The sequence below is a fragment of the Sitophilus oryzae genome, unplaced genomic scaffold (genome assembly GCF_002938485.1).
Source record: "Sitophilus oryzae breed Bouriz unplaced genomic scaffold, Soryzae_2.0 scaffold_1620_pilon_pilon, whole genome shotgun sequence".
Lineage (NCBI taxonomy): Eukaryota > Metazoa > Arthropoda > Insecta > Coleoptera > Curculionidae > Sitophilus > Sitophilus oryzae.
The window spans coordinates 506276-578364 of record NW_022146304.1 but is presented as its reverse complement, the minus strand read 5'-3'; the positions used below and the strand labels follow the sequence as shown (position 1 = coordinate 578364).

The 72089-nt window shown below is 32.9% G+C and overlaps 1 protein-coding gene across 1 annotated transcript; it reads right to left on the bottom strand.

Annotated features, from left to right (window-relative positions):
• Positions 1–40877: 40877 nt before the first annotated feature.
• Positions 40878–42722, bottom strand: LOC115880171 (general transcription factor II-I repeat domain-containing protein 2-like). The gene has a single exon (XM_030897307.1). The coding sequence runs from the start codon at positions 42720–42722 to the stop codon at positions 40878–40880; it is 1845 nt and encodes a 614-aa protein (XP_030753167.1).
• Positions 42723–72089: the final 29367 nt, after the last annotated feature.

Genomic DNA, 72089 nt, shown 5'->3' with positions numbered 1-72089 from the left:
AAAAAAGTCTATTTTTAAACCAAATTTTCGCATGATTGAAAGAGTTATTCATGTTTAAAGTTTTTTTTGGTAATAAGCGCTAATGGAAATGTTTTTTTGTAAATAATTATAAAAAATTACTCCCTACTAAGACTTTATTGTGTACTGGATCAAAAAATAAGTATTTGTTTTCTCTATACGGTGGTATTAATATATCGATTTTTGATGACAGTGCCCTTTTACCCGGTCTAATTTTGTACTACTTTCGGAATAAGGGTCCCCATATCATGCACTGTACTTCCATCCCTGAAAAATTCAGCTTGTGACACCGAAGTGAGACGGAAAGTCAAAATAAGCTTTAATCTACCTACATCATAGGTAGGTGTAGGTACTCTAGGTATATTCTACCTAGACAGTAGCTGCCAGCAGTAATTAATTTGTTATCCGATAAGTAGTTATCATTATATAAGTTTAATCATCTTATACCTCCTATAACGGTAGGTTTTGGATTTTTTCCTGATTGGGTTCTCTTGATTGGTTTGGATTAATTTATTATACACCCCTTAACCCAAACACTCCAAGGAGGATATTTCGTGATCCCTTATTTAAAGTGGACAAGCTTTATTAGTCAATGTTTTAATTACCCAGCGTCTTTAATAAAAATCTAATGTAATTTTTCATAGAAATGATCTGACATAAAAAGCAAATTTTATCTAAAAACTTTTTGATTATCTACAAGGAGTAAACCGCTGACAAATGTCTGTATACTAATGCCAAAGTAATGCCAAAAATACAAATTAAATACCAAAATTTCTCATATAATGCCCCACTAATGCCAAGCTGATTCCAATATAATACCACTAATACCACGAATAATATGTAACACATTTGTTTAACGAATTAACCTGTAACAATAGTGGTAGGTACGTGCACAGATTTTTTCCTAGGTAACTTAAAAGTCGTTAAAATTATATTTAAAGAAGAAATAATTCCAACTAATTGCATTATAAGGCCAATAATGCACAAGTAATACCATTAAAATTTTAGCGTTTTTAATTTGTGTAACATATTTCTTTAAAAAATTAACCTGTAGCAAGTTATTGAATAAAGTTTATACAAATCACTTTACCGTAACAAAAAAGTAAAAACATGTCATGGCGGAAGATATTCAGGTGGCATTTCACATATTTATCTATTAAAATCGAGATTAAAATAATAAACTTGCGTAACATGTTATACATGAGATAGAAAGTTTCAGAATCGATTAATACGCAATACGCTACGCAGTCAACTTGTTCCTATGCGCGGATGAGCGTCTTCAAGACTCTTCCATTGGCCAGGGTCACGACGCCGCGCGCCGCCGAAGAGGCATCGGCCTACGTTTGGCTAAACAGGCTGGACACGGTGGACTACGATATTGGCGAGTCTGAATATTTATAAAAATTTGCAAAGTAAAATATGTTGGAAAAATAATTAATCCATACATATATAAAAGCTCAAAGGGTTTTTTTGTTGCATCCATCCCGCCGAAACCGCTTCACCAATCTTGATAATTCTTTTTTAAATGAAAGGTATATATGTGTAGATTTGTTATGAAGTATTTTTATAGTGCTTAATGGCTATTTCTTTGTGTAAAACGACTAAATACTACCTGAAAAACACCTACACACAATACCTCCAGAAATAAATTATTTGTCATTGTCAGTGATGTGTCATTGTCAAGGGTGTGATTAGCACAAATGTTCGTTTAAACGACATTAGTGAATGAGCTACACAAAGCGATTTTAGGAAATTCATCCACTTAGAGAGTAAAATTATGTCGGCACAGTTTGTTGTATGAAAATTCCTTACTATTTGGTCTAGAAGAATGAAATCCTAGAAAAAGAATTAGAAGAAATTTTTGAAATTCATCAACCAAATGGGTAAAGTTAGTAAAAATTTATATAAAACTTGGTGACCTCTGGATTATACACATAAAAATTGGCACAAAGATAAAGCGAATTTATGAAATTTATACACTTAGGGAGTAGAATAGGGAATGAAAGTTTGCTGTACGAAAATGCAATACTATAACATTATAAACCAGACAGTATAAAATTTTATACATGGGTTTATTTAGTGACATCATAACGAAATATATCTTTCTCAATTATCCTTCAAAGAATAAAAAATAACCTATAAAGAGAGTATTAGTGCTCTTAATAAATAAAAAAAAAGATGAAAAATAAAAAACATCTTTGCTCACTAGCTCTCTATAAAGAAGTAAAAAATTATTTAAATCAATGCATGAACGATACGAGGTGTAACGCGACCGTAGTCGCGGGAAAAAGCTAGTAATTTATTAAATTATTTTATTTAACTCATTAATTTTCATTGAAAAGGAATTTTTGTACCTCGCCACTATATTAGTTAAAAACTAAGAAACTCATATCAAATTTAAGATTTGCGATTTTGACTTTTTTTTACAAAATCTGAACACATTTTAAAAGAAAAAAAGCTAGATAGTGTAGATTGACTACAAGTTGTATAACATAAATTGTCTACCTAGTGGTCTGCAACATCGCTTTGTGGTGCAAACGTGGGAATGTTAATCTGTGACGTGACGCACAACAGCCAAGAAAAACAGAAGCGTGGCTAAGAATTTAGTAATTTAAAAAAAATATCTTTTAGATACAGTAGTAGGTATTAAAAAGTTTTGTGTTTAAATGGGGTTTGCCTTTAACAGTTAAAAAATTATATCGTAAAGTGGAACTTTCCGTAACAATTCTTTATCTGTCATCGATCATGATCTGTCATCATGTTAACCTGATGTTTTGTATGTTATTTTGTTTTTTTGCTTGTTTGTTTTACGGATAGATGCGATCGCATAATTATTATTGATAATGTTTTATTTAATGTTAACATTACTACTTTTTCAGTGAATCTTTAAATCTGTTGTTTTTTGTTAAGTTCGTTATTTAAACATATGTATGTAATACACTCATATTAACACTAATCATAATTTTACGTTTTTATTCATCATTTTCAATGCCCCCTGGTTGCATCTTTGTAAAGGACTGTGAATTTTTATAATGATAAGTTATTGTAAAAATTGTCATAAATTCTATTAGAAATACACGTCTGAAAAACTACTGTTGTAAAAAAATGATAGACTTGGAAAAGGAAATAAAAGAAACTTAGACACACTTACAGCATAAATAAATACAATGACGATAGATAATGTGAGATGGGATATCAATCTGATGTTTTTTAAATTTTATGTTTAATTATTATTTAATAAAAATTCGGTGCAATAATTAAAGTTTATATCCATTAGATACGTATAAAGTGTATCAATTGCAATCAAAGTTTAGGCCTCCAGTTGATGACGTCACGAATAAGCTGTCCGGCCTTGTTATTACGGTGGTTACGATTTGACACGCATCAGAAGATGGTCATGCAAGGCGTTTTCTTTCATGAGCTCTGTGACGGAACATTTTGCCCAAATGTTTGGAATTTACCAAATAGTGATGTCAATGGTATGCGATTGTTGGTCCTTCTTACTTTCTTATTAAAAACTTGTTAAAATAACACAAACCATTTTCAACAAAACTTTTTTTTCAAAACATGAACCAACAATAAATAAACATAAAATAGTTAAATATGTTTATCGCTTCCACAAATATTTCTTTTACATTAATATTTCTTCAACTTCTTTTCTGTACTAACGAGCGGGAGTATAGCGAAAGACGCAGATTAACAATTTTTTAAAGCATTGTGGCGATACACAAACATTTTTTTAGATTTTTAGAGTTTGGTATGTAAAAAAGAGGACTTTTTCAATACGCGAGAGAAAAGAGGACAGTGAGATCAAAAAGAGGACGGTTCTCTGGAATAGAGGACGGTTGGCAACCCTTAAGACAACTTAAGGTATATTGACATTTACCTGGTTTTGCATTGTTACTTGTTCAGTTTTAATTTAAAAATAGATGCAGTTTTTCTTAATTTAATTAAAATCGGCTTGTATAAAATGGTTCAAATTTGGCATGTGTATTCATTATATAAATTCATCATCAAAATTAACTAGGGATCCATATATATCTTGACAGTTCAAATTCTGCATATTTTCTATGTTTCCAACGACGATGTACCGCCACCCGGTATATTATTACAGTGAAAGTCGGAAATTCAGTGATTGTTAACATTCACTAGGAAATGCTAACAATTACGCATTGGACCAGTGAATTGTGGTCCAATTGCGCATTGGACCACAACACGTGGCAACCACGTTAACTGAATCTTTCAAACTCACTGCCATCGTCCAGGGAATGTGAGCATTCACTAGTAAAAGTTGGTTTCAAAAATAACTGTTGATCTTTTACTAGAGTAGTCTTAGCAAATCAGTAAATATGAGCTTTGACTAGTAATATTGTTAACAATCACTGATTTCCAACTTTTACTGTAACATATACATTAACTTCTCAGGCTTTTTCCAAAAAAAAAAACAATATAGCACAAAATCTCATGTCAAAATTAAATTTTAGTTTTTAATTCGCTTGCTCCCATGTTCGAATATTTGTTGCCTCAATTTTATTCAGCGCTGTTATTAAATTACGATATTAATTATAAATTTATATCGAACTGAGGATATTACAAAATATAAAGCGGCTTTTATGTGTCATGTTGCATTAAGCCGAATTTTAAAATGCTTTGTGTTCCTTAACTTGATTTGGCATGAATGGAACATGAATGGGGGTTGAATATACCGTTGTTTCTTTTCATAATGCTGTAGACGCATTTAACTTCCTGGTGTATCGATGTCAGGTAATGAGGCTATTGGGAACCTTAATTGGAAATTTTCTTATTGTTCTGTTATTAGACGTATGGCATATTAGTTAACGACTTATTTTATTAACTTTAAGTAATTATACGCCTAAATTAATTATTTGGAAATGATATACAAGGTGGTTCGAATTGTATTCGGGACTTCGGGAAACTTCGGCCGTATATAGATAAAAATAAATAAAAAAGTTCGTAAAAATTCTTCGTTTTTGATATATTTACAAAGTGTACACTGAAAAAATAAATTTGTGAATTTAATAACAATATTGAGGGTTATTTGCCACAGATTATTGTAATAACAAATCGTTAGTAAATATTTCTAACGATGGAGTCCTCTACTTCGATCCTCTATTAAATTTGTCCTCCCAAACACAGTCTGAAAGTATAAATAATACTTAGAGATATGTCGATATAGATTTATTTATTTAATAAAATGATATAAGGATTCTTGCCACTTAACTGCTAATATAGAAATTTAATTCTTAGCAGTTAAGTGGCAAGAATCCTTATATAATTTTATTATATACCTCTACTGCAAGAAATTTGTTTTCTATTTTAGTTATTTATATATTATTTATACTCCCAATAAACACAATATTAATTATTGTAATTAGGCTATTACCAATGGGACTCTTTAAGCCCCCTATGGTTCTGTTTAGCTTTAAACCCCTTAAGTCATCTGCTAAATTCTAGCCCTTATGCGTACAAAAAAATAATTAAAGAAGAAGATATCTCACACCAGTTTTATGTGGACGACCTCAAACTATATGCTAAAGGAAGACAACAATTGCATAGTCTCTTACTTTTAGCAAGAAATAAAAATGGAATTCGGTTTGAGTAAGTATGCTGCCATTCACGTTGTGCGCGGAAAGGTAGAAAAACAAGAACATATTGAACTAACAGATGGAAGTGTTATCAACAATTTAGAAGGGGAATATGAGTACTTTGGATTTGCCGAGTCGTTTGCTATAAGCCAGAAAATAAATAAAGAACTCCGAGAAAATGACCCACAGATTGAAAACAATATTAAAAAAACAATTAACAGCCAAAAACAAAATCAACGCTATAAACACATGGGTTATGCCTACTATCACTTACACCTTCGGAGTTCTTTCCTGGACTCCTACAAACATACAAGCTCTAGATCGGAAAACAAGAACTCTTCTAACAAAGTATATCATACATCACCCAAAATCTGCAATAGAAAGACTATATTTACTGAGATGTGAGGGCGGTAGAGGACTAACCAATTTGGAGCTAGCTTTAAAACAAGAAAAAAACAGCTTATGCAAATATTTCAATAGACAAAACCATCCATTAATTAGAGCAATAATCCAAATAGATAAGCAGTTATCACCACTATCACTTTCAGATGTTAGAGAAGACCAAACCATACCGCAAACTTTTAAAGAAACATGGCCAAAGAAGTCTGTGCAAGGTAGGTTCTATAACAGTTTGCAAAATCCTGAAGTAGCAAAAGAAGAATCATTTCTTTATCTGACACAGGGATATTTGTTTACTGAAACTGAAGGGATATTGGGAGCAATACAGAACCAAGTAATTCCAACTAAAACTATAGGAAGTTCATATTAAAAGGAACTTACCTGATACATCATGCCGCATGGGGTGCAAACAAAAGGAAACAATCCAGCACATAGTGTCAAGTTGCACTCATTTGGCTCCTACAGAATACCTCAACCGACACAATGAAGTAGCCAAAATCATCCACCAAGGACTGGGGCTGAAACACAAAATAGTCCAAAATAAAGAGGCATATTATAAATACCAGCCTAAAGCAATAATCCAAAATGATTCTGCTAAGCTTTATTGGGATATGAGCATAATTACGGATCAACTAGTACCCAATAATAGGCCTGATATCATGCTGTTGGAAAAGGAAAATAAAGAACTTACCATTATAGAAGTGTCAATTCCTGTAGATGATAACATAGACAGGGGAAGAAAGGATGGATAAATATGAGGCTTTAAGCGTTGAGTTGAAGAGAGTTTGGAATCTAAAAACCGTAAAAATTTTATCAATAATCATTATTGCCAACGGTTTGATACATAAAAACTTACCTGATATTCCGAGGCGTTTAGGATTACGGAGATCAGTCCTGGTTCTAATTGCAAAAAGCTGCAATTCTGGGTACTACATCAATTGTGAGACGGTTTCTATCCAGGTGATGTGGAAATGTGATAGCCTTGGCTATCACATGTGGAATCAATGTGACAGCCTTGGCTATCATGATGTGGAAATGTGATAGCCTTGGCCTGGACCCCGTCTAGCGCATATGAAAAACCTGTGGAATGAAAAAACCTGTGGAGAAAAAAAATGTAATTACATATAGAGAGTGGAACACACTTAAACTTAAGATTTACAAAAGAAGGAAAATAAACAGACATAAACAGATTTAAAAGACAACTAGTTAATAAACAAAAATATAACATGAAGAGGAGATAGGAACGTTACTAAAAATTAAAATGCCCCCTCAACTAGGGTGGTAAAGGCCGATTTTATAATACCTAGATGTCTACAATCAAAGGGATTCACTAGATTATCACATTTACTTAGAAAACTATTGCACTGGTCCAACATAATTCCAAATGGTGAACAATCTCCACACTCAGTAAAAAAGGGTTTAACATGATTCACGCTCAGTCTCACCTAAGGAACACATATGCTTATATAATTAATTAAGAACAAATCATTATATTTAAAGTTGTTAGTTATATACAAAATAAATAAGATTGCCTGTTTTATTCTTCTATTTTCTAGTGACACAAATCCAAAAGATAATGGAACAATTAATTATGTTTACATAAAAAAATCGCTAAAATTAAAAATGTTGATTGTGTTTTCTACGAGAGCTGGCTTTATATTTACAGAAACTACTTATAAACATAATTAACATAATATACTTACCCTTAAATTATAAAAAACACTAATCACCCACGCACTGACCCTTCCACCTGTTCAAAAACCTGCTTAGATTAAAATGTTCTTCGTCTTTTCTCTAACTACGTTTTCAATCGATTACTTAATACGCATCAGCTTCACAAGAAGTCACGTGATGTGGCGTCATTTTTACTAAATATGTTATGCTAAATTCACACAAGTTTTGTGAACATGTCTAGAGACATGCAATTTTATTACAAGATAGTATTTTTGACTTAAATTTAATTTGCGAACAAAACTCATTGTGAAGATAATATCGTTTACTAATAATCATTAAATATTAATAAACTGTTTAGCAAAATTACATTTTTTTGTGAAACTATGCAAAAATATCTTATTTTTACAAGTTTCTTATTAAAAATACTATAATGTATCAATATTTTTTTGTAAAATTACTTTTATTTTTTTCAGTGCAGAAGTTTCATTTTTATTTCTATTTTTTCCAAATAATTTTTGAACTAACGCCGATATTTGTATGAAAATTGGTGTCTGGGTGTTTTTTGCCATGAGAAATTTTATTTCGATGTCAATTTAACTCTTACTAGTACCACAGATTAGGTATCCTATAAGTATACAGATGAAAATCTGGTCCCTAATTCGTGGTACGAAAATTGTTTTTTATGACGATGAGCAAACGAGTAAATTTTCTTGTGCGCAAAAATAAACTCCCGTTTAAACAGCATAATAACTGGGCCGGTCACAAAGCCGGTCAGGCGCTGTGCACAATTTTAGAGGCCATAAGTGGGCGTACTTGTGCGCAAACTAGGAACCTAACTAGTGCGCGACTCCAAAAATTGGAACCATGAAAAACGATGCTTTTGACGATAACTTTATAATCTGTATGATCTGTGCTAGTACGGAGCGCCACCTAGATATTTTTAGCTGTTTTGAAGAGTAATAACTTTTCTTTCGTACCTGTATTACACTACTGAGTGAAAAAAAAAACATTTCCGTCATTTCTATATTCTTTTTAATTATATGTTTTTTGTGAAATTAAAGAAACAGTATCTACGAAAATATTCAGTCTAATGATTTTCCCGTTAACCAATGATTAAAAAAAAGTTAAATATCAATTAATATGTTTCATTACTTCATAATAAAACTGAAGTTCTAGGTGTGTTTATCGTATCACTATAATATACTGTAATAAATAAAATAAAACGGTAATATGCAATGTTATGACCAAATTGTGTCACTTTACAAAAAACGTGAATGAAATCCATTTGAGATATAAAGTGGATGAGAAAAGGTTTAATGGAATTGTAATGTTATTCGTTTTTTTTTATTTTCAGGTAAGAATATAAAGAAGATATATCGATAAGAATCTTGACAAAGGAATCTTGACAAACACATTCTTACATAGTAGATATTTTATGGTAAGTTATTTTAAGTTGATAATTTTGATGGGGACGAGTTTAGTTTCTAAAAAATATTATAGAGAATAGTTAAAATGAAATAAAATAATTAAACTATGTTAAATTCTTCTTCAAAGTAGAAAAAAATTTGGGACATTAAGACTACAACCTTTGTGTTATTGGATTTTGGATTTGTATCACTAGCCGTGTTAGAATGTACAGGGTGGTGCCTCTCATACGACGTGCAGTGTGCAGTCTCCAAGGAGAACCACAGTTTGTATTGAAATGAAATTGTGAGCATATGTAGGTTAATTCAGGGCACTTTTTGCAAATATAGAGAGTTTTACAGGGTGTCAAACCAAAAAAAATTGTACATCAAACTTGTGTTTTTTGTAATGAAACACTCTATATATGTATTTATTTTCAAATTCAAAGAGAAAAATAAAGGTGAGTTTTATTAGAGAAGTATATGACTAAAATGTAAGGTTTTTGACGTATTTACCATTTTCTAAAAATGAGAAGAATAATTTTTGAATTTTAATAAAAGCTTCTGAAATTGGAATTTAACCGGTATAATAATATGTAGCTAAAATGACGATTGTACTTTAAATGGCATTAAAACTTGATGCAAAAAGTTATACAGGTTGAGACAAAATTAATATTGAACATTGGTCATTTTTAAAAGCAAGTTACTCTTTTATTTTAAATGGAATACCCATTATATTATTCCTATACTCAGTGGGGAATTCATGTCTCTTCAAAGTACTATTTAGGTTTGCTACCCCTCAAACGAAGATTTTCCTAGATATTTTAATTTTTATGATTTAATGTGAGTAGATCTTTTTATTTGATAAAATCTCGGGTGGCTTTGATATGTCTGACGTTACTTCAACATAGCTGTCTAATTAGTTCAACTTTAACAACTAGTTATCATTTTGTGTCAGTTAAAACACACAAAAAAAAATCTCAGAAATTTGCCGAAAATGGAAACTTTCCGGATGGAAAATGGAAATCCAAAATCAGAGAGCATGGATATGATTCTATTAGTTGGTGAATGCAGTGTACTAATTAATAAAATTAGTGATGTGTTGTTATTTAGCTATCTGTTATTTTATAACAATTATTTAGAAATAACATAACGCAACCGTTACTACTTTTAAAAAATAACAGATATAAAATGACGCAGAGATCGACTGTTCGTGAAACGAAGTCGGCGCTCTGCACCGCCACGAAATTCGATGCTGCTCGAAGCAATTCCAACAAACAACTAGTATGGATGGAAAACATGTTATTTCGACAACCATCGATACAGGCGGCGAGATACAACGGACAACGGAGTCGGATATGCGCTACGGCGCGGCGCGGCGTGTTGGGCTTACAACAGCTTAAAAATAATAGGATATAAAAGAAGCAGCTTTTTTGAAACAGTTGCGGGCATAACGCCTGGCGGTCGCGATAACAGGAGTGGGAAAAGAACGCTGCTGCATCGGTCGATTGTCGATGGAGGCTCGCAACGGGCTGGAGAATAACATCTGTTGTTTTAGCTACGTTGTTTTTTAACCTGTTACGAGCATAACAGAGCGGCGGTCGAGATAATAGGAGTGGGAAAGTAAGGCTGCTGCATCGGTCGATTGTCGATGGAGGTTCGAAACAGGTTGGAGAATAACGCATCAGTTGTTTTAGATACATTGTTTTTCAACCTGTTACGAGCATAACGGGCGGAGGTCGAGATATTATGGCGCTGTATGTTTCAGTACGTTATTAAGTTTCAATATTTAGGTATTTATTTATTCTGAAAAATTTTCAGAATATTATTTTAAGATTTTTTAAAAATGTATACAGGGTGTTTTGAAAAATCTGGTCATTGATTGATTAATCACGATCCTGCTTGACGTAAAAAGCTGATTTTTGGAAAACGGATTGACTTTAGGGTGTAGAGGTTCGATAATAACGGATTTTTCGAAACTCGAATACTAAGGAGGTGAAACCACCCTCAAAACCGGTGAGTTATTCGGAAAAAACTCTTAAACACGTATATTTTATTTTGTTGTTTTACATATTTTAAGATTTTTAAAAATATATACAGGGTGTTTCACAAAATATGACCATTAAGTAATTACGATTCTGCTTAAACTGCTTGACGTTTAAAGCTGATTTTTGGCAAACGGATTGAATGTGGGGTGTAGAGGTTCGATAAGGAGGCGTTTCTCGAATCTCAAATTCCAAGAGGGTAAAAACGCCCCTCAAATATTACATTAAATATATTTATTATTTAAAAAACGGTTAGTCTTTCGGGAAAACGCTTGGACACGCATAATTTATTTTGTTTTTTTTTACATATTTTGAAATTTTTTAAAAAATCATACAAGGTGTTCCAAAAAGTTGAGTAATTGATTAACCACGATTTTGCTTAAACTGCTCGACGTTTAAAGCTTATTTTTGGCAAATGTGAGAAAATTTTATCCAGTTTGTATGTTAATGGAAATTCTTGCTTTGCTTTATCTTTATCATCACCATTACAACTTATTAATTCGACGCGAACGAAGTTGCGGGTACACGCTAGTTTAAGTACAAAATTAATTCGAACTCTAGTGTGTAGTTGGTTTACTTATGAAGAATATACTACAAGCTGTTTTGACCAAGCTACATTTTTTGACCGCAAATGTTAAATCATAACTAAGAGCTTCTCGCCCGTCGAGTGCGATGCACCCTGTACACTGCTACGCGATTCAGGATCTACGCGGATCGAGGGACAGGGCGTTCTGCTGTTATGTTAGCTGTTTTTTTATAAATAACTATAACAGCTTCAACTGTTATCTAAAAATAACAGTTTTGCCCATCACTACTAAGGACCATTGAACATTGAGTAATATACTGGGCGTTCTATTTAAAATAAAGGAGTAACTTACTTTTAAAAGTGACCAATGTTCAGTATTATTTTTACCCTGTATAACTTTTCGGGTCAAGTTTTAATTTAGTTTAACATACAATATACAAATATACAGTTTAGGTAGCTGTTAGCCAAAATGTGAAGTATTTCAAAATCCTTACATTTTTATTGCTTCTTTAATGAAACTCATCTTTATTTTTTTCCTAGAATCCGAAAATCAATTGATATATAGTGTTCCATTACAAAAAACACAACTTTCATATGTAACTTTTTTTTGGGGACACTCTGTATAACTCTATATATTTTTATAGAATGCTTTTAATTAATCTTGATACGTTTCCACAATTTCACTTGGATGTAATACCCCTGCCTCCCGCGTACAAAATGGGATACGATTTCCTTAAGTTCCGATTCATGAATAACCGATTGTATCAACGAAGTTGAGTTGCCCAAGGGGCGTCCGCTGGCTAGGTAGCGGTGGAGAGGATTCCCAGGGGGTTCCAAAGTCCGTAAAAAAACCGAAATCCGGAACGATTTCATTACAAAATCTTTTTAAAAACAAGCATTTACGTATTTAAAAGCCCTAAAAAGAAGAAAAACATTTTTTTTAATTATTTTATTTCATAATATTGAGAAAAAAAAAATTGACATAAATTTTTATCAAAATTTTGGGACTTGAATACTAATATTAATATCCTTGGTAATTTTAAAGGATACGCTGAATGACCCAAATGATGTCATTAAGAGTTATTATTCAGGACTGTGTCAAGATAGGGCTTTTGTGTGGAAAATAAACGATTCAACTCTTTAAAAGTTATTTTACAGCCATTCATTTAATATTTAAAGGTCCGAGATTATATCGATCTCCGTCAAAATTATTATCACATTGTCCGAAGAATAATAAAAGGAACGAAGGTTTTGAAATGCCTCGATTAAAATTTTCTAGCAATCAAAATGGAATAAAATCGTTTTTGTTCTGGAATAAGTGGCTGGCAATTTCTTATTACGGCAAATAATAAAGAATGATAATTGCTTTAGAATAGGAGAGAGAACTAAATTAATGATAACGAAATTATTCGCTTTTGTTCGGTGTAATATTTCTAAAATTCTATTATAGATTTCGTTTATTCAGTTAATTATTTATGTTCAATTGTAGACTTCAATTTTTTTTTCATAAACCGGGTGGTTCTCAAAACTCACCTCTATGACACTTTTGACTTTTTCAGATAAAACAAACGAGATTTGGTACGTTAATATATGACATAAATTAGGATTCATTGACGTATTCAGCATTGTTTTCGGTCACTTCCTGTTTCATCGGAAATGACTACAACTTTTAATTTTTTAATCTACGACAATGTCATTATAACACATTTAACATTGTCATTTGGATGTCATTATGGCTTTGAATTATTACGATGAATTCATAATAACACGCAAATTTTAAAATAAGAAACAAGCAAAAAAGGTACCTAAATACGTTTATTCATTGTAAACATTAATTATAATATCAGTACAATTGGTTAAATTAATTCCAGACGATGACAGGTGAGTTGAATTTTAAAAATTAAATTTATTTCCTAAGTGCTTGAACATGTTGAAGACCCATCATTGCCAGAAATGTTACCCAAAATATTACATGACACTTTTCTTATTTTCTTTGGAATTTTCTATATAGCTCTCTGCCACTGTGTTAGAGCGCTAACCACATGTCTTTTAACAGTTAATAAATCCACTCCTGAATCTGCAAGCAACGACGCAGACGATCTACGGAAACAGTGTCCAGTGTATTGTTGTGGATTTGGAAGACTTAGGAACAATGCTATTTTATACGGCATTTTCCCTAAAGTATTAATGCCAACGGGTTGCTTAATACATTTTCCATTTCTGTACCCCACAAAAAATCGAGTATGCTCTGTGTTGCTTGGCCGCATAGCTATATCTTCGAACCATTTCCACCATATTTATTCCTTCAACATTCCCTTTCGTTATAAAAAAATCTTGTGATATCTTTGTTTTCGTAAATGGAATAATGACATGAATGCATTGTCCTTCATCTTTAACATTTTGCAGCTGCAGATTTGTCAACTCGATACGCGCCGGCAGGCTCCCGCAAGTCCCACTATCAATGAAACTTTTGTCAGGAAATAAGTTTTATCATCGGCTTCCAACAAAAAACAAGTTATGGCTTCTTTTCTTAAAAATCTCGATTTTTTTGACCGAAATCCTTCCGATTTTCTTTTTAGAAATGCAATTAAATGGACGTACTTACCAATATCTGTATTTTTCTTCACTGATATAACTGAACATAGCATGGAATAATATACCCAAAGTGATAAAGTCTTCCTATGTTTTGAAAGATGTTCAAAATATGCCAGGAGAACCTTTTCGTTACTACTATTCTTGATTCCTTTCTTTTTATACCAATCTTCAAGTTTAACATAGGCTTGCTCGTACGTTTGTCTTGATTTTTCGGGAAGTAGGGAATCGACAACGTTTTGCGCAATGCCTTCAATATCCGAAGGTACACTTTCAGAATCAGAATCACCCATATTAATATTATTTTTCGCTTTTTGCTAACACTGAACGTTTAACACAAAATTGAACATCAATAATTGAGTTGTCAAAGTCAAAATGGAAACAATCAACAAGCACGGTTACCACGGCGCGGCGTCGACTAATATGGGCACATGATAATTTTGAATTTTAATTTTTATGAGGATATCTCTGATATTTTAAATTAAATCAAATCTTTTTGGATCGTCCCTCGTGTCGCGTCGTAGATTAAATTTGAATGATACACGTTCGGTACGAACATTTTAATGAAACTTGTGTAACTAAGCCACTCGCACGGAAAAAAAGCTAAACTGGCTTAAAGATTATTAATCTTGAACCAACGATATGCTAGTTTCCCCATTCCGCAAATCTAGTTATACTTCTTTTCAAGAAAACCTTATCCTTAAAAGCTAAGAAAATTTATCTTTTATTTAAGATTTACCTAGTATTGAAATTAAGATTATAACTACACTCCAGACAATTCGAGATAAAATCTTGTTTCTAGTACTACTTAAACTTATTTGTAAATTAGCAAACTATTGCATTAAGTATAGAAATTCTTTGTGTACATGCAATAATTACTTTATTCAATTCATATTACTATAAAATAAAGCCTCTTCTTACTTTTAGGTTAGTTACTAGACGCGCCGACTAGATAGTTTATAAAATTATAAAGTTTTTTTGTTATCCTTTGTGCTTGTGATATGTGAAAATGGAGGACCTTCTTCAGGCATGGGAGATGACGATTTGATCCCAAAATTTCAAGGTAAGTTTAGCAATAATCCTACATTATTTAATGACATTGGTTGGAGGTTAGGGGGACTCCATTTTAATATGCATTATTTCTTATACACTGGTGGTAAACTATACCGCGCTGGCAAAAAAACATTAGCAATAGGAGGTTTTCAATGCGATAAAAAAAGATGTTAAGGCTGCAAAATATACTGCAGTGCAACAGAGATGGATAAAGAGTCTATTCCCTACCATCGTTTAGGGGAAGTAATACGACGAGCGAGCCTCTGCGAGAGGGGGCGGGGCTTTAAGACGTTTGTGTGGGGACTATTAGTAATAGAACAGAATAGAAAATAGAATCAGTATTCAGTATCAGTCAGATGTCGGTGATTATTAACCGTGATTATTAACCGCATTTTTCAGTTAATAATATGTTTTACGATCATGTTACTCCCTGTTGTATTTAATGCAACAGTGCTTTAAACTTAGTTGAATTTTTATCATCCTTAAGCCTAAAATTGAAATTAAAAACAAGTATTCTAAAAAAAGTAAACTCAAACATTTTTAAAAATAAATAAAAAGGATTTCTTATAATAAATAAACTATAAACAAAATTAAAAATAACTATGAACAAAATTTATTTAAACAAATGTTCGAAAACATTTCCCTGTTGGGCTTCGCAGTACCCGAGCCGATTATAAAACTCCGTCCTAACATTCGATAGTACTTCCGGTGTTATGGAGTTAGTACTATCAAATATTTTGGCCCTTAATTCAACTAAATTTGGTTTTTTTTTGGTCTCTCATGTGGATACCTATAAATTTGTTGCTTTAAGTGACCCCAGAAAAAAAAGTCCAGAGGGGTCAAATCCGGTGATCTTGCCGGCCATGGTATGTTGCCTCTGCCACAAATAAGCCGTTCAGGAAAAGTCCTTGTCAGGAATTCCTGAACTGGTCTTGCATTGTGAGCAGGACAGCCATCCTGCTGAAACCAAATTTCATCAAAATTGACATTAAGGGTCCGCACAGCTGGTATAATTTGATTCTGCAGCATCTGCAAGTATTTTGCAGCATTTAAATACCCATCGATCACAAAAGGCCCAACAATATGGTCGCCCAAAATACCGGCCCACATATTAATTTTTTGGGGATATTGGGTACGTAATGGCACAGTCAGATGTTTATTTTCCCGTGACCAATATCTAACGGCTGAAGGATTGTGATGACCATGAAGAGAAAATGATGATTCGTCTGTAAATAAAATGTTTTTTAAAAATTGTTCGTTTTCATCAATTTTCTGCCTCATGGTCTCACAAAACTCCATTCGTGCGATACAGTCACGTGGGAAAATTTCTTGGGTAGTTTTAATTTTGTACGATTTGTAACCATGTTTTTTCAAAACATACCGAACTGTGCGGTCCGGAACGTCAATTTCATGTGAAATTTGGCTGCTGGAGCATGGCTCACTTGCTTCTACAAAGGCATATACATTTTGATCCCTCTCGACTCTTTCTTCAGGAATAGGACGGGGTTCTTGATCCTCGTGGTAGCATTTACCACACTGGTTAATGCAGCCAGATTGTTTAAAACGATTAAAAATATTAAAAATCGTTTGGCGCGATGGGACCTGTTGACCCGGGTACGCAAATATAAATTGCCCAACAACTTCCTCGGCACTTTCAGCTTTGCTGTACCATATCACAATATTTATTTTTTGCTCACGAGAATACATTTTTTAAAAAATAACTATTAAATACTTCTAAGGCAAAAGGCTATGTGAGAATGTGAAAATGAACATGGAATAGGGAGAAGAGGAATGAGCTAGAGCCAGAGTGGGAGATCCAGTTAGTGGGGACAGTAAAGACGATAGACAGTGTTGCCATTCTATTAAATAGAATTATGTTGGCTTATCCCAAATCCCAAATCTTAAATCTTATTTTGCCTACTTAATAAAATATTAAATAAAGTACAAAAGAATTTTAAGAATGTTTTCTCTGGGCACATAACTTCTATCTAAAACGAAAAGTAACATGCAAAATGTTGAAATCACTTCTGAAATAGCAATTGATAGTAGTGATGTAAAAATTCTAAGTAATCGTTACAAAGTAACAGTTACTTTACGAGGACACGAAGTAACGCTTACTATTTGAATTTAGGACTCGTTACTCGTTACTAAGCTAATTCGTTACTTTTGCGCCGCAAGTAATCGTAATCCCTGGAAATGCACGAACCGAGAACTCGAAACTCGATACTGAAATATTCCTTACTTCGACGTAGGTCTAGTTGTTATCAATATGCTTATGTTTAAAATGTTGACTTGACGCCGGCCGATGTTTTGGATGGCAAATGTGTGATATTTTTATTACAATTATTATGGGGATGGGCTCATGCCGACCCGGAGGCGGTCTATCCCTTTGCCGTTTGTTGTCGCTTTTTATTTATAGGATAGAATCGTTTAGTTAGATTAACATGTCTTAGATATTAATTAAATATGGATTCACGTTAGTCACAAAAAATGTTAACATCTGAAAAAGCAGAGCAAATATTTTTCTTCTTCAAAAGAGAATAGATATTTCGCCACTTACACTAAAAAAATCTACAAAATAAAAATAGTAATTTTTAGTAAACACTGGGGCTGCGTTAATCCAAAGAACTTTTTTGAAGAGATGAATCCGCCACAGAGGAATATACATTTTTTTAATATTTTTACATTTTAACAAAAATATATACATTTTTTTTTATTTTTACTCTTTAATGTTTGCCTATTTATTAATGTATTACAAAGAGAGAGAGAGAGAGAGAATAAAAAAATACTTTATATTTATTATACACATATTTTCTTTGTTTGATTTGTTTTCTTTTATTTTTAATTTTATTAATAGTACATATTTTTATTTAACATCATTATAAAAATATTATACATATTATTAAAAACATATTATTCAGTACTTGAATACCGAGTATTGAAATTATCCTATTAAGCCCTTACACTAGAAGAAAGTAGAAACCCCTTATAGGTTAAACCGAGCATGCAACGAAGATCGCGGCGCACAATAAGTAACGAAGTTCCACGTCAAGCCCAAGTCTTCCAACCTGTACACAGAACAACGATTATAAAGTAACGATACTAAGTACCAAAGTAACGAGTAACTAAAGTAACGAGTCCAAAGTAACAAGTCCTATTACCAAAAGTAACTAGTAGTTACGAGTCCATAAAAGTAACTAAAGACTAAAGTTTACATCACTAAAGGCGGGCGGCCACTGCGAGCGAAACTAAACTAAGCGAAGATAAGATTTGTAAAAATCAGCTTACATACTTTTTAATGCGTCAGCGGCTACTTGACCGAAACAAACGAAAATATATGAACGAAGATTCGAATGGTAGTTTAGTTTCGCTCGTTTTAGTTCGTGACAGGTTCCAGCGAATTTTAGGCAGCGATTAGTTCTATGATAGCAGGGATACAATACGAAAACTTAGCTGACTACTGAGCGAAAATCGTTCCCAGTGGAGTTCCCATTTAATTACCTTTAAGGCGAGCGGCCACTGCGAGCGTAACTAAACTAAGCTAAGAATATGAAAACAAACATCTTCGCTTAGTTTAGTTTCGCTCGCAGTGGCCGCTCGCCTTAATTGATAGCAAGTGCAATTCTATGAAATGGCAACACTGTCCAACACATGACCTTCCGACCAGTCGCAGTCGCCCCGGCATCGACGGGTCGGTCGGCGGCGGCGGTGTCAAAAGAAAAAAAACTTTCTAAGGAGTAGCCGAACAGGGTTGCCGGGTTGTTAGGTTATAATTCTATACGAGAACAAAATTCTCCGTAGATCTTCAAACAAAATAGATCAAACAAAATAGTAGATCTTCAACAAAAATCAAAAGTACAGAAACACAAAATAAAATATAATATTTAAGTCCAAAATTAGCATTCCTATGTGTTGTAATAATAGAGCACTCAAATAAAACACAAATAAAATAAATATAACAAGAATTAGAAATAGCTAGGGGTATTATCTAATATTAAAAAATATACCGGGTGCGTCTCAAAAGTGGCTCACCCCTATAACTTTTTTTTTTTTTCAGTTAAAAAACGAGATTTGGTATGTTAGTATATGACATAAATTAGATTGATTGACGTATTCATTGTTTTTGGTCACTTCCTATTTCACCGAAGGAAATAACTACAACTTTTGATTTTTAAATGGCACCCTCGGTATTTTTTTTACTTTATTCGATAGCAATGACATTTTGAATAGAATGACATATCATATGTCAACTTTGACATTTTCGCATATGGTTTATTTGAAATTATAACTTGAGGTTTGTAACGAAAATTTTTTACTCAAAATACCTTAATACGAATAAGTATGTGGTATCAAATTATTCGTAAAGAAATGCTTTTTCCAAATATGCTAATCAGCCACCCTCGTTCCATTTGAAATAATTAAGATATGATTAAAAATACGATTTGAGCGTTTTCTAACTAGCCAGGACAAGACACTAAAAACATTAGACGATCAAATCTATTTTTTTCCAAGGCTCCTTGATTAAGAATTAGTGTTTTTAACATAGCCATGGTACTCTAGATTGAATTTTAAAATACGATTTTTTATTAAGCGAGATGTCAAAAGTTGACATATGATATGTCATTCTATTAAGAATGTCATTTTCTATCGAATAAAGTAAAAAAATTCCGAGGGTGCCATTAAAAATTCAAATTTTGTAGTAATTTCCGGTGAAACAGGAAGTGACCAAAAACAATTGAATACCTACGTCAATCAATCCTAATTTTTGTCATATACTAACATACCAAATATTTTATCTCAAAAAATAACAAAGTTATAGGGGTGAGCCGCTTTTCAGACCGCACCCGGTATATTAAATTAAATAATATTTATATATTTATATAAACATATAAAACTATAAGAAGTAGGGATAGCAGTCACTTTTTACTTTTGTACAAATTTTGATCAGTGATATCTAAAATTAATTTCACTTCAATGGGAAAGCTGTAGCAACTCTCAACTCTTTTTTTATATTAATATATTTTTTAGACAGGAAAAGCACTAAAATATTTGTCCGTATTTAGTTTGTTTCTTAACTTAGATTTTGTTTTTGTTTACATTTTTTGGGGAGAAATGCGGGTTCAACTTTAGCAGATGAATGAAACAAAATATTTTCTAAAGATATCATCTTCGGGCATGTACCAATACTGCGCCTAATGAGGAGTAATAAGGATTTGTGGAATATCTCTGTAACTCTGCAAGTAGACAGATTCCAACGCGTTGGTCGCTTAATTTTTAGTCCAAATATGTCAAATTTTTTAAAAAGTGCTTGTATTGTAAAAGACTGAAGATGCAGTGGATCATATCGATAGATTTTTATTTAAATCGGTAGATCGGTTCGGTAGTTTACACGGAACTCGGTATTACCTGGGCAACACTGTGATGGACTGGCGAGATTGCCTCTTGCGGGGGGGCGCGGGAAGGAAATAAAAATAATGGCGATAAAAAGGCAGGTGGATGAGTATCATGAGTGAATGGGAGGCGGTGCCATTTGCAAAATTTTGTTGTCTTATTGAGTTTGTCTAACTTTCGACAATCGTAGTGGAAGTGGAAACGGGAAGTTGTTATCCATCTCTGTTTAAGCTTAGACTTTTTATAGCGTTTCATTCCAATGCATGTAATTCCTATGCCTAGATTCAACATTACCGGACGTGTATAGGTATGTACCGCAAGTTGGAATGACTTTAATTATGTTTTAACAACTTTTATTACTGTCTTGTTTTTAATTACCGATGCTGCTGTCCAATATCTACCTATATTGGAAATTGCACAGTTTTTTTATTGTATTTTCTTATTACTGAAAGCATATAATTTGGTAGGTGATGTTTGGCTAATCTAATTTAAAATGTATTAACCATATTCGGGGTTATTCTGGTGATATTTCAAAATTCCATACCTATTGTAAATGGAAATTAAGGAAAGATTTTACCAAAACAAGAGTTTCTAACAAGATCGAACCCGAACCTCCGAAAGCCGGATTTTGTGATCCTTACCGAATTTTGTGAGAACTATATAGTTTTTCGATCCCGGTTAATATTCGTCCTAACTAGAAAGACTAAGAAAAACTAGTTTATCCTAAAATCGGGTTTGCCCGGTAACATACATGAATATAATAGAGTTGGGACATGCTAAAAATTTTAATTTCCATTTTCAATAGGTATGGAATATTGAAATATCACCAGAATAACCCCGAATATGGTTAATACTTTTTAAATTAGATTAGCCAAACATCACCTACCAAATTATTTGCTTTTCGTAATAAGAAAATACAATAAAACTGTGTAATTTCCCAATATAGGTAGATATTGAACAGCGGCATTGTTAAAACATAATTGAATCATTCCAAACGCGTACATACCTAGTTTACCACCAATGTATAAAAAATAATGCATATTAAAATGGTGTCCCCTAACCTCAAACCAATGTCATCAAATAATGTAGGATTATTGCTAAAATTACCTTGAAATTTTGGGATCAAATCCGTCATCTCCCATGCCTGAAGAAGGTCCTCCATTTTAACATATCACAAGCACAAACGATAACAAAAAACGCGTCTTTATTAGAATAAACGGCGCGTCTCATGGCGCAGAGGAGAAACAGAAACCAAATGAAGTTAGGAATCAGGAATGCACTGCTGCGTTGTTGCTGTTGGGGATGGTCACTTAATATAAGAATAGTAACTCTTGGAAATTAGGGTGTTATTCTCGCGCCGAGAATAATATACTTATTTAAAATCTTAATACACCGATTTCAAGTAAAAGTTTTAAAAAAATTAAGAATACTACTTATTATTATATAAAAGAATTTATACTTCATTTAACAATAGTTTCTTCGTTGCTAAAGGATTTATTCACTTGATAGTAATATAAGTTTTTCTTAAATATAAGTCATTTTATTCTTTTTTTAGATTCAAAATTACTTAAAGTGACTATAACTATATTTAAAAAGCAAGTGTAAAAGTAAAATATTCCAAATATTTGTTGTTGTACTCATGGAAAGAATACTATCTTTAAAGAAAGTGTAAAATTTGGGGCGTATGTATGATTGTTCTTGAATATAGAAATTATTTTTTTTCCGTGCGGCTAACGCCTCGTATTTTAACTTACACCACGTTTTCATTATGATGTTCGTATCGAACTTTTATCATTAATAACTAAAATAACACCCTCGGTATTTTTTACGTTACTCTATAGAAAATAACACTCTAAATAGAATGACATAATCATGTCAACTTTTGACATATGGTTTTCTCATATGGTTTATTTGAAATTGTAATATGCGGTTCATAACGACAATTTGATTCACAATACCGAGTATGGCATACCAAATTATTCGTAAAAAACCTTTTTCCAAACAGTCCAAAGTAACAAGTCCTATTACCAAAAGTAACTAGTAGTTACGAGTCCATAAAAAGTAACTAAAGACTAAAGTTTTTCTCTACATCACTAAAGGCGGGCGGCCACCTGCGAGCGAAACTAAACTAAGCGAAGATAAGATTTGTAAAAATCAGCTTTGCATACTTTTTTAATGCGTCAGCGGGCTACTTGACCGAAACAAACGAAAATATATGAACGTGAAGATTCGAATGGTAGTTTAGTTTTCGCTTCTTCGTTTTAGTTCGTGACAGGTTCCAGCGAATTTTAGGCAGCGATTAGTTCTATGATACAGGGATACAATACGAAAACTTAGCTGACTACTGAGCGAAAATCGTTTCCAGTGGAGTTCCCATTTAATTATTTTGAGACGAGGGCCATCCGAGGTATCAACTGGAAGCTTTAAGAATATGAAAAACAAACATCTCGCTTGTTTAGTTTCGCTCGCAGTGGCCGCTCGCCTTTAATTGATAGCAAGTGCAATCCTATGAAATGGCAACACTGTCCAACGCATGACCTTCCGAACAGTCGCAGTCGCCTCGGCATCGACGCGTCGGTAGGCGGCGGCGGTGTCAAAAGAAATGGGCCCAAAAACTTTCTAAGGAGTAGCCGAACAGGGTTGTTGGGTTGTTAGGTTATAATTCTATACGAGAACAAAATTCTCCGTAGATCTTAAACAAAATCAAAAAGTACAGAAACACAAAAATAAAAATATAATATTTAAGTCCAAAATTAGCATTCCTATGTGTTGTAATAATAGAGCACTCAAATAAAACACAAATAAAATAAATATAACAAGAATTAGAAATAGCTAGTAGGTATTATCTAATATTAAAAAATATACTGGTGCGTCTCAAAGTGGCTCACCCTCATAACTTTATATTTTTTCAGTTAAAAAACGAGATTTGGTATGTTAGTATATGACATAAATTAGGATTGATGATTGATTTATTCACTGTTTTTGGTCACTTCCCTATTTCACCGGAAATGACTACAACTTTTGATTTTTAAATGGCACCCTCGGTATTTTCTTTTTACTTTATTCGATAGCAAATGACATTTTGAATAGAATGACATATCATATGTCAACTTTTGACATTTTCGCATATGGTTTATTTGGAAATTATAACTTGAGGTTTGTAACGAAAAAAATTTTTTACTCAAAATACCTTTAATACGAATAAGTATGTGGTATCAAATTATTCAAAGAAATGCTTTTTCCAAATATGCTAATCAGCCACCCTCGTTCCATTTGAAATAATTAAGATAGATTAAAATACGTGATTTTTGAGCGTTTTCTAACTAGCCAGGACAAGACACTAAAAACATTAGACGATCAAATCTATTTTTTTCCAAGGCTCCTTTGATTAAGAATTAGTGTTTTTAACATAGCTATTATGGTACTCTAGATTGAATTTTTAAAATACGATTTTTTATTGCTGAGATGTCAAAGTTGGATATGCATGCCTCATTCCTTATTAAGAATGTCATTTTCTATCGAATAAAGTAAAAAAATTCCGGAGGGTGCCATTAAAAATTAAATTTTGTAGTAATTTCCGGTGAAACAGGAAGTACCAAAAACAATTGAATACCTACGCTCAATCAATCCTAATTTTTGTCATATACTTAACATACCAAATATTTTATCTCAAAAAAATAAACAAAGTTATAGTGGGGTGAGCCGCTTTTTCAGACCGCACCCGGTATATTAAATTAAATAATATTTATATATTTATATAAACATATAAACTATAAGAAGTAGGGATAGCAGTCACTCTTTTACTTTTGTACAAATTTTGATCAGTGATATCTAAAATTAATTTCACTTCAATGGGAAAGCCGTAGCAATCCCTCAACTCTTTTTATATTAATATATTTTTTTAGACAGGAAAGCACTAAAAATATTTGTCCGTATTTAGTTTGTTTCTTAACTTAGATTTTTAAGTTTTTGCTTTTACATTTTTTGGGGGAGAAATGCGGGTTCAACTTTAGCAGATGAATGAAACAAAATATTTTCTAAAGATATCATCTTCGGGCATGTCACCAATACCGCGCCTAATGAGGAGTAATAAGGATTTGTGGGAATATCTCTGTAACTCTGCAAGTAGACAGATTCCAACGCGTTGGTCGCTTAATTTTTAGTCCAAATATGTCAAATTTTTAAAAGTGCTTGTATTGTAAAGACTGAAGATGCAGTGGATCATATCGATAGATTTTTATTTAAATCGGTAGATCGGTTCGGTAGTTTACACGGAACTCGGTATACCTGGCAACACTGTGATGGACTGCGAGATTGGGCCTTGCGGGGGCGCGGGAAGGGAAATAAAATAATGGCGATAAAAGGCAGGTGGATGAGTATCATGAGTGAATGGGAGGCGGTGCCATTTGCAAAATTTGTTGTCTTATTGGAGTTTGTCTAACTCGACAATCGTAGTGGAAGTGGAAACGGGGAAGTTGTTATCCATCTCTGTTTAAGCTTAGACTTTTTATAGGCGTTTCATTCCAATGCATGTAATTCCTATGCCTAGATTCAACATTACCGGACGTGTATAGGTATGTACGCGTTGGAATGATTCAATTATGTTTTAACAATTTTTATTACTGTCTCTTGTTTTTAATTACCGATGCCGCTGTCCAATATCTACCTATATTGGGAAATTGCACAGTTTTATTGTATTTTCTTATTACGAAAAGCATATAATTTGGTAGGTGATGTTTGGCTAATCTAATTTAAAAAGTATTAACCATATTCGGGGTTATTCTGGTGATATTTCAAAATTCCATACCTATTGTAAATGGAAATTAGGAAAATATTTTACCAAAACAAGAGTTTCTAACAAGATCGAACCCGAACCTCCGAAAGCATAGGGAACACGTTACCGAATTTTGTGAGAACTATATAGTTTTTCGATCCCGGTTAATATTCGTCCTAAGAAGAACTAGTTTATCCTAAAATCGGGTTTGCCCGGTAACATACATGAATATAATAGAGTTGGGACATGCTAAAAATTTTAATTTCCATTTCCAATAGGTATGGAATATTGAAATATCACCAGAATAACCCCGAATATGGTTAATACTTTTTAAATTAGATTAGCCAAACATCATCTACCAAATTATTTGCTTTTCGTAATAAGAAAATACAATAAAACTGTGTAATTTCCCAATATAGGTAGATAATGAACAGCGGCATCGCTAATTGAAAACAAGAAACGATAATAAAAATTGTTAAAACATAATTAAATCATTCCAAACGCGTACATACCTAGTTTACCACCAATGTATAAGAAATAATGCATATTAAAATGGAGTCCCCCTAACCTCAAACCAATGTCATCAAATAATGTAGGACCATTTCTAAAATTACCTTGAAATTTTGGAATCAAATCCGTCATCTCCCATACCTGAAGAAAGTCCTCAATTTTAACATATCACAAGCACAAACGATAACAAAAAACTTTATATAAAGTACCCGGCGCATCTCGTGTCGCAGAGGAGAAAGAGAAACCAAATGAAGATAGGAATCAGGAATGCACTGTTGCGTTGTTGCTGTTGGGGATGGTCACTTAATCTAAGAATATGGGGTGTTATTCTCGCGCCGAGAATAATATACTTATTTAAAGTCTTAATACGCCGATTTCAAGTAAAAGTTTTAAAAAAGTTAAGAATACTACTTATTATTATATAAAAGCATTTATACTTCATTTAATAATGTTTCTTCGTTGCTAAAGGATTTATTCACTTGATAGTAATATAAGTTTTTCTTAAATATAAGTCATTTTATTCTTTTTTTTAGATTCAAAATTACTTAAAGTGACTATAGCTATAGGTATTTAAAAAGCAAGTGTAAAAGTAAAATAGTTCCAAATATTTGTTGTACTCATGGAAAGAATACTAGCCTTGAAGAAAGTGTAAAATTTTAAGTGTATATTGTTCTTGAATATAGAAATTATTTTTTTTCCGTGCGGCTAACGCCTCGTGGCTTACTTTACACACGTTTCATTATGATGTCTGTATCGAACTTTTATCATTAATAACTAAAAAATACCCCGGTATTTTTTACGTTACTCTATAGAAAATAACACTCTAAATAGAATGACATAATCATGTCAACTTTTGACATATGGTTTTCATATGGTTTATTTGAAATTGTAATATGCGGTTCATAACGACAATTTGATTCACAATACCGAGTATGGCATACCAAATTATTCGTAAAAAACCTTTTTCCAAACAGTCCAAAGTAACAAGTCCTATTACCAAAAGTAACTAGTAGTTACGAGTCCATAAAAGTAACTAAAGACTAAAGTTTACATCACTAAAGGCGGGCGGCCACTGCGAGCGAAACTAAACTAAGCGAAGATAAGATTTGTAAAAAATCAGCTATTATACCTCTTTGCACGCGTCAGCGGCTACTGACTGAAACAAACGAAAATATATGAACGAAGATTCGAATGGTAGTTTAGTTTCGCCTGTTTTAGTTCGTGACAGGTTCCAGCGAATTTTAGGCAAAGCGATTAGTTCTATGATAGCAGGGATACAATACGAAAACTTAGCTGACTACTGAGCGAAAATCGTTTCCAGTGGAGTTCTGTTTAATTACCTTTAAGACGAGCGGTTACTGCGAGTGTAACTAAATCCAAGAATATGAAAAACAAACATCTTCGCTTGTTTAGTTTCGCTCGCAGTGGCCGCTCGCCTTAATTGGATAGCAAGTGCAATTCTATGAAATGGCAACACTGTCCAACGCATGACCTTCCGAACAGTCGTGCAGTCGCTCGGGCATCGACGCGCGTCGGTAGGCGGCGGCGGTGTCAAAAGAAATGGGCCCAAAAAAACTTTCTAAGGAGTAGTAGCCGAACAGGGTTGCCGGGTTGTTAGGTTATAATTCTATACGAGAACAAAATCTCCGTAGATCTTAAACAAAATCAAAAGTATTGAAAGAAACACAAATAAAATATAATATTTATCCAAAATAGTATCTATGTGTGTGTTGTGGGTCAATAGAGCACTCAAATAAACACAAATAAATAAATATAACAAGAATTAGAAATAGCTATAGGTATTATCTATTAAAAATATACTGGTGCGTCTCAAAAAGTGGCTCACCCCTATAACTTTTTTATTTCTTCAGTTAAAAAACGAGATTTGGTATGTTAGTATATGACATAAATTAGATTGATTATTTATTCAATTGTTTTGGTCACTCATTTCACCGGAAATGAATTTCACAACTTTTGATTTTTAAATGGCACCTCGGTATATTTTATTATTCGATAGCAAATGACATTTCAATGAATGACATATCATATGTCAAACTTTTTGACATTTTCTGCATATGGTTTACTTTCCAGAAATTATAACTTGAGGTTTGTAACGAAAATTTTTACTCAAATACCTTAATACGAATAAGTATGTGGTATCAAATTATTCGTAAAGAAAATGCTTTTTTCCAAATATGCTAATCAGCCACCCTCGTTCCATTTGAAATAATTAAGATAGATTAAAATACGATTTGAGCTGCTTAACCAGCCAGGACAAGACACTAAAAACATTAGACGATCAAATCTATTTCTTCTTTTTTTCCGCGCTCCTTTGATTAAGAATTAGTGTTTTTAACATAGCCATGGTACCCCTTAGATTGAATTTTTTAAAATACGATTTTTTATTAAGTTTATTGTCAAAAAGTTGACATATGATATGTCAATATTTCATTAAGAATGTCATTTTCTATCGAATAAAGTAAAAAAATTCGAGGGTGCCATTAAAAAATTCAAATTTTGTAGTAATTTCCGGTGAAATGTGAAAGGACCAAAACAATTGAATACCTACGTCAATCAATCCTAATTTTTGTCATATACTAACATACCAAATAATATTTTATCTCAAAAAATAACAAAGTTATAGTGAGCCGCTTTTCAGACCGCACCCGGTATATTAAATTAAATAATATTTTATATATTTATATAAACATATAAAACTATAAGAAGTAGGGATAGCAGTCACTTTTACTTTTTGTACAAATTTTTGATCAGTGATATCTAAAATTAATTTCAATTTCAATGGGAAAGCTGTAGCAACTCTCAACTTTTTTTTATATTAATATATTTTTAGACAGGAAAAGCACTAAAATATTTGTCCGCATTTAGTTTGTTTCTTAACTTAGATTTTGTTTTGCTTACATTTTTTGGGGGAGAAAATGTGGGTTCAATCTTTGCGATGAATGAAACAAAATATTTTCTAAAGATATCATCTTCGGGCATGTCACCAATACCGCGCCTAATGAGGAGTAATATGATTTGTGGGAATATCTCTGTAACTCTGCAAGTAGACAGATTCCAACGCGTTGGTCGCTTAATTCTTTAGTCCTCAAATATGTCAAATTTCTCTTTTAAAAGTGCTTGTATTGTAAAGACTGAAGATGCAGTGGATCATATCGATAGATTTTTATTTAAATCGGTAGATCGGTTCGGTAGTTTACCGGAACTCGGTATACCTCGCAACACTGTGATGGACTGCGATTTACCTGCAAGGTGGAAGGAACAAATACATAAAAGGCAGGTGGATGAGTATCATGAGTGAATGAGGCGGTGCCATTTGCAAAATTTGTTGTCTTATTGGAGTTTGTCTAACTCGACAATCGTAGTGGAAGCGGAAACGGGGAAGTTGTTATCCATCTCTGTTTAAGCTTAGACTTTTTTATAGGCGTTTCATTCAATGCATGTAATTCCTCATGCCTAGATTCACCATTACCGGACGTGTATAGGTATGTACGCGTTGGAATGATTCAATTATGTTAACAATTTTATTACTGTCTCTTGTTTTTAATTATCGATGCCGCTGTCCAATATCTACTCATATATTAAAATTGCACAGTTTTATTGTATTTTCTTATTACGAAAAGCATATAATTTGGTAGGTGATGTTTGGCTAATCTAATTTAAAAAATGCATAACCATATTCGGGGTTATTCTGGTGATATTTCAAAATTCCATACCTATTGTAAAATGGAAATTAAGGAAAGATTTTACCAAAAACAAGAGTTTCTAACAAGATCGAACCCGAACCTCCGGAAAGCCGGATTTTGTGATCCTTACCGAATTTTAGAGAACTATATAGTTTTTCGATCCCGGTTAATAATATCTTGTCCTAACTAGAAAGACTAAGAAAACTAGTTTATCCTAAAATCTTCTGTCTTGGTAACATACATGAATATAATAGAGTTGGGACATGCTAAAAATTTTAATTTCCATTTTCAATAGGTATGGAATATTGAAATATCACCAGAATAACCCCGAATATGGTTAATACTTTTTAAATTAGATTAGCCAAACATCACCTACCAAATTATTTGCTTTTCGTAATAAGAAAATACAATAAAACTGTGTAATTTCCCAATATAGGTAGATATTGAACAGCGGCATCGCTAATTGAAAACGAAAAACGATAATAAAAATTGTTAAAACATAATTGAATCATTCCAAACGCGTACATACCTAGTTTACCACCAATGTATAAGAAATAATGCATATTAAAATGGAGTCCCCCTAACCTAAAACCAATATCATCAAATAATGTAGGATTATTGCTAAAATTACCTTGAAATTTTGGGATCAAATCCGTCATCTCCCATGCCTGAAGAAGGTCCTCCATTTTAACATATCACAAGCACAAACGATAACAAAAAAACTTTATATAAAGTACCCGGCGGCGTCTCGTGTCGCAGAGGAGAAACGGAAACCAAATGAAGATAGGAATCAGGAATGCACTGTTGCGTTGTTACTGTTGGGGATGGTCACTTAATATAAGAATAGTAACTCTTGGAAATGGGGTGTTATTCTCGCGCCGAGAATAATATACTTATGTAAAGTCTTAATACACCGATTTCAAGTAAAAGTTTTAAAAACGTTAAGAATACTACTTATTATTATATAAAAGCATTTATACTTCATTTAATAATAGTTTCTTCGTTGCTAAAGGATTTATTCACTTGATAGTAACTTCTTAAATATAAGTCATTTTATTCTTTTTTTTTAGATTCAAAATTACTTAAAGTGACTATAACTATATTTAAAAAGCAAGTGTAAAAGTAAAATAGTTCCAAATATTTGTTGTACTCATGGAAAGAATACTATCTTTAAAGAAAGTGTAAAATTTTAAGTGTATGATTGTTCTTGAATATAGAAATTATTTTTTTCCGTGCGGCTAACGCCTCGTGGCTTAACTTTACACACGTTTCATTATGATGTTCGTATCGAACTTTTATCATTAATAACTAAAATAACACCCTCGGTATTTTTTACGTTACTCTATAGAAAATAACACTCTAAATAGAATGACATAATCATGTCAACTTTTGACATATGGTTTTCTCATATGGTTTATTTGAAATTGTAATATGCGGTTCATAACGACAATTTGATTCACAATACCGAGTATGGCATACCAAATTATTCGTAAAAAACCTTTTTCCAAACATGCTAACGAATCACCGTCGCTCCATTTGAAAAAATTGAGATATGATTAAAAATATCTTTTCTGCATCTTTTAACCGGCTCGAACAAGACTCGAAAAACATTAGACGCTCAAATCTATTTTTTCAAGGTTCCTTGATTTTATAAATTGGTGTTTTTAACACAACCACGGCAACCTAGATTGAAATTTAAAATACGATATTTTTTAAGCGAAAAATCATAATATGATATGTCATTCTATTCGGAGTATCATTTTCTATCGAATAAGGAAAAAAATATCGAGGGTGCCATTTAAAAATGAAAATTTGTAGTCATTTTCGGTGAAACAGGAAGTGACAGATTTGTGTCATATACTAACGTACCAAATCTCGTTTTTTATCTGAAAAAATAACAACGTTATAGGGGTTAGCCACTTTTGACAAACACCCTGTATACAGTGTGTCCCAAATTCAAGGGTGGTCATTGGGATCTCGAAACTACAAGAGAAACAGCTAAGATTATATTGTTGCAAAATTTCGCCATTTGGTTCCTAGTAGTCATTTAAAAATGTTAACTTGGCCACTATATTTTGCCATGTTTTTTAATTGATATATTAGGTATTTTCTTTCAAATAGTCATAATCGTAAAAAATGTTAAATTTGTAATTATAACAGCTTAACAGTCAATATCAGTACACCGATCCTAATAAGGGGTTCTTATTAGGATCCTTGTTTGATTAAAATTAATTAAACTAATTTATTATTTACATAAGTTATCATGATGTTCTAAAAAAAATTAAACTAAATTTTGAATATTATTAACTGCGTAATAATTTTCACATATTAATAAATTAACATTATTTTATAAGAATTCAGAAATACATCCCTTAAATTTTTATACTTATACCTAGATACGTGGATGGAAAACCGCATATTACACATAGACTTGATATTTTACCGAGTATGTTTCTAAAAGTTGATTGTTTAAATTATTATGCATTATAAACATTTATAATTTGTAGTTTTAATCAATAGTGATAAGAACTCAATCATACGAGGGTTGTCGTTTATTTTGCATATCGAAACTTGGTAGACGCCGGTGAAAATGAACCCGTCATCTTTAGTTAACTTAACGCTAGTTTTAGACCGCTTCGTTTAAAGCTGTATATTAACTAAACCGAATTTTTGAAGTTCGAAAAGCGAGTCAATTCAAAAATGGAATTAAGCCGAGGAAATTGTCGCGCAATAATTTTTTAGAATTTTCGAAGACAGTTGTCTCAACAAGAATGCTTTTGCGTGTTGGTTTCTGTTTTTGGCACCACATCAGTCGACAATTCCTCATTGGTATGGAGAATTTAAAAATGGACGGATGAGTCTTAGTGACGATCCAAGACATGTATCGTAAAATTAAAGCATCATTGGGCATTTCAAAAACCTCAAAAAATTTTATATGAAAAATTATCTGTAAAAAATAGGTTTCTTATTAGATACCGCATCTGTTGACGGAAGAATAGAAAACAATTAGAGTTCAATTGGTGTTAAAAAACTCTACACCAGTTTAGTGATGTTAATATTTCAGAAATTTTTGATTGTTGCAGGAACTTTCCGAAACTTTCAGAAATTAATGAAATTTTAGTAAATTTTACAATTTCACATATTTTTTGTTGATACAATAAAGGAATAAATTAGATAGACATTTAATACCAACATGTAAGTGGAAAAAAAACAACAAATATAATATTAGTTGTTCTATTTCTAATAAACAATACATAACTCATAAAAGTCATAAACATAACACATAACAAAAATCATTTGGTAACATGTGTACTTTGTACATAAACCAATGAACTATGACTATGAACTTAAAAAAAACAAAAAAGCACGAAATATAAATTTAAAAAACGTAAAACACAAATAACTGAATTATTCTATTCCGGAATACTTTCAGGCGCCGAGCTGGTCCCATCTTCATAGGGTATTATAGTAGTAGTAGTACTGTCTTCGTCAGTTTCTATTTCCAAATCAGATATATTTGATGTATCATCTGGTTCTGATTCTGAAGGATGGACCTCTACCTCTACAGGTTCTAATGGTTCTGGAGGAGTTTCATGTTGTGCTTATCATGTTTTTGTAGTAATAATTTATTGTTATGAGCTACGAACATTATTTTGCCGGCTCTTTGTGCAGTTAGGCGATTCCTTTTTTAGTATGGATAAAACTGCAAGTACTGAAACTTCTCTCAGTGGCTGAGATCTCAGATGACGTTGGTAAAGACACCAGGGCAACAGCTAAATACTTCAACTGAGTATTTTTACACATTGCTTGCCACCAACTTAGACAGTCTACATTGTTAACTAACATCCAAACGTAGTCGAGAGCCCATAAACCCGATTTGGCGCAATAATTTGTTACATCTGTTAAAATGGCTTCTTTATTATTGACAAACTGAGGATGTTTGTTGGTGATATTGTTGATAAATTCCATAGCAGCTATGTGTTCTTCATTGTTAAGTTACTCTCCCAGGAAACAGAGGGTTCCAAGAGATTCGCGGCAAAATACATTGATTTAAGAGCCATACGTTTTCTATTTTGTAAGACGGAGAGGCATTCTTTTTCTTCTGATTTAAGAATAGGCATACTTGATACACTTTCGTTAAATTTTTAATCAATGTCTTGAATTTTGAAAAGAAATGTCTTGCAAAATTCGGATTTTTGCGAATATTCGCGATTTTGGGACCGAATATTTCGGAAATTTCTGCAATTTCCTGCAAAATTCGAATGGAAATATTCGCTACCAACATCACTACACCAGTTTAACGCAGGCATGATGAATCCTAAATTTACTCTTATATGAACCCGAAAATAAACTACAATATGCTGTTTGGATGTTCCGAGATGAACCAAAACCGACGAAAGTTATCCGTTCTCGGGTTTTCCAAAAATATGATGGCGACATTTGCCTCATAAACGGGTCATGTAGCAACATTTCAAACAAGATCAAAACTGTTACTGCTGATTGGTACATGTCTATTTGTTTGCCTATTTTTCGAGTAACGAGAGAAGTTTCGAAAAACCAACTCTCAACGACGAATGCAATCTTCCGCCAAGACAATACATATTCCCCCACACGTCGAAAAACAATTTTTAAAGCAAGATAACATCGAATTATTGGACCATCCTCCATATAGTCCCGGCCTAAGCCCTAGCGACTTTTTTAATTTTTCAAAAATTAAGAATAAGCTGCGTGATCAAAGATTCCAATCCCCAGAAGATGCAGTGAACGCAATTTTAAAGGTACCAACTAGTGAATGGAATAACTGCTTTCAGAATTGGTTTCAGCGGATGCAAAAATGCATTTCTCTTCGTGGAGAATAATTCGAGAGAGAATAATTCTACCTCTATATGCAAAATAGAAAAGACAGCCCTCGTACATACATGAATATGTTCCTATTTAAGTATTAAACATCAACAATATTTCACCATATAGTTCAAAATATCTATTATATTCATATTATTACCTATTATATAAAGACTTTAACCTTTGTTAAAGACATAAAACAAGAAGTAAATAGGTGTGTGCGGCTATGTCGGCGTAATGTGTAGGGCTAGAGAGTATAATGGAAAATCTATAAAGTAGCAAGCAATTCTAACCACTTACTCTTTGGAGTGGAATGCTTAGCTTACCAATCACGTTGAATGAAATTATCTTTGATCACAGTAATTGATGGTATTACGAGAATTATGGGAGATTTCAACTATGTAATAAGATAGGTGATTGGTATAATGGGCATTAAAATTTAATTGTTTTGCTGTGGATTTAGTTTTTGGTCATTTTTATAATTGATACAGAAGAGATATTTCATCAAATTTCAATATAAAATGAAAATAATGTTATTCTTTTATCTCAAAAACTGCGACTTTAACTGATTTTGATGTTATTACAAATTTTGTTGCAAATATTATTCCTAATCTTAAATTGAAAACCGCGTTTCGTACTACTGTAATTTTGTAGTTACGACTTTTCAAAATGTTTAACCCCCTCCCATACCCCCTTACCAACCCCCCACCCCCACCAAAAACTAATGGCCAGATTCTCGGGTGCCACAGTATTTTTGTACCAAATTTGGTTAAAATCGGTTTAGCGGTTTTTGAGTTATCGTGTTACAGACAGACGGACAGACAGACAGACGACACCATGAAAATATCTTGTATTTATATAGGTCATTTATGACCCAAATAACTCATTTTGAGAGAAATTAAAAAAGATGGCTCTCGTTTATTATATGTTTCTTTTATCGAGATCTACCACCCCTTAAAATACTTGCACTTATTTCCGGGACACCCTGTATAGTAATTAACAAGAAATACGAAACTTTTTTCTAGGAATATTATGAAACCCCATTTTATTGACATTAGACCATTATATTGGTCTAATATCAATTCATAATAATGTTATGAAATATTAGAGATTATTAAATATAATAATTAAATTAACAGTTATTAAAATTTTTACAAGAAAAAAATAATTTTTCTATAACTGACCATAATGTTAGTGTATTTAATGGACCCGAGACAGAAAGTGTATTTTTTTGGCAATGATGATGGTGATTTTGTTTGCCGCATTTCCAAAACACGCGTCGTTTTTTCCCGTATTTCCAAAATAAACTTTTACAAGACCTAAAACGGACCACAAACTTTTATGATGATGTATTGAAAGAGTTTTTGAAAAAAAAACGCCGTTTCGAATTAATCTATAAATAATTAAATTTATTTGCTGTTATTTGAATTTTCTTTTGTTATAAATATCTTTTGTTATAATTTTGTTTAAAATACGTTAGACAGTAAATTTTATATACGTACATTGTACATATATTATGTAATACATACTTTTTTTTAGTTTTTTCATATTTTTGATTCTGTTGCCTACTCTGCTGTAAATGGTACTGCGCGCCACTGTCATTGACACATTACTAATGTCAATTATTCTTTAAGCCTTCTAAAATAAATAACACTTTTTCCACGTTATATTTTTAAATTAAAATTTATTTTATTTCGATATGTCAATTTATCTAACATTTATAACTCACAATTTTAAATATGGCTTCAAACCGATTCGTGCCGATTAGCCATAATCTGCCTGATCTATATTTCAGAGTTTTTATTTAAAAATCGATTTATATAAATAAAACAATATAAATATTTCCCCGGAGAAAACCATGCCAGAAACGTTCAATATTGTCTAGAGATAGACGGCGAAATTAACACATTGTCTGACCTTAGTTATTCACTATCGTGTCAGACCTTTATTAACCTAGCTCCGACCTATTAACTAGACGAGGGCATTGACTTTAACAAATGTTTATTAGGGAAATTATTCTCCTTGGAGTTGGTTGGTTGGCTGGCAGGCAAGTACATACTTTTTGATCTCGCCTTCTATCATCGTGTTTACCTGTTTCGGCTTGGCTCGGTCTAATTTGTACGTTGCCAGCGGTAGTTTGTATGCGACAAGAAAATTGCAGTAGTACGTTCTTTTTCATTAGTACTTTTTTGAGAATTTTAGAAGAAGATCTGTAAATTTAAAGCTTCTTCTACACAAAACGTTTTACATTACAGTTTTGCCTGTTATTTAAAACGCAGAACCTTCTACACGGAAAAAAATACTTGGTTTAATGTTATTAATTTTAATGTGAGCATATGTTAGATTTGTATATACTCAAGCAGATATCTTTTTAAATGTAGAATATGGAATTCTTGATCAGAATTGCTTAAATTGATGAAATAGGTAAGTGTACCAGTAATCGGCACTATACCAGTGTTTGTCACTTTCTTTGTCAGTATCGCCTAGCTACGTCGAAACACCGGTTCCCATTAGAACACCGAAGTTAAGCGACGTAAGGCGATACTAGTGGATGGACGGGTGACCGGTTCGAAAATCTGTATCGTGCTGTTGTCCAAAAAAAAAGCAAAAGTGTAAAATCTATTGACACACACTGCTCATTCACGCCGCGCCGGTTCGAGGCCGGATGAGATCGAATATCTCGTGAGTAAGTTGGTTGGGAAATGACGATCGATAACATTTCCCATATAAATTTACATATAAAATGACAGCGATCTTCATTTCATAGCCATCGTTGACGCCGTTTTTTCTCGATCATACGGATAATAGATAAATTTCATGCCTCTCATTATATCTTTACAGAACTTAAATAATTATTGAAGCCTTCGAAAAAGGAGATTCCAGAAAAACTAATATTTAACTTAAAATGAAACTGCAAAGAAAAATAAAATTTCTACAGCACAAACAACTTTAACAATCAGAAAACAAACTTTCAAGAATATTCTCAAGAGGGCATGATCCAGTGCATGAAATGTATGAGCTGGGTACACGAAAAATGTACTGGAATAAAAAATTCTTGAAAATAATAATTATTCATATTAAGTAAATATTAATTTCATGTTTACTATAAATACAGTATTTAATTTCAATATGACGATTACTCGGACAAAATAATGACGATAAATGGGACAATTGCATTTAAGGGGTGACGAATACTGAGACAATGGTACTTAAAAGAAAACATATTTATAGAAATAATTAAAAAAAACATAATACATACTTTATTTTGTATAAAGTATTTCTTAATTTCGCGTCAGCTAATAGGAAATAGACCCATTATACACAATGTCATTATGACACATTTAACATTGTCATTTGGATGTCATTATGGCTTTCATAATTATGAATTCATAATAACACGCAAGTTTTAAAATAAGAAACAAGCAAAAAAAGGTACCTAAATACGTTTATTTATTGTAAACATTAATTATGATATCAGTACAATTGGATAAATTAATTCCAGACGTTGACAGGTGAGTTGAATTTTTAGAAACTAAATTTATTTCCTGAGTGCTTGAACTTGTTGAAGACCCATCATTGCCAGAAATGTTGCCCAAAATATTACATGACACTTTGTTCTTATTTTCTTTGGAATTTTCTATATAGCTCTCTGCCACTGTGTTAGAGCGCCAACCACCATGTCTTTTAACAGTTAATAAATCCACTCCTGAATCTGCAAGCAACGACGCAGACGATCTACGGAAACAATGACCAGTGTATTGTTGTGGATTTGGAAGACTTAGGAACAATGCTATATGATACGGCATTTTCCCTAAAGTATTAATGCCAACGGGTTGTTTAATACATTTTCCATTTCTGTACCCCACAAAAAATCGAGTATGCTCTGTGTTGTTTGGTCGCATAGCTATCAATATATCTTCGAACCATTTCCACCATATTTATTCTTTCAACATTCCCTTTCATTATAAAAAATCTCGTGATATCTTTGTTTTCGTAAATGCAATAATGACATGAATGCATTGTCCTTCATCTTTAACATTTTGCAGCTGCAGATTTGTCAACTCGATACAACTCGCAGGCTCCGCTTTATGAGGATGTAAAAATTTGTTTAGGGTCATTTAAATGATTACTCGATTGTTGCCATACTAATACTAATTTATTCTACCTTCGTTTAATATAAATTCATAATGTTCGATGGATTATTGCTATGGTTGTCAAATATTAAAACTAGGTAACCTTAATAAAAATTATTGTTAATAGCAGAGTTTACTGAATAAGCATTTGATTCGGTTGCACCACAAGGATATCTCTGATACTGTAAATTGAATCAAATCTCTTTGGATCGTCCCTCGTGTCGCGTCGTAGATTAAATTTTGAATGATACACGTTCGATACGAACTTTTTAATGAAATTTGGTGTAACTAAGCCTTAACGTTACACGCGTATCGAACTTGTATCATTAATAACTATAATAATATTTTGAGAACAATCCCATTCTTTGAAGGTACTATTTAATTCATCAACCCCGTAATTTATTTAGAAGGATCACAACCTCAATATAACCCAAGCTATCTTCAGTGACCCTATCTCTGCCCTTACACTCACTAATACCAACAACTAAAGATCTTTGCACGTGTTTTGCATCCAGCAAATGTCTTTTTCAAATTCCAATACGTAAATAAATCGTTTACGTTTACGTTTGAATATGTACTCTAAATTCAAGCAAATAAGTTTGAAGATATTTGTATACTCAATCTATGACATTATTTTTTTCTGTGTATTAACCTGATTGAAGCACTGACTAGATGAGAGCATTGGCTTTTACAAATATTTATTTTATATTACAAACTATTTTCTTTGCGTTTTGTCTGGTAGGTAAGGTTTTTAATCTCTTCCCCATCGAATTGATATTTACCTGCTTCGCCCATCATCCGGTTTCGTTTCTGTCGTGTTTGTCGAGCGATTATTTGTGTTGTCTGTACGTGATTCTTTTCGACGATTATGGTAACGTCTAAAAATTACACAGAATTACAAAAAGATACTTATTGGTTCGAAATTATTGTTTTAATTTATTGGAAATTGTGTTTTCAATACTTTACATTTACAATTAAAAAAATTGGGACCGGGAGGCACGTATAGCCGCCCATACTAAAATATGTTAATAAAAAGTTGGTAGGCAGTTCTTTTAGTTTCAAAGTAAAGGAATTTTTTTTTTCTCAAAAACTGTGACTTTGACTGATTTTGATGTTATTACAAATTTTGTAGCAAATATTATTCCTATAAGGGTACGTTTATGCTGGAGCTGCGATAAACGATAAAAGCAGTGAATTAGCGCTGCTCTTATCGTTGCTCAACTACCAACCGTGTCTCGACGCGTTGCTCCAATATAAACACCTACATATAAATTAATATAATAATATTCTTTGGTTCGCCACTATCGCTGATCTTATCGTTTATCGCCGCTCCAACATAAACGCACCCTAATCTTAAATTGAGAACCACGTTTCGCTAGCTACTGTAATTTTGGAGTTACGATTTTTTTTTTAAATTTTTAACTCCCTCCCATACTCCCTTACCACGAATGCAAAGGGCCTTGAAGATTGTGGAATTATGGGTGACACGGGAGGGACTAAATATTAGTCCTACAAAGACCGTAATAATCCCCTTCACCAAGCGCAGAATACTTGAGGGACTAGGCCCTCTAAGACTCTGCGGTGATGAGATTCCTCTCTCGGGGGAGGTCAAGTATCTAGGAATCACGCTTGATACCAAACTGACCTGGAACCGACATTTGGAAAATGTCACAAGGAGGGCGGTGACTACACTAGCGGTAGTCAGACGCCTTCATGGAAAAATCTGGGGCCTTAGACCACAGATGGTGCACTGGCTGTACACTGGAGTGGTGAGGCCTTCAGTAACATATGCATCCTTGGTATGGTGGCCTAAGGCAGCGGTCGCCAACCTCTTCAATGTGTTGAGCTACTATGTTAATTTTGGAATAAACAGTGAGCTACCCACACGGAAGCCACGTAACGCAACGTAAATGAAATAATCCAGAGTTAATTTATCATTATATGTATTTATTTTACTATTTAACTGGTAATACATAATACATGTCATAGGTACTAATAATAAACTAATAACAAAACAACTAATATTACTAGTACGTACTTGTTCATAGCTACATTCCTACCTACCAAACGAAGGTGTTTGAAAAATAAACACAAACTTTTATCCAGCCACAACGGCATGTCACGTAAGATTTAAAAATTGTTATTAATATCAACAAAAAAGTAACGCACTATCATAAACATAAACATTGAGAAATAAAAAAGCACGTTCAATGGGAAGGCTGACACTCAGACTCATCGATAATTTTTTTAATGTTTGCAGTATAATTTGATACAGCCATTCGAATACAATTATCCAAATGTTCATCTGTAAGTCGATTGCGATATTTGTTCTTAATAAACTTCATATTGGAAAAAGAAGATTCACACAAATAGGTTGAACTGAATAATGCTTTCACTTTCAAGGCAACACGGCATAGAACTGAATATTTGTCTTTGCTTACAATAGACCAGATACATTTGGTACTTGAGACTAACGATTTTAAGGCTAAATCATTTTGAAACTCAATTACTTCCATTTCTGTTGCAGCGATGTCTTCGCCAAAGTTCTGCATAACACAAGTTGCAAACTGTTGGATATCAATTTCCATAAAGGGTGAACCAACAAACTGCGCTACTAAAGCCATTTCGTCGAAGTCCTTAAAACGATTTTTGAAGTTATTCTTCAAGGTAGAAACTATTTCTACATGATATTTGCTGTCATAGGGTTCTAATGGATTTTGAGATATCTTTTCTGAAAGAATAGGAAAATGCTTGGCATCGCTGTTAATTAGGTTTTGTTCCCAAAACTCCAGCTTTCTGATAAATGCTTTTATATCAGAAATCATTTCCGCTAGTTCTTTGTCTCTCCCCTGAAGCTGCAAATTAAGTTCGTTTAATTTCTCTGTAATGTCCACGAGAAAACCAAAATCCCGAAGCCAGATTGAATTTTCTAGTTCCGGAATCGGTTCATCGCGTTGTTTGAAAAATTGAACTATGCCAGATAGGACATCATTAAAACGTTTCAGCACTCGTCCTCTACTTAGCCATCGGACTCCAGAGTGAAGGAGTAGGTCCCCGTATTGACAGTCGACTTCATCGGCCAAAGTTTTGAATAATCTTCTTTGTAATGCTTGAGCTCTAATCTTGTTCACAATTTTTACCACCAGTTTCATAACGTTGTTTAGTTTCAGAAAATTTCCACATAATGCTTGCTGATGGATAATGCAGTGGTAAGAGAGAAATTGCGGAAAAGTTTCATCTTTACGACATAACGCCACCAGACCCTTATCACAACCCACCATAGCTGGAGCGCCATCGGTTGTCAAGCCTACCATTTTCGATATTGGAATTTTCTCGGAAGAAATAATATTTTTTAAATGAGAAAACAACTCCTGTCCAGTAGTGTATCCTTTCAGTGGAATAAACTTCAAAAGATCTTCTTTAATCGTAAAATCACTAAAAACCATCCTGACGAACACGGCCATCTGGGCAGTCTCAACCACATCTGTTGATTCATCCAGTTGAAGTGAAAAATAAACACAGTTATCTAAGTCAGTTCTTAACTGTAAAAAAATATCATTGCTCATTACTTCTACACGTCTCATCACTGTATTAGCAGAAAGTTGCATAGATTTTATAGCTGAAAGTATCTCGTCTTTATTTCTAAAGTTGGCAAATAACGAATCAGCAGCTTCTAAAAACGCCTGTTTTATCATTTCCCCGTCTTCATAAGGTTTCTTTTTTTGTGCAATTATCTGGGACACACGGTACGATGCTTCAGTTGCAGCCTTATTTTTGTCGACTGTTCTTAAAAATATTGATTGTTGTCCGATTAACTGATTTTTTAACTGTTTCAGTTTCTCCTTTCTGGCGACAGAATGTAGTGGGAATGATTTTTCAAAATTAGAATGTACAGTTGTATGATGTCTCTCAATATTTCCTTTTTTAGCAACGGAGACCGAAGTATTACATAACAAACACACATTTTTACCTTTAACTTCTGTAAAAAAGTACTGTTCTTCCCATTCCGAATGAAAGTGGTATGTCTTTACCTTCTTACTACTGCTTGCCATAATATTCTTTTTTGTTGTTCTCTACTAACCCAACCGCTGGACGTTGGTTATGCGTTCAGGTTCAGTTTTAAACTAAGCGCAATGTCGCCGCACCGTGCGTATTTATACCGTTCAAAGCAATCCAGACCGTTCTCTCTCGAACACTAACGCGCTGGTCCGGCCGGTCGGTTCTAGCCGCTTCTAGCTTGATGGCGTCAGCGGCATCGCTCACCGCAACGTTGCCGCTGTTTATGTTTAATATTATGACAATTACATTTTTTTGTGGAATTTTCGGAAGCTTCTCTGATTTTTGCAGTTTGTGTTTTTAAAATTGTGAGAGCTACCAGAATTGCATCCGCGAGCTACCGGTAGCTCGCGATCGACAGGTTGGCGACCGCTGGCCTAAGGTAATGCAACAAACAACAATGCTCAGCCTCAGCATTGTGCAAAGACTTGCTTGTCTGAGCATAACAGGGGCGATGAAATCAACGCCCACTGCATCAATGGAGGCGCTTCTGGACCTTCCGCCTCTTCACATAGTGATCCAGGCGGAGGCAAGAATGGGACTCTATCGACAACAAAGTGTCTTGTCTCTGGGAAATAGGACAGAAACAGGACACTCAAAGATGGGAAATCCTATCGGGGGACCTCTACTCCAAATGAGATCGGACCAGATGACCCCTCTTTATCACTACCACAAACCATTCGAGGTGAACAAAATGGATCGAGGAATGTGGACAGATATAACATTCCTTCAGGATGGACTAACCTGGTATACAGACGGGTCAAAGACCGCTGAAGGAACAGGAGCCAAGGACCTAGTATTTGGGGAAAGACCAAGGGTAAGTTTATCCTTTTCCTTGGGTAAACACTCAACCGTATTCCAGACAGAAATCTTCGCCATTCTACAATGTGCGAGAGAAAACAATAGAAGAGCTTATTCAGATAAGCTCATCAATATATGCTCAGACAGTCAGGCGGCACTTGGGGCGCTTATGAGCCCAAAGGTATCGTCGAGACTCGTCTGGGAATGCCTAGGTGAACTGGAAGCTCTGGCTCGACGGAACAGAATTAAATTATTCTGGGTGCCGGGCCACAGCGACATCCAAGGCAACGAAAAAGCCAATGAGCTAGCTAGGCAAGGATCATCGGCACTTATCTTGGTCCAGAGCCAGTACTGGGAATACCCAAATGTATGGCCCGTAGTGCATTAAAACTCTGGATCAGGGAAAAGCAGAATGTCCACTGGAGAAACAGACAGGGGCACAGGCACAGCAAGGCTTTTATCCAAGGACCTAGCTCCAAAACTGCAAAAGAACTGCTAATGCTTAGCAGGAATAAATTGCGGATTACAACAGGCCTCTTGACAGGACATATGGCTGTCAAGTGTTACCTGAACAAGCTCAATCTGTATCAAGGAAGTCTTTGCTGCAGACTCTGCGATAAAGATCCTGAAACAGCGGAGCACATAATATGTCACTGCGAGGCTCTGGATCGCAAGCGACACTTTTTATTTGGGAAAGCTAGGCTAGAACCGGAGGAACTATGCTCCCATCCTATCAAGGACCTGCATAAGTTAGCGCAGGGCACAGGGATAGGAGAATGGGTGCAGATATAGAAAGGGGACAAACACAATAGGCCTCACAGGTCGCAGTGTTTCCGGCAGAGGACGGCCCCTTATTGTGGAAAAAAAATACCCCCTTACCAACCCCCCACCCCCACCAAAAACTAATGTCCAGATTCTCGGGTGCCACAGTATTTTTGTGCCAAATTTGGTTAAAATCGGTTTGGCGGTTTTTGAGTTCATTTTGCGTGACATTCAAAAAAAAACTTCAAAAAGTGTCATTTTTATTAAATTCCTTAAAATACTACTATTAATAATAAATATTTAAAGATAAGTGCTTCTATTAAAAAAATGCAAGAATCTTAACGAGGTCTTACAGCAAGACTAAGACCAAGAAAAATATATTGTATTTACGTATACTTTTAAATATCAGAAAACACATTACATCTGCTTCTTTATTTGTTAATGTGTGTAATTAAATCATTTTCAAATGTACGCTTGACCATAATATTTTAATTTAAAAGCAAATTCCTATGTTGTTATTTTCATATTTCGATTATTTCTTCGTATACTCCGTATATAGGTATACGACATAAAATACTCTAATATTAATTAGTTTTTTGGAGATTGACAGGATGCCAGAGCCTTTTATAAAGAATACAAATTTCTTTGTGTATTCTTTATTATAGAGGGTGGCGAACCTCATTCGCCTCGGTTGATTATACAAAAACGGAAAGATGTAGAAACAACATATTTTATGAGTATTATTATGTGGGGCGGCAATGTGCACAATTTAAAATTATTTTGAAATATACAGGGTGTTTCAGAACTAAGATACATACTAAAGTTATATTTTTTTCTTATGGAACATTATTTTGAAATATACAGGGTGTTTCAGAACTAAGATCCACACCAAAGTTATATTTTTTCTTATGGAACACCCGGTATTTTATTTCATTTTTGGATTCTTGGGCCCAAAAAAAGCATTTATTACCAGGGTTAAATATGTTTAAAATATTTGGTTTTTAAGATATTTAAAGATATTTAAATTTGCATGCTAAAATAGAATAGATTATTAACATCCTCTACACTACTTTTCAGAATTAATTCTTGTACTGAGTTTAAAGGTAGAAAAATAAACTTGACAGAAAAATGTTATTGCTTCCTTAAATTTATACAGGGGTATTGATATTTTTAAATATCTTTAAATATCTCAAAAACTAAAGATTTTAAACATATTTAACCCTAAAATAAGTCCCTTTTTTGGGCCCAAGATTCCAAAAATGAAATAAAATACCGGGTGTTCCATAAGAAAAAATATAACTTTGGTGTGGATCTTAGTTCTGAAACAACCTGTATATTTCAAAATAATTTTAAATTGTGCACATTGCCTCCCCACATATACCCATAAAATATTTTGTTTCTACATCTTTCCGTTTTCGTATAATCAACCGAAGCGAATGAGGTGCGCCACCCTGTATACATATATTTATTCCATTAGTTCCCAAACTTCTAGTACACATCATATACCTAATTTTTTGAAATAGCTTTAGTAAATATATGCTTAAATAATAAAAGTAAAAATTGTTAAAATTTATTATTTTTTATACAGATTGTTAATTGGACAGTTACTTATAGGGGAACAGAACGGCAACACTGCCTATTGAGAACGCATGCACTTATAGGGTTTTCTGCCGACTCGTCCCGTCGAGCTCCAACGAGCGGGTCGAGGTTGCCATATTTCAACCATAAAGCTCTTGCCGCGAGTAATTTACAACGCTACACATTAACAACCTGTATGTATTTGTATGAACTGGCTTGTTACTATTAAATGCTGCTTATTACTTACGGACTGTTGAACCGATGATCTTATTTTTTTCTTAAAATGTTTGTAATCGGCTGAAAGATAAATTGGAAATGTTACCCTAAAAATTTGCAAAAGTAGAAAGTTTTTTTTCTAGATGTTCGTATGGAATAAAAGACTGGAAGATAGATAGACATTTTTGGTTCTGTTTGTATCGCCCTTGAAAAAAAATTAGGAACAATTAAAGGGAAAAAATCTTCCGATCCAACTATATGAAATCATCAGTTTTATACATACCTATTCATTTTAGGTCATTTGTGATGAAGCATACTTGGTATGAACTTAACCTAGTAGATACTGCAATTTAGACATCAATACCGCATAGAGAAAAACGAAAATAAACAAAACCGAACCAATAATCCAAACCAAACCAAACCAAACTAAAGCAATCAAAACACCCTGTAAGTTATGGAGCTATAGCTGGACATTAACTTAAAAAAGAGCTCCTGTCTTGATATGAAAAAACATGTCTTTTTACGAATTCCAACTGCAAGTGCTTTTCAAATCTTGCTATATTTTACAATATTTTATCAATAAAGAAAAATGGTACACTGGTTTAGAAAAAACGTGTTTTCATATAACTGGTTTCAGCTATTCTAAAATTGAAAAACTTAAAATTATACATTCGTAGCGAACTATTTGGAAAGGCTTCCAAATAAAAAAAATCCAAAAATAAATAAATATTTCTTACACAACTGATTTCAGCTAAAAGAAAGTAGCCCTCCCAAGTAGCATCTATCTGACTTGAAGCGACGTCAGACTTTGTGCAAATTTAGGTCGGGTGCTCGTGATACGACCTGTGACGTCGCTTTTCTATTAAAAGCGACGTCGTTGGATCCGAGTCGGTAAATCCAACGATCTGTCGACATACAAGATAACAACGTGCCATTTTTATTAATTTCCCAACGTCGTTTCCACGTTGGCTTGCACGACGTACATATACTTGAACTAGCCCGACGTCTACCCGTTGTCCGAATAGGATACGTCTCACTGATAATCTCTAAACTAACGTCCAATTATATTTTGTTGTATTTTATGTTCATATTTATAACCTAATTTACGTATCTCTATTTATGTCCGTAAATACAACCCATTAAGTAGCATTTGCGACCTAATGAACATCATGAACATAACCTAATAAAAAGTTTTTGTAAACAAACTTAAATTTTTATTATGCCTAAAAAAACACTAAAAAGGCATTTAGACATTCATCTACATTTTACAGAAAGAGGTTGAGGCTTTTGCAAAATAATAATAGTAGTAGTGATGTCTTGCCTCCACCCGTAAATGCTTTTTATCCGGAAGAGATGCTGCATTACACTGGTGCATCTTAATTTCATTTTTTAGCTTAGGATACCAGCAGACCCCATCCTCCTCCGACATGTGAGGTTAAGCTTAAAAAAGTGGCTGCCCATTTTTTTAACGAGAAAACAAAAACTAAAATATAGTTGCACAAATCCACAAATCACTGATACGCAAAACGCAAAGTGAGGTTACGTGGCGTACGTTGGAATTATATACGTCATAATACGATTGCCGCTCGTCCGGTTTGATGACTTCGGTCGTGTGAGACGACTAATGTTGGAGACCCGGTCGGAATTGGTATATTGGTAGTTCATATTAAGTCGGACACAGAAATCCGCCATTCTTAACACGTATCCGATTGTCAGCCATTCTAAAATCGTTTTTTGTTTTTAAAATTTATATTCACATTTCGATTTCTAGTAGAATAATATTGATAAGGTTGAGTTTGGGGGGAACCACAGTACAGTTTTATGATTAAACCAGCTAGAAAATTAAAAAAATATTTTGGGAGTTACTTTTTTATAGATATTTTTATTTCATAAATCTACCTAATTTTGAAGGCGCTCGTTGTTTTCCGGAGTATTTTAATCAGATATATCAAGAAAGTGACTTCCGTTGACAAAACTGATGTCTGGATTAACGATTCAGAATTATTATAATATGAAATTAAATAGGCACTTATAGTTATATTCGAGGAGTGATTATGAATCCATTTGTAATTAGGTAGTTTGGTTAGGTTTTTATGTATTCTTGGTAGCGAATATGAAACCAAACGTAACCTAAGTGCTTAGCGACGAATTTTAAGTAACTAAAATCCAACGTAATATGACGTTGGTAAATGGTAGAATTACATTCCCTATTAGGTCAGATACCGACGTCGAGGCGACCCGAATCTGTATTCCCCATTTAGATGCAAATAAGGGTCGTTAGGCGGTCGAACCGATGTTGGTACCCGACGTCGGGTTTATTGAACGCGACGTATACCCGACGTTAGATAACGTCCAAATGCTACTTGGGCTGATTTCAGCTATTCTAGTTGAAAAACTCAAAAAGGGTGCATTTCCGCAGAAAAATGTTTATGACATACTATATTCGAAAAGGCTTCCAAATACTAAATAAACAAATATTTCTTACGTACTAACTGATTCCAGCTAAACGAAAGTTGTGCCTAAATCTCTTTCGTGGCATATTCTTAACATCGCGCTATGGTTTCTAGAAGCTAATTTTTTGGCCAAAATACATATTTTAGAGTCACTGTATATGGACTTTTTTTGTAAGTGGAATGCAAGCAGATATACAAATGAAGAAGACCACATACATATATTTTTGTTTAGTTTTCATTTTTATTCCTTATCAGCATTTATATTTAGACGTTCTAGTGAAGTATTTGTGCCTATTCAGTTGTTGTTTATTTTCGGAAGAGTTTTGGTCAATATTAGTGATATATTTCTGTGGGATATAAAAACGGTTTACGGTTATTTTTACACTTTATATATTTTTAGAAGTCACTAACAATTGCACATAAGAATCAGCGTCCATTATTTTTTAATTAATTAAAAATAATGAGTTTAAGACAGAACATAAATAAAAAGTTAAAAGTTTAGTTTGACTTAATTGAAAAATTCTCCATGTTTCTCCATGCTAGATGTTATTGTAAAATTTGAAACAATCCTTTCTGAACATATCAAAGAAAAAACTGGCTGCTACTAGCTGCAACTTTTTTTTTTAAGAATTTTTTTTTCAGCTATGTATCGATTTAAAAAAAATAGATCTTTTGGAAAAATGGCTACAAGGGGCAGATAAAGTTGAGAAAAACGGGTATGTTTCAAATTTTGTAAGACAGAAATTTCAGAATAATGAACAAGAACTATCTGGCACAATGGAAAAAAAGATAAATCGACTTTGTATAAATTTTGAAAGAAGATGGCAGGCGGCTTCGCGGCTTAAAGATTTATTTTTAAAACAAAATGAAGACTGGTTAAAGGAGGATTTTATCGTTGAGTTAAATGAACCCCTTCCATCCACATCATCTGCCGGCCGCCCACGATTAACTTTTTCGGAGCAATCTTCCAGAACCCAGAAAAGAACGGCCTCAAAAGTTTCCGAGGAACATAAGCAGGATTGGGCTTTACTTGTGCAGGCTGCAAAATACTTTACTTGTGCAGGCTGCTTTGTAAATTTAGTTATCCTGCCGATGTACTTAACCTATTTCGTGTACCAGACTTTATCGAAAAGAAGTTAAATGAAGAACAATTTGAAGAGAAGCATGGAAAAGAAGAGGAATACGAGGAGGAAGAGCAAGAAGAAGAAGAAATGCAAAAAGAAGAGCAAGATATTTTTAAAGAAGATTGTTTTTTGGACAGCAGTAATTCGATGATTGATCAACTTTCTTTTTTGGAACTAGATACAGAAGATGTTTCATAGGTAAACGTAGATCACACGTTGAATCAGAAGATTAAAAATAACTTCATTTTATTAGTCTTTTATTATTTTATTAAAAACATAAATTTACAGTCAATATTTTCCAGTAAATGTAAGTTGTTTAATTTTGGCCACAAAAGTAGCTTCTAGAAACCATAGTGCATCGCTAGAGGAGATAGTTGAAAATTAAAAGCAATTAACTGTAATTGGCCATATTCCATCCTCATTACGTAATTACTTTCAATCATGGTGTGGTTATGATATTTTCGGGTTTTCTGGTGGAATGTAAACAAAAGTAATATTAGCAAAATAGAATGAATTTGTTTTATCTGATATACTAATAACATTAAGTCCCACGCCTAAATGACATTACAATATTCTAGATATTGTAATCTAGAGTAATTGAGTAATTCATCATCCTACTATGAAATTAATTATTACACCGGCACTTTTCCTGAGAGATTATGACAGACAATGTTGTATATACATAGGCTTTTTTGTTAAAATAAATATTGTTTCGATAATTAATATGGAAGAATGGAAAATATACATTTTCTCAAAAAGTCTTCCGTAATAGTGACCAAAAATTTTTCCGTAATAGTAATTTATGTATTTTATCTACAACAAAACAATTACATTTTGTATCTGTATTTTCTATAATAGGTTTACTATAAAGTAGAATAGTAAACCAGTAAACAGTAACAAGACTATAGTATTTATTTCCAAATTCCATTTTACAATCCCTAGAATTTCTGATGCGAGAAATATCTATCGATGCGTGAATTTTTCACATGCAAATGTAAAACTCTTCGTCATTTTGAAATTGCCGATATATTATGCTTCGACGGACACGGAACGGAGGTTTTCTAATAATGTACCTTGTATTATTTTACTCGGAATATTTGCACCATTGGTACATGAAATATCACGATCATTTAAATATTTACGTATCCGTCATAGTTCTTAAATATTAGTATGAATTCGAATATGAATAATTTCCCTATAGTATATTTCCTATTTTTAGTTATATTTGGTTAATCTTACAGTGGCAATAAGTTTTGTAAATAAAAAAAATTGGTCAAGTGCGAGTCGTACTCGCGCACGAAGGGTTCCGTACCATTCATTATCTATACAACATTAGACACTATATTATTATAAACTTTTTTTCCGATTTGGCTAAAATTTTGAATGCGCGTATAAGTAATTTAAAAAAAAATTAAGAAACACATTACTAAAACTTTAAAATAATAAATATATAAAAAGTAAAAATAAATATGTAAAAATTAAAAAAAAACGATTAAAAAAAGTCGCCTTGACTAGGATTCGAACCTGCCTTACTACGTCTCCAACGTCATAGCAGCGTGAAGTCCTAACGCTTTAACCACGCGGCCACAGGACTTGCAAGATTCTATATACAATTCTTACTTAAAAGATAATGTTTAGTGAAAGTACTTTTTTATTTATAAACATTTATTTAATTCTGTTTTTAGTATTTGTTCTTATAGTGCGTGGCAACATAGATACATTAAAAAATTAAAGAAATGTCTATACCTGTGTGGCGGATAGTAATGTGTGGCAATCGCTTCTTTGATTTTAAAGAACAATAGATACAACAAGATAAATAAACATAACATACGTAAAATTTAAAAATAATCATACAGAAAGTTTGGGGCTTTTGGTTTTACCTTATTAAGTAATTGTTATCAGGTAGTAATTGTTAATTTTGAAGTTTAAATATATCAAGTTAAAAAAATGTCATTTTAACAGAACGTCAACGGTTTCTTGTAGACGTATCTGTTTTAAAAAAGTAAAGTGTTCTCGAATAGTTGAATTTAAATATTTTAAATAGTTTTTTTCTTTATTCTTTGTATTTTTTTGCTTCCGACGACGGAAAGAGATAACTTTCCGAAACGTTAAGCATTTTTTTTGCTTTGTTAGGCAAATTTGTATTACCGTAAACATTACTTCTGATAAGCAGCGTCCGTTTAGGTTTAACGCAGAAGTGTTTACAAATAATAACTATTTTATTTTGTAGATTTTCTTGCAGTGCAGTGGCGAAATACCCATACAGGATTTTTTTGGATAGATACATTATCTGTAAAAATTTCAACTGTCTAGCTATAACGGACTTTTGTGACGGACGGACGGACGGACAGCGAAATCTTAGTAATAGGGTTCCCGTTTTTACCCTTTTGGTACAGAACCCTAAAAGCGGTGTGTGCATTATGTCATATTTCAAGTGAAACTTCTTACTAACTATTAAATTGAAGGATTTGAAGGATATGTTTGAAAAAGTGACATATAATGCTGTTATAATATAAATATTAGTTTCCATTTATATCTGTACATTTTATGTTTCCTCGATAGCCTGAAAATGTTGTGGAATACCAAAATAGACACTTTTATTAGTCGTAGCGGTAGACAAAAAAACGTTTTAAATCGTGATAGAATAAAACCGCTTGGCAGAAAGTTTACTTACATATAGTAGGTTAATTTGGCCCGCAGCACCTTATCAGGAGTGGAGGCAGATTCCAAATGGCGGAATTTTTCAAAATGGCGCAGCTTAACTTATGTGACTAATGGGGTTGAAATTAATAGAATAGCAATTTTAACTTTTATAATTTATTAAAAGTACAGCGTTTTTAAGAAAAAAAAATAAAATGGCGTGATTTTTTACAAAATGGCGCCGGATACCATTCCTTAGTCTTCGGAATCTTAAAACTAAAATAAAAAATAAAAAGAATAAGTCTACTCAGAAACTTTTTGTTAGTCTAGCTCGGAAAAATATTGAAATATTTAAAAATACCAACTCTTGAATTACACTGTTTTTGCAGGAACTGCATTGCAGTGTACATGGAAGACCACTTCTTTTGCATTTACACCGACTACTGCTACATCCAGTTTTACAGGAGCATTTAGGAGCTAGCTCTTGGCATGTCTGCCATACATTTGGAAGAACAGACCATAGAGGAGTCCACTTGAATTCTTTTCAACCCAGCCCCATCCCTTAGGTGATGGCGTTACGTCATCCATATCGTAAGAACGACCCCAGACTTGACCAGCTTGGTAAGCAGCCCTTAGGATGGATATGTTGATACAGTGCTGCAGAAGTCGGAGGTATCAAATGAATTCGCTTGTTTTGAGAACAAAATAATTATTTTCTTGTGGTGTCAGTGTTGGTTACAGTGCTAAGTGGATTGTACATCTGAACAGTGAAGCTAGCAAGAACTTGGAAGACAGTGATGGGCTTGAAATCGCTTGAAAAGCTTTGGTTGTCTTATCGCTCTGCGAATTCCATGTTTTCCAGGCAGACTTTTTTTCTTTGTAAGAAAAGAAAGACACCGTGTCACATCCTGTAAAAGCATGAAACCCAGGAAGAGCGCTAGCCTTGTCGCCAAGAGCATCTAAAATATGATATTTTAGGCCAAGTGTGTTATTTGTGTGTGAAATATTATAAGGTCTGGTGCTAAATATCGTCCCTTTGCACCTGTATCAAAAAGAACCCATAAATTCTGGAGACCAAGAAATTTAAATTGTGCGTAAAAAGTTATACATAGCACTAGTACATCAGTATCAACTGTTCGCACTACCACGTTCTGAGACCCAGTTTGCCTTTGCTGATGAGTAAATTATGTCACCTATATTTGATACGTATACTATTTTTTTACGCGTTTAGTTTTTACTTAGTTTAAGTTTTTACGTTGTACAATAAAGTTCTGAATAATAGTTGAAATATTGTAAAATAATTGCGGATTTTTAATAAGTGGATTTAATAAAGTCAAGTCGTTGTTGTACTGAGTGTTTTGAATTATTGGTACCCACGGATAGAGTAAATTCGTAACAGTACTTAATGTAAAAGGTTTATATGCAGGTGGGGAAGGGGGCGGAAGGGGGCCTTCTCACAATTACTTTCTTGGTGCGCTGCTCCTTGTAATAAATTTTTGATTTGAACCAAAACTTATATCTCGCACGTAGGTGATAGAGAATTAGCTCGCAACTACTAATTAATACAGAACTAAATTCCGCCATTTTGAATTTTATATACTTAGTGTAGTATTAATCCTATTATTATTAGCATTTGAATTCAAAATACACTTAAAAAAAACAAAAAAAATGCAAAAAACAGTAATTCTTAAAAAAAACGCCGCCATTTTGAATTTGCCTCCACTTGCAATAAGTTGGGGCGGGTCAAATCGATTGTTTATGTGTATATATCACCTATACCAAGTGGTTTGCTTCTATCATTATTTGAAACGTTTTTCGTGTATTTGGGTTCTACCGCTACGACTATATGCAAACATGGTACAAAGAAAACAAGGTATGATCGATAGCGGCTCCAATTTCGTTAATTTTGCGCATACCACCTGTGACGTCATACGCCATACAAAAAAAATATTCATATTGTCCAATTGCCACTAATAAAAAAAGACCTAAAATAGGGAAGAATTAGGACATAACCCCAAAAGTTATGTCAAATCATCGAGCTTGACACTTGAAAAATTATTTTCACATTTATTATGTCATCTGTTTGACAATTTGAAATTGGCGCGCAGAGCTTGCCGACCAATGGTGCCGTTTATCACCTGTGACGTAGTGACCAACCTGCGCAATATCATACCTTGTATTCTTTGTATCATGATATGCAAATGCCTAATAATGTTAACGCCCACCCCTTAAAATTATTTTAAAAATAGAATTACCGGATAGTCCGAGTAGCGTATGCCTTTAAATTAATTAAAAAAAAGGAGAAGAAATTTTGAACCTAAACTACAATTTGTGTCGTCTCTTTTTGTTTACATGTTTTGTTCATTATTACTAGTGAGTTACAGTAATTTTGTTAAATTATACGAATATTCTCGTTGATTAATGGTTTGAAATAAATATGACAATGTCCTCTATTGAAAATGCCAGTTGCTTAACTATAACAATTCTAATTCTGAGCTCATTTGCTGAGCTAGATGCTTTACCTAGACCGTTATTCAGAAGCTACAAACCTATCGATGAAAATATGCATAAAAATTTACTTTCTAGCACACAGCCAGAGTGTGGCCAGAGCATATTGGTACACCATCAGGTACAGTATCAAGTTTTATTATTATTATATACTATACAAGCTTATTATTATATACTTTTAAAAACTTTGCGACAGTAAAAAATGGTTTCACTCGGAAAAATGCAAAAAGCTGCGTTTGAGTGACTTTGGCTCCCTCTCACTTTGTCTCCGTAGGTTTTAGGGGTTTGTTACTTAGAAATAAAAATGCAGAGAATATTACAGTTGAGGGTTGGAACCTTTGGTGTTACACAGCAAAATAAAAACACTAAATCACCACAATACACCAAAACACTTTTACTTTTACACTGGACGCGCGTTTCGCTAACCATGTTAGCATCATCATCAGATGATTATAAACTGTAGAGAATGTAATTCTCTTCATTTTTTATTACATAAAATTTTCTGTGGGACCTACGGTTCAGCTAGAAAATTGAATCCATTTTTTTTGGAGTTTCTCAAAAACGGTGGGGTAAGGGGATACGAATTTTCGATTTTAATCTTTTCCAGTGGACTACTTACGATTGGCAAAGTATGAGAGCGGGGGTAATTTGATGGGAGTCTAAACCTTTTTTGATGCCTGATTGACTGTACTATCCGTTTTATTTCCTTTTTTATTTCTGTTATCTTATTTTTGTAATAAAATAGAGATACAAGCAATAAATAATATTAAATACTCTCCGCCTCTTAACTTAACATGGCTAAAAATTGGCTTTATGTTTCACTAGAAAGGATCTATTACCGTTCCAGATATATATATATATTCCTCCTCTTTTCGGTCCTTACCCTAGAACCCCGACTCCCTAAGTCGAGCCGGCTGCGGTTTAAAGGAGGAGATATACGAGCTAATAGAATCATGTTGCGGTTTGCCCGCCGCAACCCAAGACACTCGTATGGATCCTGTTTACGCTGTTAATACGTCAAATTTGATGGTCATTTGTTAAGAGCCAATCTGGTATAACGATTTAGACGAGGGTGCTACCATGCGAAGGTTTGAAATTGTTGCAGAAGGTAGCTGGAATTTGGGGTTTAGGGCAGGAATTCTTTTGTAGATTTCGTAAATAAAGTTTCTTCACTAAAGTTTTGTTCATACAACTATATTTTTCATCTGTTTTCAACTACTAAATTTTCTTTTGTATAGTACATAATATTTTATTTGAAAGAACTAACGACTTTATTTCAAACACAAAAATGGTTATTAATTCTTAATAATTAATATTTTTTAAATTACACAATAGTGTTATTTATATTAGGATAGAAATTCTAGTCAAAATATTTAGATACAGTAAATGAGGTTTTGTCTGTCCCTATAGTGCTTAACTATTTTATCTAATCTAGACGAGTTTTTTTTCTGTGCACGAAGTATATATACAACCGGTATACCGGTTCCAACAGCTAGATCGGTGGGACCGATACTGAACCGGTATATCGACTGGACCGGAAGACCGAATGAACCAGAATATAGGAAAGACCGAAATAACAATTTCGGTTCTGTGCCAGTGAGCATATGCCTCATGATACCGTATTAAAAAATGTAAATAGAAAATTTTCGTACACGTTGTAATAAATCGGTCATAATAAATACGATATTTTGAGGGATAAATTAGATTCTCTGAATATATCGTAAATCTATCCGTTACCGATATAATGTTATTGATCTAACTTAAGATTCTCATTGTTTATGTTCACATTTCCGGCATATTCTTGATTTCTTGTCCAACATTCTCTTTACTTATGAAAAATGGAAGAAGTACTGGAAGCTGCTGTTCTTGGAGATATAGATGGAGCGGAAATAAGATGCTATTTTAAATATTTTAAATAATAGAGAAGACGCTATTGAATATCGGCCTGAGTTTTACGGACATTTTCATATTTATATAATATACATGAGTCATCCATGAGTAAGATGCTTTCCTTGAATTTTAGTTTTACTAAAAAAAAGAAGACTAGATTACTAGGCCAAACTAGACTAGCAATGCCTTAAACATACGTCAAAATAAATTACATTGCATGTTCCTGACCCTATTATACCGAATAATCGAAGAAAACGAAAATTGGCTTGGAAATGAACATCGATTACATTCCTTATACAAACCAGGTCTCTTTGAGAAGAATGGACGCCTTCTTTAAATTGCTTATACAATTTTACATATAAAATGACAGCGATCTTCGTTTCATAGCCATCGCTAACGCAGTTTTTTTCGATCATACGGTACCTAGAGTAAGAGAACATAATCAGTTTTGCACAAAAACCGGTACCAAAATCGTTTTATACAGGTTTTTTGATTTTCATATTATCATGAATCTATTTTTCTGACCGATTGAAACCGGTCTTTTTTCGGTACCAGTACCGAAACCGGTATACCGGTCTTGAAAAAGTCGATACCGATACTGGAATATTTAAAAAGTACCGGTCCTGGTACCGGTATAGCGGAAGAAGATCAAATGGTAAAAGCAAAGTAAAGATTTCAGTTAACGTCTCCTTTTTGCTGCCAGGGCTAATCTGGACGGGGCCTACTTTGTTTACGCGGAATCCGAACCGCGTTCCTCGGCCATATCATGGTCAATGGCTTACCGACTTGGCAAGTATCTAAATCGACTCTTACTCACGAAATATCCGATCTCATCCGGCCTCGAACCGGCGTGAATGAGCAGTGTGTGTCAATAGATTTTACACTTTTGCCTTTTTTTTGGACAACAGCACGATACATACTCCATCCACTAGTATCGCCTTACGTCGCTTAACTTCGGTGTTCTAATGGGAACCGGTGTTTTGACGTAGCTGGACCGTTACCCGATTAAATGATACGACCATGTCTCAAACGTATCAGTCCTTGAAAAAGCAAGCTGCGAGAACGCTGAAGTCATGATTACTAAATCTCGCTTAAGATGGGCTGGCCACGTATGCAGGATGCAAGAAAACCGCCTACCGAAATCTCTTCTTTACGGTGAACTTGTAGAGGGTAAGAGGAAACTGGGTGGACAACTCAAAAGATACAATGATATTTTTCATGAAAACTTAAAGGGGATAAGTATGCAGCATCAGTGGGAGGAAGCCGCGCACAATAGAACGCAATGGAGGAGAATTGTAAATTCAGTTAACAGCGACAACCAAAAAGTATAGAGGCAACAAAGTAATGAGATTTTTGAATGTCAGCGAGTAATGGCAGTAAGTAAGTAAGTATACCGGAAGACTGAACATATCAGTTCATATCGTTGGGTTGTTGATGAATTTAACGAAAAACATAATTTTCCTAATAAAGAGTATCTAAACGAAATATTATTAAAAAGTTTTTAGAGACTGATGAATTCAGGAAAAGGAATCGAATATATTTTTGTTGTTTTCATTTAATTAATTTTAGTAAGGCGTTTTACATTAATTTACTCTATTAGAATCAATTTAACTAATATGAATACATAATTCTAATAATTCCAATTAAAAAGAGAATTTTCTTCATCGCAAATAACATTACTCATAACTCATAACTTTATATCCTCCAATCTTGAAGAATTTTTGATGCATGTACATTTTTCAAATAAAGTGGCAAAACAAAGGTTGTTTGTGCCAGTCGGTGGAATTCAGATCGTAAACATATTTTTCATTCTAGTGTGGCATTCCTTTTATCTACAATAATATCGATTTAGGTCAAATTGGATTAGTAGTTGACAGTTGTTCAATTTAAATATCGCTCAATGCAGTGAAAAACTATTTAGTAATCTATGACTCTCTTTGTTCACATTGTTTATAAATTGATAATGTCGTTTATTTTTGTAAAGGATATTTTAATATACCTTTATACAGGGTGCTACAAATTCGGGGTACGAGCCAATCAGAAAATAAGGATTTTCTCAAAAATATGCAGGTGAACAGGCATTTTAAATATTACTATTGTAATCATCGAGAAATTTGTATTTTTTTATATAGAGTGTTTTTCTCTATCTCATAAAATCAAGTGGTGGGGGAAGGTTAAACTTGCTTTTATTAAAATAAATATAACTCTGGTTTGGATTAGCCGATTTAAACAAACTAGGGCTCGTTTAAAAGATCTTTTCTTCCTTGATGATTTTCAGTTAATAAGTTTTGTTTCCATAATTTTTTTAACCCGCAACTTTCTATCTTATATTTAACCGAAGATATTAAGAGAACAAATCATGTTAGGCTGCCGCTTAGGATTAGATTGGTCTAAAAGTTATAGTAGTAGGCTAGGAAACAAAAAGAGGTAAATTTGTTACATCAAAATATCAAAACATATATTTTAATTTCATTCTAATACTATTTAATTGTTATTTATCCATGTTCGTTCTTGATTCGATCCCATAAATTAAAACCCAGGTATATTGAATCCGATGACCTAGCTGGCCATGAAAATATGCCGTTCCAGCGTCTCTATCTACTAAAATAAATGGTATCCAAGAAGCCCCACGCATTCATAGCAAAATAAGCAGCACAACTGCACCAATTGCATTCATGCTGATCATTATGAATCCCCTAACAAAATCTCTTAGAAATTATGGATAGTTCATTTCATTCAGATAATTAAAAAAGTCCAATCATTCGCCATCCTAGAATTCCTGCCTGAACACATGTACCGATCGGCGGTCTTGTTGCTGAACTACTTGCATCAAGGGTAGATTTGGACCAGTAGTGCATATTGTTAACATTCGCTCCTTCGAGGCTATATGAAAAGTGACCCAAATGACATAAACTTTATAATATAATAATAAATAACACAAACAATTGGTAAAACACGAAAACAAACGAAATCAAGAACGAACTTGGATTAATATAACTAAAAGACGTTACATGAAATAAACCACTAGTATTCGTCCATACGAAATTTTGCCGTTTTCTGTTAAAAGCAATATGGCGGCACAAAATTTCTAGAAATTTTAATAAAATTATTGATTGTCCGACTTTCGGACGTTTTAATCTGATAACTACCTACGTATAATTAACCAAGAAATTCGTAAAAATTATATAGATGGACGATAATGTTACATAAACACGTTTAAAAATTTATGACGTCATTTTTTTTAAGAAAACGCCCGAAATTCGGATCCATGAAAACTGAATTTAAACGTTTTGATATTTTGACTTAACCAATTTACCTCTTTTTGTTTCCTAGCCTACTAGGTACTATAATTTTTAGACCATATAATATTATAATCCTAAGCGGCAGCCTAACATGATTCGTTCTCTTAATATCTCCAGTTCGAGATAAAATAGAAAGTTAAGCGGGTTAAAACAATTATGGAAACAAAAATTGTTAACTGAAAATCATTAAGGAAGAAAAGATCTTTTAAACGAGCACTAATTTGTTTAAATCGGCTAACCTAAACCAGAGTTATCCTTATTTTAATAAAAGAAAGTTTAACCTTCCCCCACCACTTTATTTTATGAGATAGAGCAAAACACTCTATATCATAAAAATTACAAATCTCTCAATGATTACAATAGTAATATTTAAAATACATGTTAGTAGGAGATATTAGCCGATTGGGCTCCTCCACATGCGCAGTTCGCTTGACCTTGACATATGTGGCTTTCAAACCTCCTTGAGTGATTCCAGAAAGAACCTTGTTGTGAGACCTTAAACGACCTTTAAGGTTGACTTTCAGATGTATTTGAAATGCGTTTGTGTACCCTTCACAAGGAGCTTGATGGTTACTTATTATAATTTTTTTCTTAAAATTATACGATAAGTAGTTCTGAGATACAGCCGGCGCCGGCGTCCATTCTTAGTTGGCCAACCGATACCTATTTAAAAACCGAGTATTGATGGTTAATATCAAAACATATAAACCAACATAAACTTGCACCGGAACTAAATTTATAAATAAACTGGTTTGCAAAGTTGGGGCGTTAATTTTCAGGGAACTCCTTTTATTAAAAATCTAATTAGGAGCTTAGTCTGAAAAAGTTTTAATCACTTTTTCCGAACATCTAAATATTAGATGTAGTACGACGAAAAATCTGAAATTAAAGTTAGAAAAACCGGGTTTAGTTTTAATGGAATTATCTATTCTAAAGCGCGGCGTAAAAAGTTTATATTGTTGAAACTTTGCTTCACATGTATACAATATACAATAATTTGCATTTTTTGAAATGGCACATGTATGTAATTTATTTTGTTAGCTAGGAGAAGCAAAGATAATAATTTATTAGTTTTTTCCCGCGACTACGTGCGCGTTAAGGTGCGTATTCATTATCCGAACGAACGAACGAATGTTCGCTAGTGGTATGGACGGGGACCGCACGAGAAGACCGGAGGCATTTGTTGGCGAACGCCTTTAGGTGCGTATTCATTATCCGCACGAACGAACGAACGAATGTTCGCTAGTGGTATGGACGGGGACCGCACAATAGGACCGCACGAGAAGACCGGAGGCATTTGTTGGCGAACGCCTTTGATGTACCGACTCGAAACGGATGGTCGAGCGAACGAACGGCCGCATGCGTTCGGTCCCCGTCTAAATATACCGCACTTTCATTCTTTCGTTCGTTCGTTCATTCGGATAATGAATACGCACCTTTACATCTCACATCGTTCATGCATTGATTTAAATGATTGTTTACCTCTTTATAGATAGAGGTAGTGTTGCCTCACAAATGCAATCTTTAAACTACGTTTTTAAGACTTTTAGAGCTAATGGTATTTCATATGAAAGTTAGCAATTGTCAATTTTCTGGATATTATACAGTGCGAGTCTTGAATAAGTGCAAAGAAACATATTTTCTCTTTACCGTTTTTCAAATAACTCCAAAATAACCGAGTTATTTTACTTTAAAAATTTCCAAAAAAAAAAAATATTTTTGCTTAAATGTTGACAACCACTGGAGCTTTTCGGGTTTTTCTGTCTGGTAAATTTAATCTACTACCTATGTTGCCATATTATCAAGAAATTATGGTTTTTAACAAAAAAATTAAAAAAAATCGTCAAAAAACTAAAAACAAAATCATCACATTTCAAAGAAGTTCAATTTTGGCCCCAAAATGATTTCGATATCTTGCTTTTTAACACTTTTTTTCAAATTTAAAGCTACTTCTATTGACTGAAACTAATTATGTATGGTTGGATAGAGGGTGGATATGGTTTTTTATTTCTTAATTATGTATAGGGTTTTAGAAATTGAACCAAAGTCGAAATTTTGCAAAATCTGAAAACAGAAAATCTCTCGAAAATAATAAATAGTGAAATTACTATTTACCCTCTATAGAATGAACCCTACCTATGGTCTCATATAAACTCTATTACTAAAATAAATAGTTTTGACATATAAAGTTTTCAAATGAATATTTGAAGTTTCCAATTGTCGCTTTTCTTGAATACTCCCCTGATTTGTTTTTATTTTTAAAGAGCATTAATACTCTATTTATACGTTATTTTTTATTCCGAGAAGGATGGTTTGAAGAAGAAATATTTCGTTCATAGTATTGATGTCACTAAATAAACCCTTGTATAAAATTTTATACTTCTAGATGTTATAGTAATGCTTTTCGTACAACAAACTCATTCCCTATTCTACTCCCTAAGGGTATAAATTTCAATTTTCTAACCAAACCAAATTATTAACTAATGTCTTTTAAATGATTATTTGTGCAAATTTTGATGTGTATAATCCAGAAGTCACGAAGGTTTATATAAATTTTTACTAACTTTACCCATTTGGTTGATTTCAATAATCTCTTCTAATTCTTTCTGTAGAATTTTATTCTTCTAGACCAGATAGTAATGAATTTTCATACAACAAATTATTCGACATAATTTTACACTCTAAGAAGATGAATTTCCTAAAATCGCTTTGCGTAGCTAATTCACTAATCACTAATGCCACTTAAACGAACCTTTGTGCTAATATTTATGTATCTAAAGCTGGCGGTATTAACTGACCCCTAAAATATCTAAAAACTTGATATAATCTAACTGACACACTACTGACAATGACAAATAATTTATTTCTGGAGGTATTGTGTATAGGTGTTTTTCAGGTATGTTTTAGTATTTAGTCGTATTACACAAAGAAATAGCCATTAAACAATAAAATACTTCATAACAAATCTAGACATCTAGACCTTTCATTTAAAAAAGAATCATCAAGATTGGTGAAGCGGTTTTAGCGGGATGGATGTAACAAAAAAACCCTTTAAGCTTTTATATATGTATGGATTATCTTTGCTATATTTTGGCTATTCGCCTGATCTTTTCTGCCGTTTCTTTTGCATGTAATATTATAATACAAAATATTTTTGAAGATATTTGCCCTTATTAAAGATTCACCTTGCACAGGGTAGCGTCTCTTATACGACGCGGAGGCTCCAAGGAGAACGATAGTTTGTATTGAAATGAAATTTGGTGAGCATATCGTACCTTCCACACAAAGTGCCATAACTGATTTTAAAAATTTTTCAGTAGAGCAAAAAAAAAACGTTTTTTTTTGCTCTATCTTTTTTTGGTGTGATGAACCTAACCTAACCTAACGGTCCCTACAGTGTCGTAACTGTAACAGGGAAACTTCCAATACTGTAGGGGAGAAAATAAATGGAATATCTAACAAAAGTTAATCTTTAGATCACACTAAAAGACGTTTTTTTCGCTCTACTGCAAAATTTTCAAAATGTCAGTTACGACACTTTGTGTGGAAGGCGACGGTATGTAGGTTAATTTAGAGCACTTTTTAAAAATATCGCGAGTTCTACAGGGTGTGCCCCAAAAATGGTACACATCAAAGTTTCGTTTTTTTATGTTACAATAAAAATTGGAAATCAGTGATTGTTTAACAATTACTAGTAAAAGCTCACGCCAGATTAAGATTACGCCAGCTAAGATTACGCCAGTAAAAGTTCAACAGTTATTTTGGTAACCAACTTTTACTAGTGAAGGCTAGCATTCCCTGGACGATAGCAGTGAGTTTGAAAAATATAGTTAGCGCGGTTGTCACATGTTGTAAAATATAAGAATAAATAAGGATAAGTTGAATAATAGGCAATATAAGGATAACATTAAATTGGATTAAACGTTGGCAACGTTGACACACACCTGGCGTAAATTCGCTGTATTTTTTGTGGTTATGTAAAATTGTTTTGGTATCGTTGTAAAAAATGCTGTGCGGTATTTTCCCTATGGAAATTTTCTGTGAAAAATTAATGTAAACTAGGCACTCGCAAGAGTGTAATAGTGCTTGTTTTTCATTTTTGCAATATAATGAAGTCATACCAAAAGTTAAACATGCAAAATAAAAATATATTTTAAGGAACCTAGTACTAAGAATGAAGACTGGAAGAAAATTCGGGGATACTTTATTTTGTCGACTTTGTTGTTATTAAAAATACTTTGTACCAATAAGTAAGCTTATGTTTATGAATGTTTGTTTTGTTTTGTACGCTTTAAAACGTTTACTATGTTTTCTTTTAATATTTAGAAGGTTATGTCGTTATTTTCTATAATTTTTAATAAATATACTAAAGAAGTAAATTGTAATTCTAAGATATGTGGATCACCTTGAATATTGAGGTGATCCAATATTCTTAAAATTTTTATTTGTTCTAACTTCCACCAACATTCTTCCTCGGCACACTCACCCTGCGCAATAGAATAACTTTTACTGGCAACTTTTAATAAATGTTACTTTTACTAGTGAATGTTAGAAATTATTAGGAAAAGTCGACAAATTTCTTTAAAATACCACATTCACTGGTCCAATGCGTAATTGTGATTTCATAGTGAATGTTAACAATCATTGAATTCCCGACTTTCACTGTAACATATACATATATTACATTACATATTATTAATTATTTTAACATTTTCTCTAAAAATGAAGGACAATTTTTAAATTTTAATAAAAGCTACCTAAATTGGAATTTACCCGGTTATTAATATGTAGTTAAAATAAATATTGTACTAAATCAAATTAAAACTTGACCCAAAAAGTTATACAGGGTGAGACAAAATTAATATTGAACATTCGTTACCTCTAAAAGCAAGTTACACTTTTATTTTAAATGGAACAGCTAGTATATTATTCCGATATTCAAAGGGGAATTCATGTCTCTTCAAAATACTATCAGGGTTGCATATCTCTAAAACAAAGATTTTCCTAAATATTTTTATTTTTATGATTTAGTGTCAGTAGATCTTTATTATATCTGATAAAATCTAGGTTGCTGTGATATGTCTGATGTTACTTCAACATACCGGTCTAATTAGATCAATTTTAATAACTAGTTATCATTTTGTGTTAGTTAAAACAAAAAATATTCTCTGAAACTTGCCGAAACTGGAAACTTATCCTACATCAGAGAGAATTGATATGATTCTATTAGTTGGTGAATGTAGTGTGCATTAAACAATTAATAGAATACTTAAATGCTCCTTACTGAAGATATATGAATTATCCATTGAACACCGGAATAATATTCTGGATGTTCTATTTAAAATAAAGGAGTAACTTGCTTTTAAATGTGATCATTGTTCAATATTACTTTTATGTAATTACCGTACGGTTGGCAACCCTGATCGCCAGACAAGTGATCTACATACTATGTTGCCAGAAGCAAATTTTCTCATTTTTCTGGTCACTTATTATTTGACGTTTAATTTTGTACCTTTAATACTTCGTTTTTCATTAAAAATAAACAAATTAAAGTACTTAATCTAAACTTTTGTGATCTTAGCGCAAGCCGAGGTACAAGAAGTTTTAAAATTTACCATGAACTTTTTATCGCTGTATCCGATTGTGATTTTACACGATTTCCGGTGCCGGTAACTATATTTTATGAATGAAACAAAGTTAAGGTTATTGAAAAAGTTGTTAAGCCGGTTACACACTGAACGAAGCCAAACTAATATTAAAGAAAACACTTTGTTCGTCGGAAAAGCAAACTCGGAGGAATTTACATTTCAATTGAACCGAAACGGCCACACAATATAAAACTTTGTTCTAAAAGAAAACTTGTACGTCTAGAACATCTATTTAATGTTTTATATACTGTGCTTGGTGAATATCGACTAACGATAACTTTAGATAAATTGCTTTATTGAAAAAGTAATCTTACGTATGTATATATGATATCAATTAAACTTTTAGTTACATAATCGAGGGCGCGATTTTTAAATTCATTATTGCAAACGATGGACATATTCAGGGCCGTACTGACTAACTGGAATTTAAATTTCCCGCTAGGTATTCAGGAGGTAGCTCTGCTGTAAAAAATGTCAAGTTGCCACATTTATTTATTTATTTCCTGACATTGTCATTCGTTTTGACACTATAGTTTTGTATTACGAGGTTTTGGTTTAAATAAATAGTGTTGTGGTACTTTAAGTTTAAAAATGTTTACTAGCAGACCTTGCAGTCGAACATTGTTCTTTTTAGAACCTCTTTTAGTGCGAAGTGATACAAGATAGCTTAATAGCCGTAAAAACTCATCGCAACTTATTAGAATATTTTGAACGGGCAAGCGGCAGAAATAACTCTTTATGTCCCTTAAGAGTCCATTTCACTAGTCCGAAAAAGTAGCAAAATAAGCGTTAGGCATTTAACGCTTTATGTAAAACTGGCTAGGTATTTTTACACAAATGAAGAAGGAAACAATACAGGGTTGTTCACCACATACGACACGAGTATTGTAGCTTAACGATTAGATTTTTACATATTGTAAGTTTTGGGTTCGTTGAAGGACTTCGATTAGAGCTACAATTTAAAAATATTTTTACAAGATACAGAGTGTCCCAAATAAGTAAAAATTATTATAGTTGTATTTTTTTAAATGGAACACCCTGTATATTATTCTATTTTTGGGTTCTACGATTGAAATAAAGGTAAATTTGATTAAGGTTTATCATACTTAAACCTTACCGTTTTTGAAATATTTTCAATTTTCTGAAATTGCAGTAAAAATTTTAAGGCTTCATTTCTCCAAGGGTATCAACGTTTTTAATACTAAATATTTACTGAAGATTATTTATTGATCAGATATTGTGTTGCAGTAATAAAAATTTTACTGCCTTATACAGAGTGTCCAAAAATGTATATTAAATAATTACTAGCTTTAAACCGCAATAACTTGTTTAATTTAAATGGAACACCCTATATATTTTACGTGAATCAGATGCACAATGTAATTGTCTATGAAATTGTATTATACCATTTTTTACCCATCCCTTCAAGTTTTCGTAGAAAATGCATTTTCTTATAATTTAGACCTCATTTATCACTATACCCATGGAATATTGACATTTCAGATTTTTTTATAGCACCATATATGTACAAAATGTACAGGTGGTAAATATTGCAAGCCCATTGGCATACAATAAAAATATTTAAATTGTAAAAGAGTACTTATACCAATTAAATAAACCACCATTATTTCCGGCCAAAAACACCAAAAATTAGTTAATTACATACTTTTAAATTGTTTTAATTAATAAATTATTCTAAATAAATGTGGATTTGGCTCAGAAATCAATATAATAATAAGTTATGAAAATGAACGTCTCTGTTTTTATAAATAAGCATTCGTCAAAAGATGAAATAAAATGTATAAGGTGTTACTTTTTCCTACACTGTCTAATACACACACAAAATTCAGTTTTATAGTATTTGGAGCAATTATTATTAATCAACGTAAACAGTCAATTAATGTAGTTTGAATACTGGTATCATATTAATTGGACCTCTTTGACAAAAATTATTTAATCAATTTTTTTATTTTTTAATTAAATAAGCGAACTATATCGACAATATTAGTATCTGTACCCTTTGAAAATTTGTAACATCTTTAAAAACTTGTTACATCTTTAAAAATAAGCTAAAATGTCAATATTCCATGGGTATAGTGATAAATGAGGTCTAAATTATAAGAAAATGCATTTTCTACAAAAACTTGAAGAGATGGGTAAAAAATGGTATAATACAATTTGATAGACAATTACATTGTGCATCTGATTCACGGAAAATATATAGGGCATTTAAATTAAACAAGTTATTGCAGTTTAAAGCTAGTAATTATTTAATATACATTTTTGGACACTCTGTATAAGGCAGTAAAATTTTTATTATTGCAACACAATATCTGATCAATAAATAAACTTCTGTAAATATTTAGTATTAAAAACTTTGATACCCTTGGAGAAATGAAGCCTTAAAATTTTCACCGCAATTTCAGAAAATTGAAAATATTTCAAAAACGGTAAAGTTTAATTGTGATAAACCTAAATCAAACTTACCTTTATTTCAATCGTAGAATCGAAAAATAGATTAATATACAGGGTGTTCCATTTAAAAAAATACAACTATAATATTTTTTACTTATTTGGGACACTCTGTATCTTGTAAAAATATTTTTAAATTGTAGTTCTAAGAGTCCTTCAACGAACCCAAAACTTACAATTTGTAAAAATCGAATCGGTTAGCTACAATACTCCGTGTCGTATGTGGTGAACAACCCTGTATAAAATATAAAGGATTATACTATATCTGTATTGTAGCACATTTTTAGACAACTCCTTTATTTTTAGAATTTTGATGGTCAATCATCAACAAAATATTTCTTGTATTTGGACTAAATTTTCTCGAAAATAAAGACATAATTTAAAATTCCGTTTCAATACGGAAGTAGATTGAAGTTTGGTTATTACAGTGATATAAGTATAAAAAAATATATGGTTTTGTAACAAATTACTCGCTATTTTATGGCAAACACGGAAAAAAAGCTGAACTGGCTTAAAGATTATTAATCTTGAACCAACGATATGCTAGTTTCCCCATTCCGCAAATCTAGTTATACTTCTTTTCAAGAAAACCTTATCCTTAGAAGCTAAGAAAATTTATCTTTTATTTAAGATTTCCCTAGTATTGAAATTAAGATTATAACTACACTCCACACAATTCTAGATAAAATCTTGTTTCGAGTACTACTTATACTTATTTGTAAATTAGCAAATTATTGCATTCAGTATAGAAATTCTTTGTGTACATGTAATAATTACTTTATTGAAGTGTAATATCACCTACTATAAAATAAAGCCTCTTCTTACTTTTAGGTTAGTTACTAGACGCGCCGACTAGGTAGTTTATAAAATTATAAAGTTTTTTGTTATCGTTTGTGCTTGTGATATGTGAAAATGGAGAACCTTCTTCAGGCATGGGAGATGACGATTTGATCCCAAAATTTCAAGGTAAATTTAGCAATAATCCTACATTATTTGATGACATTGGTTGGAGGTTAGGGGGAAATGGAAATTAAAATTTTTAGCATGTCCCAACTCTATTATATTCATGTATGTTACCGGGCAAACCCGATTTTAGGATAAATTAGTTTTCTTAGGACGAATATTAACCGGGATCGAAAAACTATATAGTTCTACACAAATTCGGTAACGTGTTCCCTATGCTTTCGGAGGTTCGGGTTCGATCTTGTTAGAAACTCTTGTTTTGGTAAAATCTTTTCTTAATTTCCATTTACAATAGGTATGGAATTTTGAAATATCACCAGAATAACCCGGAATGTGGTTAATACTTTATAAATTAGATTAGCCAAACATCACCTACCAAATTATATGGTTTTCGTAATAAGAAAATACAATAAAACTGTGTAATTTCCCAATATAGGTAGATATTGGACAGCGGCATCGCTAATTAAAAACGAGAAACAGTAATAAAAATTGTTAAAACATAATTGAATCATTCCAAAAGCGTACATACCTAGTTTACCTATTATTACCAGTGTATAAGAAATAATGCATATTAAAATTGAGTCCCCATAACCTCAAACCAATGTCATCAAATAATGTAGGATTATTGCTAAAATTACCTTGAAATTTTGGGATCAAATCCGTCATCTCCCATGCCTGAAGAAGGTCCTCCATTTTAACATATCACAAGCACAAACGATTTTATATAAAGTACCCGGCGCGTCTCGTGTTGCAGAAGAGAAACAGAAACCCAATGAAATGAAGATAGGAATCAGGAATGCACTGTTGCGTTGTTGCTGTTGGAGATGGTCACTTAATATAAGAATAGTAACTCTTGGAAATGGGGTGTTATTCTCGCGCCGAGAATAATATACTTATTTAAAGTTTTAATACACCGATTTCAAGTAAAAGTTTTAAAACAGTTAAGAATACCGACTTATTATTATATAAAAGCATTTATACTTCATTTAATAATAGTTTCTTCGTTGCTAAAGGATTTATTCACTGGATAGTAATATAAGTTTTTCTTAAATATAAGTCATTTTATTCTTTTTTTTTTAGATTTAAAATTACTTAAAGTGACTATAACTATATTTAAAAAGCAAGCGTAAAAGTAAAATAGTTCCAAATATTTGTTATACTCATGGAAAGAATACTATCCTTAAAGAAAGTGTAAAATTTTAAGTGTATGATTGTTCTTGAATATAGAAATGATTTTTTTCCGTGAATGCTGAAGCTCTGCAAACTAGTGATGGGTTTAACTTTAACTATCTGTTATTTTATAACAATTATTTAGAAATAACATAACGCAACCGTTACTACTTCTAAAAAATAACAGATATAAAATAACGGCACGTAGAGATCGACCGCTCGTGAAACGAAGTCGGCGCTCTGCACCGCCACGAATTTCTGTGCTGCTCGAAGCAGTTCCAAAAAACAACTAGTATGGATGGAAAACATGTTATTTCTACAACTATCGATACAGGCGGCGAGATACAACGGACAACGGAATGGGGAATGCGCTACGGCGAACGTAGCTGCATCGGTCGATGCCGTCGATGGTCGTGTTTGACGGACTTGCAACAGCTTAAAAATAATAGGATATAAAAGAAGCAGCTTTTTTGAAACAGTTGCGGGCATAACGCCTGACGCCTGGCGGTCGAGATAACAGGAGTGGGAAAGGAACGCTGCTGCATCGGTCGATTGTCGATGGAGGCTCGCAACGGGTTGGAGAATAACGTAGAGAAAATAAGCAATCGTTTTAGATACGTTGTTTTTTAACCTGTTACGAACAATACAATTAAATACAATTAGCGTTACAATTTTACTAAAATTTACTTTAAGAAATTGTGAATGGTGTTTAGAAATTTAGTGACTAATTTATTTATTATAAATTATACTAGTGAGAAGTACCTAATGAAAAATGGAAATAACAATTTAATTAATGATTTAGTAATACATATGTATATTTTTCTAAAGAAATGCTTTAAAAAAAAAGTTTTGAGTTTTTTTAAATTTTCCCAGTCTTAAATTATTACAATAGTTGCAAAGTAATAGTTTTGTATTTTTCACCACTGTCAACTATTACTGTTATAGATGGTGATAAGAATAAAAACACTGTGTTAAGAAAAGACTGTTCAAAAGGTAGCAAACACATTGAGTATAATATTAATTGTAAATAATGTATATTAGTTGGTTTTGCTGCGATTTAAAGCTCTTCAAAAAACAAATTTACTATTCAGAGATAATGATACAACAAACAATAGATACTAAAAATACTCTAAATAAAGATTCAACTACTAAAACAAGTAAAGGCTGAATTATACAGACTTCAAATTATTTGGAATCGCACTAAGAAAAATTAATCTCTTGAAATACTATAATTAGATATTACCCTTATTTATACAGTATGTCCCCGGATTGTCTTTATAAGACCTGTTATTTTTAAGCTGTTATTTTAAGCTGTTTTTTATAAATAACTATAACAGTTTCAACTGTTATCTAAAAATAACAGTTTTGCCCACCACTACTGCAAACATTAATCAAGCCTTAATCAAAGCACGTGTGTTTGGAATTTTGGGTGCGACTGAACACGACAGGATCGGGCTAAGCATTAAGCATATTTCTGAAATATAATATATATTTCCTTCGGCCACACACCCGCTTTACCCGACCCCTGAGAGCGACCCGAAAGTAGAGCGTAATAGACTTAGATAATTTTAATGCTGTTAAGAAGGTGAATTTTGTTGGTATAAAGTTAGATACGACGTTCCGTTTACATCTTCATCAGGGTGGGAAATGTAGAAAATTGAGGGAAAATATGGGTCGATTTCGGCATAATTGGGGATGGACTACAGGATGACGCCCTTGACGTTTCGAACCGATGCTCTAAATGGACGAAATAATCAGGATTTTCCTTAATTATGGGTCGATTGGAACCAAACTCGGCACGTGTATAGAGGTAACCGAAGGGAGTCCCCAAACGGA

Coding starts and splice junctions, on each gene's coding strand:
- LOC115880171 (XM_030897307.1), bottom strand. CDS start 42,722: ATGGCAAGCAGTAGTAAGAAGGTAAAGACATACCACTTTCATTCGGAA.